A 71,588-nucleotide genomic window follows, 5' to 3' on the forward strand; every position below is an offset into this window, starting at 1 on the left:
CAAACAGCACCCCCAGTCCTTCAGCAACATTCTGACTTGAAAGTAAAAGGGACTTACAACGTTAAGGTGAATTGATTTCGGAGTATTAGTTGTGTGTAGGATGCACTGAGAGACTGGACAAAAGGTGTTATTTAGGTGTTGTTGTTCTCATTGAACAGCACATACAATGTATGCAAATATCACCAGAGCAGTGACTCCATAGGTTTTAACATCTCCATGTTCTCCTTTCATTGTTGCCCATTTTGAGTCTCTAACTAATACTTAACGAAACACCATCAGGTAGTTTGGAGCCAAAATCTAGGGGTTGAGAGACTCGGGAGTTTTGTTTTTTTAAGTCTTCATAAAAATCTAATAATAATAATAAATGTAATGAACTGACTAGCACATCTGTATACTACTAGCTAAGAATCATAGGGTTAGAAGGGACCACAAGAGTTATCTAGTCTAACCCTTTGCCAAGATGCAAGATTTGTCTAAACCAGAGGTTCTCAAACTGTGGTCCATGGTCCACAAGCTCCATTCAGGTGGTCCGCAGATAGTTCCCTTTAAGGTGCGCACCTGGGCTGCACACAAGAGAATGAAGGGCCACCCACCTAATTAGTGGAGCCACGCAGGTGTGGCTCCACTAATTAGGTGCCTGGACCCTGGAGAAGACGCACATGTAAGGTGAGGTGGTGGCCTTAGGGGGAAATAGGCAGTAGGTGGGAGGGGGCAGTGGTGAGAGGAGGGGGTGGGGGGGATTTGGGATGTGCAGGGCTGCAGCGGCCAGAGAAAGAGACATTTTTCCACAGCTCCAGGGCTGCAGATGCAGGGGAGAGATGGCCCTCCTTCACAGCCCCAGCTCTGTGGCTGCTGTGGAGGGGGAGAGACCCCCCCTCCTTCCCAGTCCCAGCTCAGGAGCTGCCGTGGTGGGGGAGAGAGGGAGAGACCCCTTTCTTCCCAGTCCCAGCTCGGGGGGCACATCCATCCCATTAGAAAGGTAAGACTACTGATATTAAAATATGTGAGTTGTGTGCTTTTATTTGTAGAACAAAAAAAATTAATTATTATTATTGTTTTTTATATATAGTGCTTTTATCCAAAGCACTTTACAAAAGTTAGCTAACAGTACAAACAACATTTGGAAAGATCATTAAGTGGTCCACCGAGGTCCTCAGCAATTTTCAAGTGGTCCATGAAAAAAAAAGTTTGAGAACCACTGGACTAAACCATCCTTCTAGAAGATGGAATCAGAATTGATGATCAGTCGCAGAATCAGACGTTCAGATACTATAGTGAGGAAGGCCATATAAAAATCTAGACAAACCCACAGCAGAATAGGGCTGATTACAGTAACTGTCAGTGGAGATTCTCCCTTAGCTCAAGTTGGGGTAGTATGTTCTTCTAGAGCAGTAAAATCTGGACTCTGATCCACTGCTGCTATGAAGTTCCCATGAAATCCTGCGTGGATATAGGTTTGTTACAAGTAGAAATATGTTCATTAACTTTATTTTTTAAACAATCTAAATGAAAATAGTAATGATTTGTTTTTTAAAATTTAAAATTTTTAAATTTGTTTTTTAAAATTCCCCTGTAGTGTATACAACCAACCCATTGCAGCACTGTACTAGTGCATGAGAACTAGTGAGTAAGAATAGATCTGAAACTATTAGAAAAAAACAACAGCCTGAAAACTGACTAGTGTTTTTTCCACTTCCCAAGTGGAAGTGCAAAATGCAAACAAAAAGCACAAATGGAGAAAGGCAAACTCTGAAATATTGCTGTGTGTTTTTTTTAATGTATAATTTTTAATCAGACATCATGCAACCCTTTCAGACATCATGTAACCCTCTGGATCTTAGTGATGCTGGTGTGTTGCACAGGCTGGTCTTTGTGATGAGAACAATTGCTGCGGGACTGGAAATAGCAGGAAAGAGAATCTACTGGAAGTAATGACACATTTTAAAATAATAACTGGGTAAAGAAAAACAACAAAAGAGACCAAGAGGAAAAATCAGAGCTATTCAGAGAGCTTAGAGAGGAAGTACCAGGGGCTGGATGAAAACAAGTAATTTGGGTGCATAAGATGGCAAATGAACATTTTAAAAAAACTATATATTTCCCCCCACATTGTATAAATGGAATATACAGTGAGTGGCCTTATCTGAATTTCTCTAGACTGTTTCCCAGTTCCTTATCAGAATTTAATTCAAGGCTCTGACACCATGTTCATGCTCTCCTCATTAGTCTGTTCAGGGTCATACACACTTATTTGAGCACTTCAGATTATTCCATTAATGATGCAAACATGCGCTAATCCTTTTGCCCATCCATCTCCAAGAGTGAAAGCTTCTGACTGAGGCAAAACTTTCAGAATGACACACCAATTCTGGTAAAACCCACATAGTATTGTTACATATACAAAATTGAGGACAATTTCACTGAAATTGAGATGAGGTTTTCCAGCCAACCTGAGCTGATTAATGGTTTCCAGTAGTTTTGGCATGGGTCAGTCTCCATGCTAGGAAATGTTGAATGAGTTTTGCTTTGAGTCATGTGTTAATTAGGGCACAAAGTCAAAGTGACCATCAAGGGGTCTGAAACCATAAGAACAAAACCAACTAAATGAGAGTGCACAAAGCCTGCAAACGGAAATAGATTAATAGATATTAAGGTCAGAAGGGACCATCATGATCATGTAGTCTGACCTCCTACACAACGCAGGCCACAGAATCTCACCCACCCACTCCTGCCATAAACCTCTCACCTATGGCCGAGTTCCATGCAGTTGTATAAACCCCATCCAGTCTATGCAGATAACCTCAATATAAGGCATATAACATAGCTCTGATCTTGAAATGAATTATGGCTTGCATAAGGGAAGCTGAAGGAGAGGAGTAAAAATTATAAACAAATAAGCCCTACGAGGAAAGGGTAGATGAACTGGGCATGTTCCGAGTAGGGGAAAAAAAGACAACTGAGGGAGATTAATTATTAAGCAGACAAGTACCAGTTTTTGTCACTAGTCAGCAAGAAAGCAATAGAAAGTAATGGGCTTTTGCAAGGAAGATTTAGGACAAACGCACCAAGGTAAAGAGCTTTACAACTCTAAGGACAATCAGGCAATGGAAAGAGCTGCTAAGGAAGGCAGAATTGCCATTGCTGGAATGGGAACTATTAAGGCTAGACTAGACACCACCTCTTTAGGAATGATGATACGTACTGTTGCTATAATTATTGCGTATTGTTGCCATCCATTGGGATGGAACAGTTGACTCACGGCTGCATGGAAAGAGAGGTTGGTTCTGAAGTGCATGCCACAGACCACATGCAGTCTTTGGAATTCTGTGCTATGGATAGGCCCCTTCGGTTTCGGTTTTTATTTGATTTAATTTCCCCCAGAAATTTATAGGTGTTTATTACCACAACAACCAAAACAGGTGAAAAATCAATGCAAAAAACTATTAATTATTTTTCTGGGTAAATATCAGGGTTTATTTTGGTGGACAGAAGGACAGGGGGAAGTATTCAGTAGATTAATGCTTTGATGAACGGAATTCAATGTGGTTTGCTGCAGGGCTAAAACAGAACTCAAAAAACAATGCCACTTCTGAGTTTAAGAAAACAATAGATCTCTAATTCCCAAATAAAACTTTTTATCTGAATGAACAGTTTACTGTTGAAGACGTAGATCTCTTAGCCTATAAACATTTACATTTAATAATTGGGCCACACCATTTGCAGTGCATACACTCAACTTCATCCTTTTCTCCTATTTTGTTTGTTTTTTAAACTTTTGAATACTTCCTTGTGCTCTGAAACGTATTCTGATACAGATTTCTGTTTCCTTCCCATTTTAGTGTGTCAAATCTTTAAACCATTATCCACTAACAGCACGAAGTGTGCATGTGGTGGGTGTGAGATTCATCAGTACGTTCAACTGTGCACACACTTCAGAGCTTGCGTGTGCCTGGTGGTTTATTATCTGTCTTTTCTAGACTAATACATAGCCTTATTTCAAAAGGCAGCTTTGCATATACACACAGATGCAGGATCGTAATACATACATCTCATACAAGGTATTGTATTTTCCTAATCAAACAAGTTTTTTAAATATATTTGAATGATACAAAAGTAGGGTGAAAATCGGAAAAAAATGAATAATGCTTTTTGTAAAACTCGGGATTTTTTGGTAAAAATCGGTTTAAATGGAAAACAAAGGGGCTTAGTTATGGATCAGTTATGTGCCTCACAAAGAGTCTTACATCCAAACATATAACACAGCCAGGACACTCAGATCAAGAAGCAGCACTGCTTAAAGCCCAAATTTCAGTACCAACGATATGGGTGGCTGAATCCTCCATTTTTTTTAATGCATGTTAGGGACCTGATCCTGAGGGCAATCATCTCCCACTGACTTTCATGAGAGTTTAGGGTGCTCAGTAAGTAGCATAGGATCAGACCCAAGCTATAGTCTCCAGGCGAACATCTCAATGTGACTCTCAGCTGGGAGCCTCCTCAACCTTCAGGCCCCACCCAGTTAAAACCATTTGGTTCTATATTCCCTTTTTGAAAGGTATTCAGACTCAGTGCCTCTTCCTGAATGAAACTATACGTGTTAATGTGGCAAGAAGAACTGAAAAGTCAGCTCCTGAATTAAGAGCATCAGTGCCAGAATGAAGAGCTTCTGAAGTGCAGCTTCATTTGGGTTGTAAGTTCAAACCTTCTCACCCAGCCAGAAGTCTCTGCTTCTTGTTATGGACCACAAAAAAAAACAAAAAAAAACAAAAACAGACTGAGGCTCATGAGGCATAACACTAATAACAGGTCCCTTAAAAAAAAAAAAAAAAAGCAGCAGAGGGTCCTCAAAATACATGTGGGAGTAGGAGGGACCCAGTGGGAATCTCTACACTAGATCACTGGTTTATCTATTTGGTGTTTTGCAAGATGCAGCGGTGAAGTTTTCCATCTTGATTTCTCATCAGCAAGTAACAGGAAGTGAGATCTCTCACTTCCCCACCAGTAGCCCAGCAAGTGTACAGCCTGTAGACACTCAGTGTCAAGCATAACTTGTGACTCGAAAGAGACCTGAGAAATATTTAGGTGATAAAACTTCATTTCCAGTTAGTGCCATTTGGGTTCCCGTAAAGCGTGGTTCTATTGTAAATAATGCTTTGTGAAAATGGCTCTGTGGGGTTCTGTATTTATTTATTTATTATTTCTCATGGATTCCTGTATCAAGTTTGCTCAGTTGAAAAATAATTCCCGCCCACACAACTACCAGGTCCACAAATTCAGGCTGTGCTCTGACACAGTCAAGCTGGGCTCCATCCCATGGATCATCACCAGACCTGAAGATTCTGCCAGCCAAATCAGATTCTCAGTCCAATCCCATTACCTTCAGGTCATGCCCTCCATGAAACCTGGACAAACTATCTCATGGCTAATGTTGCCAAAGGCATTGTTAGACCTGCAGGATTTATATCACTGGAGATCACATGCAAGACAGAAAGGATGCAGGGTGAATTTGCAGAAATATGAGGCTCTCTCTTTCCATTGAAAACTGAGCAAGTTTACTATGAAAAAAAAATCAGAGAAGCACAATAAATATGTAACTGCAATGTCAGTTTTCAGAGTAGAACAGCAACAAGCAAAACAAAAAGCATACCACTCAAACTATGGTTAGGCCTCAAAAATTATTTTCATAAAGAAAGCTGTATCTTATGCAGTATCCCTGTATTATTTATAATTCTCTACAGATGCCACACATAGGCTTTAGCTTTCCCAAACAAAGTTAAATTTCAGGACCTAAACAAGCTGACAGTGACTCTTTAACCTATCAGTCTAGATCAGGCTTTGAAATTAACTAGCAAATCTCAAAAGGATGACAAGGATATAAAGGAAGTTAGCCACCAAGAACTGCCAAACTAAACCCACTTCAGGCTAGCAGTTCACACTCAAAACCTAGCCATGCTTACACCAGAGTTTTAACACTGACTAATGTTGAATTTCAGGGGGGAAACCAAACCAAACCTCCCAGAACTTTCTTTTCCAGTTGTCTCTGCAGATCGGTCCCAGCCCCAAGAGAAACTAAACTATTCATTCGGTCTTGGGTGGGGCCTGGGGGGAATCATTAAAATTGCCTCCAGGGTGCTTTTGTTTCTGTACAGCCCATGAAGCAGGTGGCCTATGATGTCACCAGAACCTATTTAGACGGTCATCCAGCGATCAGGCTGAACTGTGCCCCACCAAAGCGCGCAGCCTCGGCCCCCCGCCCCCCAAGGGCTGTGCCAAAGGCCACTCTCCTCTCTCCCAAGCCCCCCAGGCTCCTACAGCCACCCGGCAGGCCCGGGGAGGAGTCCAGCCCCAGCGGCCCGGCGCAGCTGTCAAACAGAGCGGGCCGAGGGGAGGGGAGCGGCAGAGCCGGACACACGAGGGGGCAGCGGCGGCAGGGCCGGCGAGGGGGGCAGCACCGGGCGGGGGAAGAGGCAATAAGGGGGCGCAGGGGGCGGAGCAGAGCGAGGAGGCGCAGGCGGGAGGAAGCGGCGGGGCCTGGGCCGCGGGTTCAACTCCGGCTCTCACCGATGCGGCCGCCCAGGTCGGCCAGGATGTCTTGGCGGCCCACGGCCCGCAGCAGCGCCAGCAGGCGGCCCACGCTGGCGCCGCCGGGGCAGCGGCCCTGCCAGTCCTCCAGCAGGCGGGCGGTGGGGTCGGGCTGCGCCTCCAGGTGCTTGATCTCCAGGTACTCGTAGCCCAGCTCCTCGGCCAGCGCCGTCCAGTCGGCGGCCACCGGGGCGCGCGGGTTGAGGTAGAGCCCGAGCCGCCGCCGCACCGCGAAGTTCAGCGCCACCAGCGGCACCGCCTCCAGCTCGGGGGCCGCCGGGGAGCCGGAGCCGGCCGGGGCCGTGGCCGCGTCCATGGCTCGCGAGCCTAGCCTGCCGCTTTCGCAACTTCCCGCCCCCGCCCCGGATCCCCGCGGGTTTCGCTTCCCACCCCGCCCCCGCCTGCAAGCCCGCCGCCCGCCCGCCCTGGAGCCTCCCCTGCGGGCGAGAAGGGCCGGGCGGGAGCCCCGCGCCCGCAGCGACAGACACGGCCCGGGGCAGACGGGAGCCCCCGACAGCCACACACACACCCCCAGGCCGGGGGACAGACGGACAGACAGGAGCCCCCGACAGCCACCCCTCCCCCCACGCCCGGGGACAGACAGGAGCCCCCGACAGCCACCCCTCCCCCCACGCCCGGGGACAGACAGGAACCCCCGACAGCCACACACACCCAGTCTCGGGGACAGACGGACAGACTGGAGCCCCCGACAGCCACACCCCCCCCCCAGGCCCAGGGACAGACGGACAGACAGGAGCCCCCGACAGCCACACACCCCCCCCAGGCCCAGGGACAGACGGACAGACAGGAGCCCCTGACAGCCACACACACACCCAGGCCGGGGGACAGATGGACAGACAGGAGCCCCCGACAGCCACACACACACCCACGCCCCGGGACAGACAGGAACCCCCGACAGCCACACCCCCCCCCCCCCAGGCCCAGGGACAGACGGACAGACAGGAGCCCCCGACAGCCACACACACCCAGGCCCAGGGACAGACGGACAGACAGGAGCCCCCGACAGCCACACACACCCCCCAGGCCCAGGGACAGACGGACAGACAGGAGCCCCCGACAGCCACCCCCCACGCCCGGGGACAGACAGGAACCCCCGACAGCCACACACACCCAGTCTCAGGGACAGATGGACAGACAGGAGCCCCTGACAGCCACACACACACTCAGTCCAGGGACAGAGAGACAGACAGGAGCCCCCAACAGCCAGCCATGCCCCCCAGTCCCAGAGGACACCCTAGCAGCCAACCTGTCCCCCACGCACCTTCCCTGGGAGCAAAGGGACAGACACCTATTTCTCAGTGTGGGAGGGGGTCAGGGCCCCCTCTTCCCTGGAGAGGGCATTCTTCTAACTTCCTCCCCTTCCTGCACAAAACCTGACAGAGCTTGGCTCTCCGCTGGCCTAAGAGCCAGACACCCCCATTGCCCCAGCCTGGGAGCAGACACACACCCACACCGTCCTTTCCCCTCGCCTGTCAGGGAGCAGCTGGTGACCCCTCTACCCATCCCCTGAACCCACTTCCCTACCCCCACCTCCATGGAGACAGACACCCCCACCCTTGCACGCAGAGCCTGCATTTCCCATGCCCCAGCCCAAGAGGGATGCAATATGAACACCCCCAAGGCTAGGATGGGGGGAGTGATGCGTTGATGGCATTATTTCTGTTGGGATCAAGCTGAGGCTCCCATTGGGCTGGGTACTGCAAGAACACAGAGAGCGTGTGTGTGAGCTCAGGCAGGTGGTGGGAGAGAGGAAGCATTATTAGCCCCATGTCCCAGAGGGGGCACAGAGAGATGGGGTGACCTACCCAAAATCCCATGGGAAGGCTGCAGCAGAGCTGGGCGTTGAACCAGCGTCTCCTGCTCATCCCAAACCAACAGGCTCCTGCTTAGAGTGCTGGTTTTAGTAGGGGACATCTATACATAAGTCAGTTGAAGGCTCAGCCCCCGCTCTGGTCTACTACTCCGACTTAAGGTTAGCTTGTTTCTGCTCCTATTCACACACACAAGGGACACATTTGCCTTCCCCTGCTGCCATCCCCACAGAGATGTCTGGGTGGAAGGTCCCAACAGTGCCCGCGTTGGGTGGCTGTGCCCATCACAGCAGAGCCCTGGTTTAGGTGGCAGGAAGAGCCCTCCTCTCCCCACCAAAACCCCCCACATTCCTGAAGCAGTGGAGAGCAGAGATTTCCTTCCTCACCGGGAAACCAGTCAGCTGAGGGCTGAGAAAGAGGGAGGCCCCACCCAGGCTGCAGCCCAGGAGCTGCCAGCATAGAAAAGGACATTTGTACAGGGCACACCCCACCTAGAAGGCGGCTCAGTCCAGAAAGCTCAGACCACCAGCTGTACCCTGCACCAGCAGAGCCTGCGGATGGACACCCCTGCTCCATGGGGAGAGGGAAGCCCCCCAAGGAATGCCTGGGGCTAGGCCTGCTCCTGACCAGACAGGCACAGCAACACTGGCTGACCCCCATTTCCTTAGCTACCTGCAGCAGGGCAATGGCCAAGCTCACCCAGCCACTCACTCCCAACACCCTGAAGGGTGGCCGAGGCAGTACCCAAGTGCCTAGCAATACCCATCTTTCATTCTTCCACCCTCCCTTACCTGAGCTGCATCTATGGGGGACCCATGCTGCACCTGGTCTGCCCCACGTGGTCGCCTCCAGGCTGCCAGTGATGATGTCACTGACATCACATGACCCCAGAAATCCTCAGCACTCACCTGTTAAATCAGATCTAGGCTGTTCTGCGTTCTTCTTTGTGGATGCTAAATGGCAGTAGTAGAGGGGACTCCAGATTATTTGGCTGCGGGGGGGAGGCGAGGAACTTGACTGGAAGAAAGGAAAAGTTTTTCCCTACAACTACTCTGTCTCATCTTACTTCAGGCAGAGCTTGGGTGTATCACCTTCCCCAAGTCCCCTGCCTAGTATTCTGCTACAGATTTAAAGAAACAGTGCACATACCCTTACAGGAGCAGAAGAGAAGGAAAAAGATGGGGATGTAGGGCAAGAAAGAAGGAAGCCTTAGATACCATGCTGATAAATGCTATCTCATAAAAACCTGAGATCGGAAAAAGCCTGTGTTGTTGTGTGCTAAATCCATCTTCTTGATGCTTTCTATGTCTGAATTACATTGTTGACAGAAAATGCAAGCTCCTTAGGACCAGTACCAGAGTGGAGTCCTCCATAATGAATACACTGTACTTTAATTTAATCAGCATTTAAGATACATTTCAAAGGTTTTTTTGTTTTGTTTTTAGAGCAACTGTGACATTCAGAGCAGCTGGGGGGTTGATTCTGCAACAAGCATCTTCACTAACATCATTTACACTTTGTCTTAACTTTGATTCTTCATCCACTTCTCTTCCTCATCCCCTCCCTACACCTTAGGTTTCTACTAGATTGAAAATGGAGGTTATGTTTGGAACAGACAATCAAATTAACGTTAATGTACATATCCAACAGCTTGTGGTGACAGCATGCCACCGACAAGGCTGCAACTGAAGATACCATACATGCTCCTGCTCATTTGTCAAATAATTTGATTCTCATTTGGGGCCTGTTTCAGCTCCCCTGGATTTTTAAAGGATTGGGTTCCAGCCAATGAGGGGGCACTCTTACATCTATAGCATTAGGCCCCTGTTCAACTCCACTTACTTGAGGCCATGTCTTCACTGGAAAAAGGCTTGCCCGGATAGCTATTCCTACACAGCTTTGCTGTCAAAAGATCCTAGGTAGATGCAGCTTATACCCACGAAAGAAAAAAAAACACAAAGGAGTGCCTGTGCCACTACAACATATTGATTTTGCACAGAAAATAAGTTATACCAGCAAAAGCACTTCTGTGTTGGTATAACTCTGTCTAAGGTAGGGGCCAGATTTTTAAAGGTATCTAAATGCCTGACTCCCAACCTGATAACCGATGGGTGTTATGCTCCTAAATACCTTTAAGAATCTGGCCCTAGGGCTCTGGCAGGATCAAAATGTCACACACAAAGATTTAAAAAAAATAAATCACCCCTCTCCTTGACATTCCCAGACGAGCAAAAGTTTCTAGCGTAGACCTGGCCTCAGACAGAACTTCCCATGAAATCAGCCCCAGACTGGAAAGGTTGGACTCCTCTGCCAGAGGGTAGAGTGCATCAGGTCTTCCTGGGAAAGGAACTAAACTCTCCTCCCCCTCAGATAAAGCCACTTATGCAAGGTTAAACATGACTGGTTACTTCCAGGAGCAATGTTGCAGGAGCCGGTACACAACTCATTTGTTAGGAGGAAGTTTGGGGAAAGAGATGAATTTTGCAATCTGCCCTGAAGGTTACCAGACCAGTATAGTCAAAGCAATTAAGATGTCATTTTTATATCAGCAAATGCCTTAATGCAGATGCAGCTCATACTGGCAAAAGGGTGCTTTTGGTGCTATAGCTTTTTTGATTACAGGAACCAGTATAAGTTATACCGCAAAAGCAATTTTTGCCAGTATGCGCTGCATATCGATTAGAAGGGTTTGCCATTTTGGCTATGTCAAACCTTTTTTGTGTAGACTAGGCCCTAGTTCTTGTCCATACTAGGAAAGTACCCTGGTTTAATTAAGTCAATTTAAAAATTGTTCTAGTTAAACTGGTGCAAGCCTCTAGTGTAGATGCCCATGAACTGGTTTAACCATTGCTAATTATGGAGGTGCAAATCACGGCTCCATAGTTAGGGTTTAATTCCATTTAGCACTTAAAGCAGGGATTCAACCTATGATATGTGTGAAAGATGCATATGGGTTTAAATTAAGTCAGTAATTTATCAATACAAGCTAAACCAGTTTATGCAAGGGCAAGGGCTTCTACATTAGGGGTTTGAACCAGTTTAATAAGATTGATTTTAAACTGACGTGTTTAAACCAGAGCAGTTTCTTTATAGGTAGGGCCTGTGGCTCAACCTGATCCCTGGTGGTAATGAACTCCAGAGTCAATCAAGGGCCCTCCACTGAGAGTACCCTGCTCCCAGACTCAACATGTTTGAATCTGGACTCCTCGGGAAGTGAAGATGCCATGCTAGGGAACAGTGACAGGAAGGATCTTGCTAAAGCCATGGTTCTCAACCAGGGATACAAGTAACCCTGGGTGTACACAGAGGTCCTCCTGGGGATACATCAACTCATCTAGATATTTGCCTACGTTTACAACAGGCTACATAAAAAGCACTGGCCAAGCCAGTGCAAAATAAAACTTCATACAGACAATGACTTGTTTATACTGCTCTATATACTGAAATGTAAGTACAATATTTATATTCTAATTGATTTATTTTATAATTATATGGTAAAAATGAGAAAGCAATTCTTCAGTAATAATGTGCTATAACGATTTTGTATTTTTATGTCTGATTTTATTAGCAAGTAGTTTTTAAGAAAGGTGAAACCGGGGTACGCAAGACAAATCAGACTCCTGAAAGGGGTACAGTAGTCTGGAAAGGTTGAGAGCCACTATTCTAAAGCAACCAAGTCAAACCATTTAAGACGTTTTGGACAAGAACTTGAAGTTCTAAATGGACCCAGAATAGGACTGGTTGCCCTTACTGAGCATAGAGCAATGTTTTGAAACTGATCTGCGTGTGGTATATGGCCTCAAACTTTCAGGCTGATGCCACAGGCAAACAGAACTACCACAGTGACCCCACATCAGATTCCAAGGTGAACCGAAAGCACTATGGAGGATACAGTCAAAGAGAACAGGATCGAGGGACGTGATCGCTCCCCTCTATTCGACATTGGTGTGGCCTCATCTGGAGTACTGTGTCCAGTTTTGGGCCCCACACTACAAGAAGGAGGTGGAGAAATTGGAAAATGTCCAGTGGAGGGCAACAGAAATGATTAAGGGACTGGAACACATGACTTATGAGGAGAGGCTGAGGGAACTGGGATTGTTTAGTCTGCGGAAGAGAAGAATGAGAGGGGATTTGATAGCTGCTTTCAACTACCTGAAAGGGAGTTCCAAAGAGGATGGATCCAGACTGTTCTCAGTGGCAGCAGATGACAGAAGGAGGAATAATGGTCTCAAGTTGCAGTGGGGGAGGTGTAAGTTGGATATTAGGAAAAACTTTTTCACTAAGTGGGAGGTGAAGCACTGGAATGCGTTACTTAGGGAGGTGATGGAATCTCCTTCCTTAGAAGTTTTTAAGGTCAGGCTTGACAAAGCCCTGGCTGGGATGATTTAGTTGGGGTTGGTCCTGCTTTGAGCAGGGGGTTGGACTAGATGACCTCCTGAGGTCCCTTCCAACCCTGATATTCTATGATTCTGGCACCTCAGATCAGCCATTCTGCCTTCTGATCTCTATCAGAAGAGAGGAAATCAAGAAAGTAAAGACATTCCAATGCAAAGGTTTAAGTTGTACTATGGAACAATGTTTTTAAGTTTTACACCCTAAAGCATGTTAGCGTAAGGAAATTCAGTATATATATTTCCAATGTATAAAAAAGTGAACACCTTCTCCAGTCTGTAATACGAGGTAGAAATCTGGCTACAGCTATAAGCCCCAGTACAAAGCAAAGGCACTGGAAAAGCAGTCTGACCACTTGACAATAACAAGATGACCCTACTGTTACAGTTAATAATTACTTAGTTATGAAGCCCCTTTCAACCAAAAGCACTTTACAAAGTCACTCATCACCCATCTCTGGGATAGAATACATTAGCTGTTTAACAGCTCACAGCAACAGTTTAAAAGCAGGAAGTGAAAAATACCAAGTCAGATTATCAACAGGTGTAAATCAGTGTAGCTTAACTGATTCAATAGAATTATGCTGATTTACACCATCTGAGAATCTGGCCTTAGTACATCCAGTTGATTTTTGAGGGGCATTTTGGTGGTGTAATTTCTACCCACTCGAATTTGGCCAGAATACAAGGTTAACACCTCTGTTCTTGTTAAAGGTGTCACGGGATTCTTAAAAGTACAAAGGACAAAGAACTTCAGCTCCCTTCTGAATCCCAATCAGCTGGCTCATTAAGAAAACAATTTCCTAAAGATTAGAGGTCAAAATCTTGATCCAGTTGAAGTCAATGGCAAAACTCCATTGACTTCAATGTGTCTAGGATGTCACCCTTGGTTTTCTTAGATAGTAATGGGAGAGAGAAGTTAGCCATGAATAGTAACCATTGTCAGCTGGAGTTCTCAGCAGGCAGAGTCACTTCTCCAGAAGTGCAGGGACTGCCTTCACGATAAATCTTTGTTGCGAGAGAAGTAAAAGTCCACCCCTCTGTCCTTGTGTTGTCTTGGCGTGTCGGAGGGATCTTTCCTTCCCCTCGGAGGATGGTCTCTCTTGTTCTGTTAATTGAGAGAAGGGCAGCGAAAGGTTTTGATTGAAGCTAAAAGGAAGTCTCCTTTTTATGTTATAAAGCAACCGAGATATCTCACAGCCATCAGAAAAAAGGGTAAGATGTTGCAGTTCTAGCCAGATGAGAAGCAGAGAGGAAGGACGACTCAGTGATTAGGATGCTAGCTTAGGGCTCAGAGACAGGGGTTCAATTCTCTGCTCTGTCAGACTTCTTGTGTGACTTTGGGTAAGTCACTCTGTGCCTCAGTAAAATAGTATTTCCCTACCTCACAGGGGTTTCGTGATTCATAAAATACATTAGTGATTGTGCAGTGCCCAGATACTATGGTGATAGGGGCACAGATGTTCCTGAGATAGCTAGATGCATGCTGAGGAGGGGGAGAGAGCTGAAATGTGACTCCAATCTCACTTTACAAAAAGTTTAAAAAAATTGGATTCAAATGTTCATGCCAAAAAATGATCACTCTTCCCCCCCGTCACAAGCAAGGGCCACTAGCCAAGGAGCTATTTACAGTCAGTCACTTTTCTGATCTCGACTGCACACTGAAATAAAAGAACTGATTATTCTAACTCTCAGAGCCAAAGCCAGGGGGCCTTTCTCAGACAAAGGATCTCACTAATGTCATGAGTTTTGCCTGAGTCAGAAATTTGGAGTTGGGCCCTCAGTACCCAAACCCTATATAAAGGCTAGTTTCATCCTTGTACTTGGTTTATTACACTACAGAATCAAACTGTCTTGCGACAAGAGAGATAAGGAGGGGAACAAAGTAATGAAAACTTGTGAGATGAAATATACAGCTATTGGGTGAGAACAGCAGCAGCATGGTCAGCAGATGGAAGTTGGCAGTGCTCAATCCTAAGACTGAGCTCTTTATTTGTTAGTTTTGCTGCATTTTCTAAAAGACAAATCCACTCTGAAAAGTGTGTTAGTACCAATGGCCTCCTGTGGTCCCCTGTTTAATGGGTCACTAATTCCAGATCAGATGTGTCTGTTTACAAGTCCAAAAGGTATTTTTGCTAGCTGCCGGCCCCACAAACTCCTCCTGAGATCTGAGGATCAAGCTGGGTTCTTTTCTCCTCATACACAACCACCTGTCATAAGGTGTCTGCAGGCCAAATTAAACGCTCAGAGACACCTGTGAAATCTCATGGCTTTCAATAAAATTGCACAGGTATAGACTGATCAGAATTTAGTAAGCTTTGCTGTGATAGATGCACAAATCAGAATAAAATATAATCCAGCTTCACACTCCAGTTACATGGATATCAAGTGTTCATTCAAAAGTAATGTTGTGCCCAGTCATGGACCCTTTAAATGATGTGGATTAAACCAGTTTTCCAGTTATTTCTCAAATGTAAATGGAAGAGAACTGCAGAATTTACACCCATGTTTAGAGCAAGAAACAACAAACTCCCTAGCTCAGTTGAAACTTCATAGTACTTACAGGCCTCTGCTTGATATGTCTGCTCCATTCCCGGGCCAGGACGACTGGCAGTGGATAGGTCTCCCCTAAAGCTATCCCAGCTTCTGAGAGATCTGCGTTGCTCAGCGCCCAGAGTGTGTGTATCTCCCCTCCCTTTACACACTGTATTTCTGGAACCCACAGTCGGACATAATCTCCCTGCAAATGGAAACAGTGGTATTCAGGGGGATTCACTCAAACCAATATGGCAGGATATAATAATCTGACTTCCTACAGTGCCTTCAAAACAAAGAAGGGAAAGCGCTTTATTAACTAAAGAATGAAGCCCCATGAAATGGGGGCGCATTAGCCCCATTTTTCAGGTGGGAAAATGGAGGCACTGTTGTGTCAGGGCCAACATTTTCAAACCCTGGAGCTTTCTGTTAGGCCTTCAAATCCATATGCAGGCATCTGAATAGGTGGCCTGATTTACAGATGCCAAATACGTGCTTCAACTCGGGGTGCTTAAGAGTCCCTGGGAGCTTTTGTTCCTAAACCAGAAATAAGCCCCACTCCCTGCTTTGACACAGGAGGCAGCAGGGATTGCGACTGTGCAGGACACCACGAAGCTGGGGAATGGAGTGGGGGCTAAATTAATCTCCTCCAAAACTCTGGTTCATTAGGAGGGGGTAGGAGTATGAAAGGGATGACACAAGGTGAAGGTCAGGGGAAAACTGACTGTAAGTGTCCTTTTATCTCATGGCTGTGGGTTTCAACGCACTATGAGGTGCATTACTGTGTTAGGTGATCAATTCCGACCCTCCCATTATTCATTTCTGTGTTTCCCATGCAGCTGGCCTGTGTTTGAGTAACACATTGCACCATGTCTTGATGATATGACAGTTACCTGGGGAAATGGTCATTAAACACAATGCTGGTAACGGGGACAGCCATAGAGGCAGACTTCCCGAGCCAGGTAACAGACTCTGAATGCCATATCTCCTCTTGCCCTTATCACCACTCATCAGGAAAGGCCTGCAGTCCAAGGGATTTTTCTAGCAATAGCATCTATTGAGTAGCTGCTTCTGCATTTAATTTTCTTCAGTACCCGCCTGAATATAAACAGCTCAGATTGTAACACTGGCTTAGCTGTTTCAATACATGCATTCGCTTTTTTAGGGTTTTATACCGCTGCCTGTCTCCATAGCATTTGAGCAAACGATTAGCTATTCTTTTGTTATAAGCTCATCATGCTCATTTGTCTCCTAGACAGATTTCACTCATCTGTCTCTGCAGCTCCACTCAGCGCAGAAAGCAGCTCTTCAGAGGAGACAGGCTAAGTGGCACTGGGGCTAAAATATCAACATTACAGACTGCCGGATTCCCTGCTGAGGAGAAAAGAGCCCTGAAAAAACAATTCCAGCCAGTAATCATGCCGGTGGGGGTACCCCGGGGGACGAAGACACATTCACACTCTGCAGCATACCCCTATGACTTCACTGCAGCTGCACCTGCTTTTGCCTCTGGCAAACTCAATCTTTGCTCATTAAAGAATGAAGATCAAACTAAATGACCACTGGTTTCAGGGAGCCTAATCTGGCTGCTTTTAAAATAAATAAATAGGATCCACAGATGAGTAGACCCCGATTTTCACACTTGGGAGCCTAAAGTTAAGCACCTACCTCCATATTTAGGTGCCTAAATGAGTGACCTGATTTTCAAGAGTGCTAAGCCCTCAGGCAGCTCCCATTGAAGTCAAGCCCCAAGAAGGGTAACTGCAGGGCCTCACTTGTGAAAATTTGACCCAGGTGACTGTGAAGTCAAATCAAAACCTTATGTGCCATTTCCATAGTTGCTGGAGTTTTGGTTTGTTACCTGCTGGGGCGAAGTGGGAGGGAAGATGAGGAAGAGAACTACAAAGCACTGGGACATTTCACCAGGAGACTTACGTTGCTGTCATAATCCAGGCCTTGTTTAATCATGTTAAACTTCCTGTTTTCTCTTGGATCGTTTCCAATTCCAGCGCTATATAACCAGTTTCCATAATTGCTGCAGACATCATAGTCCACCTTAAACACACACGGAGAACCAGTAAGAAGGGCTGGGTCTGCTGCTCAGCAAGAAAAGGGCAGAGGGAGGAAAATCATGTAGAGACAGCCATTGCTCTGGCATCTGAGACTTGTCTACATACAACACTATGTGGTACCATTAGAGTGGTACAACCACCCCTAATGTGGACAGTTATAGCAGTATAAAGGTGCTTGAACCAGTATAGCTATTTCTGTATAGGAAGGGGAACAAGTTATACTGGGGTAAGGCTCCTTTATACCAGTAAAACTGCCTCCACACTAGGAAGTGGGAGAGGATGTACCACTTTAAATATTTGTGGGGTTACACCAGTAAAAAATCTGCACACAGCCCAGGCCTGGTATTGATTGGCCCTATCATAGGGTGTGGCTTCCCCCAGCACTCCCTCTTGGCCAAGCATGGTGCACTTAGCACTGACTGCCTCAGTTTCCCTCCCTGAAGTGAGTCTTAGCTGGGGCACTGGAACCAGGGAGGCCAAAGTGGCCATGGGCCCCCACACTTTAACAAAGGAACCTAAGAGCTGTGCGGAAAACGATTGATTTTGCCAGGGCCAGCCTTAGGGGCGGGCAACATGGGCAACCAGACCACCCAGGGCACTGTGGTCAGGGGGGTGCCCTGCGCAGTGCAGAGGTATGCACTGCCAGCAGGCAGGGTAGCATCCAGAGCAGTGAGTGATAGCGGGGAGCGCTGCGCTCACCCTGCTCCACAGGGGGCGCAACAGCCTCCAGGACCCACCGCGTCTCTCACTGCCCTTTAGGCAGCATTTAAATCCACCGCTCATCCAAGTCCCTCCGCCCCCATCCCAGCAGACTCTGGTACACCCAGTGCCCAGCAGTTCGCTCCACAGCACCGCTGGAGAGAGGCTGCTCCTGGGCACCCACTCTCTTGTTCTGCCCTTGGTGGCGCTGGGGCTGTGGCTCCCTCCGGTTCTTCTCCCTCTGGCGGCCGGGACAGGACTTTGCAGCAGCTGTCGTGCTGCGTGCAGGGGCCGGAGTTCAGTGAGCCGATCCCAGGGGCTCTGGCAGCCTCCGCCCCACCTCCCCGCACGCTCTGCCCCAGTCCCGCACGGTGAACCGCTGCAGAGTCCAGTATCCCCTGGGACACCCGCCCCCAGGGTCTGGGATCCCCCACGCCAGGGGATACCTTCTCTATGGCCTGGGATCCCACTGTACCCCCAACCCAGAATCCTCCCGCCCCAGAGGATACATTCTCTGTAGACCGGGATCTCCTGGACACATCCAGTCCCCAATCTGGGATCACCCCTGTCTCCTAGGGACACACCCAGAGCCCCCCATTCACCTGGGCTTCCTCCCTTCCCACCACATCTCCCTGGTGTGGTTTAAACTGCCTGCAAGAAGCCATGTCTGCACCCCTCCCCATGTACATCCCCTCTCCAGAGCCCAGGGCACAACATCCTTCTCCCTCCACCCTCTGGTGAAACAGTTTCCCCCAAGACTGTGGAGGGGAGAATCCCCCTTGGCTGGGGCGGCGTGTAGATCTCACACTGCCAGGAAGGTGGCCCCTGGGACTGTTACCCTGCTCTGCACATCTGCAGACCTGTTAAAAGTCTCTGAGTAAGGATAAAAAGGGGTAAAACCACAAGGGTGATGTCATGGTAGGTGTCCACTATAGACCACCTAACCAGGAAGAAGTAGTGGATGAGGCTTTTTTAAACAACTAACAAAACAATCCAAAGCACAGGACTTGTTAGTGAAAGGAGATTTCAACTCACCCAGGCATCCATTGGAAAAATACAGCAGGGCACAGATTAGCCAACAAGTTCTTGGAATGCACCGGAGACAGCTTTTTATTACAGAAGGAGAAGAACGTGACTAGGGGAGAGGTTATTCCAGATTTGATTCTGACAAACAGGGAGGAACTGGTTAAGAATCTGAAGGTGGAAGGCAGCTTGGGTGAAAGCCATCAAGAAATCACAGAGTTCATGATTCTAAGGAATGGCAGGAGGAACACCAGCAGAATAAAGATGATAAGACTTCAAGAAGGCAGACAATAGCAAACTCAGAGAAGTGGTAGGTAAGATCCCGTGGGAAGCAAGTCTATGGGGGAAAAAGAGTTCAGGAGAGATGGCAGTTTTTTAAAGAGACTTTATTAAGGGCACAAAAGCAAACTATCCCAATGTGTAGGAAAGATACCTAGTATGGTAAGAAAGCACACTGGTTTCACCAGGAGATCTTCAAAGACGTGAAACTTTAAAAAGTCACACAAAAGGTGGAACTAGGTCAAATTACTAAGGATGAATATAAAAAGCATGTAGGGACAAAAATACAGTCCATGGCTCAAAACAAGATTAAGCTAGCTGGAGACATAAAGGGCAACCAGAAAACATTCCACAAATACATTAGAAGCAAGAGGAAGACCAAGGACAGGGTAGGCCCATTACTCAATAAGGAGGGAAAGACAATAACAGAAAACGCAACAATGGCCGAAGAACTACATGCCATTTTTGTTTCAATTTTCAAAAGAAAGGTTAGCAGTGATCAGAAGGCTTTTGATACTGTCTCACATGACCTTCTCATAAACAAACTAGGGAAATACAGATTAGACAAACCTACTATAAAGATGTGTGTACAACTGGTTGGAAAACCATACTCAGGTAGTAATTATCAATGGTTGGCAGTCAAGCCGGAAGAGCATCTTGAGTCAGGTCCTGCAGGGATCTGGCCTGGGTCCAGTTTTATTCAGTATCTTCATAAGTGATTTTGAGAATGGCATTGAGGCTACGTTTATAAAGCTTGTGGATAATACCAAGCTGGGAGGGGTTGCAAAATTTTGTTCCTTGGGGGCACATTATCTATCTATATAAATATTTTATCTAAATAAATAAATAAATAAATATAAAATAAATTTAAACAAGTTTAAATCCAAGTTAACCAGAACATCGGGGGGGGGGTATCTACAACCTATCCTAAAAGGATGACCCAACACTCTCACAAATCTTGGGAGACAGGCCAGTCCTTGCCTACAGACAGCCCCGCAACCTCAAGCAAATACTCACCAACAACCACATACCACACAACAGAACCACTAACCCAGGAACTTATCCTTGCAACAAAGCCCGTTGCCAATTGTGCCCACATATCTATTCAGGGGACACCATCACAGGGCCTAATAACATCAGCCACACTATCAGAGGCTCGTTCACCTGCACATCCACCAATGTGATATATGCCATCATGTGCCAGCAATGCCCCTCTGCCATGTACATTGGTCAAACTGGACAGTCTCTACGTAAAAGAATAAATGGACACAAATCAGATGTCAAGAATTATAACATTCATAAACCAGTCGGAGAACACTTCAATCTCTCTGGTCACGCAATCACAGACATGAAGGTCGCTATCTTAAAACAAAAAAACTTCAAATCCAGACTCCAGCGAGAAACTGCTGAATTGGAATTCATTTGCAAATTGGATACTATTAATTTAGGCTTAAATAGAGACTGGGAGTGGCTAAGTCATTATGCAAGGTAGCCTATTTCCTCTTGTTTTTTCCTACCCCCCCCCCCAGATGTTCTGGTTAACTTGGATTTAAACTTGGAGAGTGGTCAGTTTGGATGAGCTATTACCAGCAGGAGAGTGAGTTTGTGTGTGTATGGGGGTGGGGGGGATGTGAGAAAACCTGGATTTGTGCAGGAAATGGCCCAACTTGATTATCATGCACATTGTGTAAAGAGTTGTCACTTTGGATGGGCTATCACCAGCAGGAGAGTGAATTTGTGGGGGGGGGGGGGGGGGGTGGAGGGTGAGAAAACCTGGATTTGTGCTGGAAATGGCCCAACCTGATGATCACTTTAGATAAGCTATTACCAGCAGGACAGTGGGGTGGGAGGAGGTATTGTTTCATATTCTCTGTGTATATATAAAGTCTGCTGCAGTTTCCACGGTATGCATCCGATGAAGTGAGCTGTAGCTCACGAAAGCTCCATGCTCAAATAAATTGGTTAGTCTCTAAGGTGCCACAAGTACTCCTTTTCTTTTTGCGAATACAGACTAACACGGCTGTTACTCTGAAACCTAAACAAATCAAGTTTCCATTGAAGGGAGCCAGTGCTGTCTAGTGGTTATAGCAGGGCGTAGGAGCCAGGACTCCTGAGATCTATTCACCTTTCTCCTACTCACTCACCGTGAGGCCTTGGGTGAGTAACTCATCCACTCTGCATCTGAGCTTCCTGCTCTGTAAAATGGGGATGCCAGGACTTATCCACCCTCATAAAGTGATTTGAGAGCCTCCAATGAAAGGCACTACCGAGTGCCAGAAATCATCAACTATTATTATGATTATTCATTCCATGATTTACGCACAGTACAGTTCTGACCACTAGCTGTGTGGGTATGGGAAATTAGTTATTCTACACCTTTCATAGTAAAGGATCCCAAAATGCATCACGTAATTCACACATTGCATATAAGAATCACGTCATCCATCACTGAAATGCAGCCACCCTGGGGGATAATGAAAATACAGTCCCCATTTTCCACTGCAGTGACGAAGAATGCCAGAATGCCATATATATCCTGAAACTGAAGCAGGAATTTACGCCGACTGTAGTTATTCAAACTGCAATTTGTCCAGGACACCCAGGCTAACACTGCTGCTTTTTCAAAAAAACCGCCAGTTCTTTTAGTGCCAGTTGCTTGGCATCAGGATATGGGTTTTAAGGGTCATCTGAAAGAGGGTGCATCCGCGACACTGGGTCAGCATGGACTTACAGGACAAAAATGTCACCAAACTGAATCACCAACCCCGCTTTGTACAGAGTTCCCATCCAAGTGCTGGCCCAGCCCAGCCTCACAGCTCAAGGTGCTGTTGAGTGTTACAAGCCTGAAGCGAGCCGTGGAAATTTAGGCTGCAGCCAAGTTTGTGTCTACTGTAGCTTCAAGCTTCCTGTAAGTCGCTGCGAAGCCAACGGCATTGTAGGGGCCAGCCCCAAGCAAGCACACAGTTGCTGCGTTAGTTAGGAAACTCCTTCTTGATCTGCAGACGACAGGCCAGGAAGCCATGGCTTAGCTTTGTAAGATACCCACAGCCACGCTCTGCCTGGCTAGCGGCAACCATGCTGCCGCCAACATGCCAGATACACGATGCTGGTGGGGTAGGGAAGGAAGGATGACATTAGAACTCCCTTCTCTTTTTTCTTTCCCCCCCGTCCATGCCATTAACTTCTGGGGCCAAAACCAGTGCAGATGAGGTTGGAAACTACCCAGCCCCAGATTTCATAACTCAGCTTGGTGAGAACAAACGTAGATAAGAGACACTGCTACCGAAGTGAAACTGTGCTCTTAGCAATGCCCCCGGAGGATGGGTGAGAGTCGAAGAAAAGCATACCAGGAAATGACTGGGGGGGTGGTGGTATCTGGGAGTTGGCGTTTAGTCATCACCCTTATGCAGTGATGCCAAGGATTCACTAGAACAGGCTAATGCCTTCAGGTGAAGGTGGAGTAGCTGGAAGCTGACAATACCGCCTGGCACGGCTGCCTCTTACTGAGAGCCCACTCGTGGCCAGAGGTCCCCCTGAAGCACCCTCCCTCTGATCTCTTTCTTCAGGGCCCCTCACGAGCTCCACAGTCTCTCTTAAGAGGAGAGCCACCCTCCACTTGGGGCTGACTTAATGACCACAAGCCGTTCCACACAGTCCTTAACATCCCAAAAACTAAACTCTGCATTGCAACCAGAGAGTTCACGCTGACCTTCTGCCACCCACACAGAGCTCAGCCCCTGCCAGCATCTGTCCTTCACAGTCACCCCCCCTAGTCATTTCTACCAGGAGCTCAGGGTACTGGCTCTAGCTTCCCTCTCCTACCACCATCTCACCTGTGCTGAGGGAGAAGGGTGTCTATATACTGCCCTCCTACAGAGAGCGCCTCTCGATTGGCTGGAGAGAAGGGAGCCCTTCCCCCACTTTACTCTACAGGGCTCCTGGTCCAGGGCCCTTAAAGGGACAGTGCCCTGGGTCCCCCCCACTTCCAACTACTAATTCTCCAGGACCACTTCCTCTCTTCCACTACAAGGCCATTTCCTGGATCTTTGTTCATTCCAGCTACCTGGAATGGGCTGTTCTGGTCCCCCTGTGCTCTCAAAGGGCCAGTAGGCCCCATTATAGCCATTGCCTTTTCTCTGTCTAGAAGACTTCAGTAGCCAGAGTTCTCAATATGGACCCCTACACTAACATCAAGTTAACTTGCCAAAAATACATGCTTATTCTATTTCTCTGGTGCCTTTGGCCCAGATCCTCAAACATATTTAGGCACCTATCTACCTTTGAGGATCTGGCTCCTGTCCCTAGAATCTGACCTAAACAAATCAGACAATTGTTAACATTTTTTTTTTTTAAAGTTTGCTCAAGTGTGGCAGGGTTCTGGCTAAATTCCCACATGGGTAATTGCATTGATGCCTGCTTACTTAACATCCCTTTAGTGCATTCAGCTTTCCCACCTGGTATGCATCATTGCTGGCACAGAACAGCTGCTGTGTTCCACCCAGAGGTGGCTGCATGTCAGCAATGGGGAAGCAAGACAAATATACGAAGGGCAGGTTCTGCTCTTGATTAGGTGGGTGCAACGCCCATTGGCTTCACTCAAGGAGGCGAATAACTCACAGAAAAAGTCATCAAGTAAATTCCAACAGTGAGTCAATGTGAGGAAATCACAACTGCAAACACTTTCCTTGCACACTGTAATGTCTATGGAGCAGTGATGTGCTAAAATAGCAATGTGCTGCAGTGAGACTGTGTGGCTCATTAGCTCCCCATGGGATGTCCTGACAAAATCAGGGACAATCTCAGAGAAGATACAAACCTTTGATCACTCCACTGGGGGTTTGGTTAGAGGAAGATACTATCGCCCCACTGTTAGTGTTTTTAATCATAGGCATTAATGCAGTGGTGCTCTCTCTAAGGGCCTAACCCAAAGCCCATTGCATTCAGAGGGAGTCTGTTAATTGACTTCAGTGTGTTATTTATCTGTATTATTTTAACACTAGGAGCCCCACGGGGTGAGGTTTACTTCACAGTCTCAGATTTGGTCTCACGGTGATGAGCCCAGCACAGACAGATACGACTCAGTGTGGTGGGACTTAGGCACTTTTTATCCAGAAACAACCAACGTGGAGGTGAAAAATCACCTTCCCTACTGAATGGTTTACAGCAGCTGCCAAGCTCCGGGTCATGGAAGAGCAGAGGAGGACCAGATAAAGTAGAAAAGCCTCAGTTCAATAAAGCTAGCGAAGGGTTTGATTCTGGAAATGCTAACTGAGAGAAGCAGAAGCTCCTGTTAAACAGCAAGTGAACCTTCCTGCCTCTGACTATGAATGTCATTGTTTACGTCAAACACGAAGGTCCCTGATACTACAAACATGACCAGGCATAACGCCTACTACCTCGAGTTTCCCACTGATTCTACCAGACTATGCCTGGCTGGCAGTGAGTGTTTACAGGATCAGCCCCTAAGACTAGCTACCTTGTCTAATCTTTCCCTCTCAGGGGCTTTTATAAGGGAACAACATTTTCTACACTATTATTTATCTTGTGGGGCCCCAAACAAGATCAGAGCCCTGTTGTGCCAGATGCTGTACAAACACAAAGTGAAGGACCATCCATGCTCTGAAGAGACAGCAATCTCATTAGACAAGACAGACAAGAGGGGAGAAAAGAAGTATCATCCCCCTGTTACAGAGGGGGAACTGAGATTCGGAGCGTAATTTTTCAGAAGTGCTGAACATTCACAGCTCCCATTGACTTCATCTGGAGCTGTGGGTACTCAGTCCTCCTGACAATCAGGCCCCTTGTGACTTGCCCGCGGTCATTCAGGGAGTCTGTGGTATCGTCACAAACTGAACCCAGCTCTCCTGAGTCCCAATCCAGTGCCTTATCCACAAGGCTACCCTCCCTCTCTCGTTACATTAGAAGATCTGAATTCTCATTGCAGGCATCAGAGCTATATCTCAGTTGATGGCAGCCTTACCTTTGCTCTGGGCAACATACCCTTTCCTTATCAAAATCTTTGAATCATATACTGAGAGTGCCCTAAAAAGAGTAGACTAAATTATATGATCTTTCTTTGAGCAAAGCTGCTATTGAACTCGAAGGGAGTTCTGTTCCTTTAAGGCCCATGCAAGATGGCCTGTTGTCAGCCACCTGCAAAGAGAATCACAAACCACTCCAATCACACGCTGAGTTCGGTCTTACCAGCAGGTACTCAAACCACTCTGCCCCCATCCTCCAGTCCAACCCCAGGTCCTTGGTGAGAAAGCTGGCAACATTCTGGCGCCCTCTGTTGGACATGAAGCCCGTCGCTGCTAGCTCTCTCATGTTGGCATCTACAAAAGGAACCCCCGTTCTTCCTTCTGCCAGGACAAGAGAAACAGAGCGGGGATGCAGGATCTTTACTCTTTCAATTGTAGTCAATCTGCAGCTGTGTATATATGGATATCTACTTGGATCAAGTGAGTAGGATCCAAATCCATGTGTAACATGAGGGATGGAACTCTCTCATATGGAACAGCCCCATAAAATTTAATAGAGATGATAACAGTAGGGTTCTATAAAAATTAAATAGGGCTCTGTAGAAAGGAGCCTTGGAATGGGAAGTCGTTATGATGGAGAAAGTGATGGATAGTCTTATACCAGGGTCAATCAGATCTTACAGCATATAGTCACCAGGTTTTGAATTTGGGTAAAATAAAGAGAAAACAATGAGACTGACCAAACACAGATGGTTCTTTTAAAGGTAACAGTATGAAGGGACATATAAGGTAGCTGGTTATATCTTTGAAAGCTAAATCAGGTGATATTAGTAGGAGAGATATATGGAAACTCTTTTATAGTAATGGATACGATTTCTTCTGCTTGTGTGGAAATGTGAATTTATTAGGTTAATGTTAAGAAGGACAAACATCGCTATAAGTTCATGAGTTCACAGATTTTAAGTCCTGAACGGATGACTGATCAATTTGAATGATTATATTTTCTATTCATGTACGGTAATGACAAAAAATAAAAAAAGTTTTAACTAAAAGAAATGAAAGGATCCTAAAGGCCTATAGAATTTAATGGCGGATTAGATCTATTTTATAGGTTTGTTCACTTTCATACAGAAATCTATAGCTGGCACAGTAGTATGTAATATTAAACTCTGCAGGAAGGATTAAAAACGTGGCGAGGTTATCGTTGTCTATGGAATTCTATAGGACTTTTCCATAAGGCAGAACTACAGCTCTGATAAGACAGGCCTCTGCCACTTGAGCTGAAGGAGAATCAATGAGTCATATCATCCCCCCACTCAGAGGTGATGGAAGTAAAGGAAATCCCGATACAACGACCCATAGTTAGCATCTTCTCTCTCAAGCCTACCGAACGTCCTCCCCACAGGCACCACGCCGCTGAGCATGGGTGATCAGGGAGGAAAGCAGCTCTGTGCAGCAGCATCCCCTGGCTGACTCTGGTTTTGTCCTGCTCCACACCTCTGAATGCTCTGAGAGGAGGATGCAAGCAGAGTGAGGAACCCAGGGATCAGCATGGGTACCCCAGCACACCATGAGGGGCTTCTGGGAGCTTTTCCCTCCCTTACACTCCCTGAGTCACAGTCAGCAGGTGCAGGCTGCCCTCTGGGCGAGGAAGCAGAGAGGACCATGGGGGCCTAAACATTTCCTCTCTGGTTCGACTATCTAACTAAAACGCATTGCATATATGTGTGCATGTACCTCCAAGGGCAGAACTTGGCCTTTAGCATCTAGTAACTTGGTCCTGCTCCTGGGAGGTGCTCAGCAGCTGCTAGCTATCCTCCACTCACACTGAAGTCAAGATAGGGCTCTTTATTGCTAAACAGAGTCTAAGTTTTGGAGCCTGATTCTGCTCTGCATTACACCAATGTAAATCTGGGCTGACTTTCCTCAAGACTGCGATCACAGTTTCAACTGACCTTTCCAAGCGTCCAATAGCTTGGGATCTTTCTTCCAAGGCACCTCTTTATCCTGCAGTCCTGTTGGGGAAATGAACGAAGTGTCAGGAACACCAGCACTGACATGCATAAGGACTAAACTAAGCCACAATGACAACATGAGATGCTGTAGTCACCACTATAGCTTGGGATCAGGCCAGCTCACCAGCTCTCCTGGTGATCTGCAGGGACCCATGGTGATTACACATTAGAGTCGAAAGCAAAATTCCTGTTATAAATACTTTCTGGGCCTGCTCCTGTTCCCTTGAAGCCAATGGGATCGTCGGCTAGGGGAGCAGGGTCAAGACCTAGATTATTTCAACTGAAAATTTTAAAGAATCAGATTCCCTTTATACTCCGTGCTTGGTTTGCTATTTGCTTTTCTCTCGGCACAGACAAAGAAAACCCACCAGTTAGCGCCGTTCTCTGCTTCTCTTGCCTGACTGGCCTGAGGCTGCAGTGCTGGGAGTGCACAGATGGCAAGGGAACTTTATGCCCAGGCTAATTCCTTTTGCTCATATTGATTTTTTTAAATCTCCCGACGCCATTCTGTAGACTTTGTAAAACCAATTCTTTACATTTAATAAAACCTAAATGTTGGGTTTAAACTAACTGGCAGAGTTGCAAGATGTTCAGGGCAGGAAACTCTCTCTATGTGTTTGTACAGCACCTAACACAATGGGATATCCATTTCAGTTTGGGCCTCTAGATGACAGAACAATAATAATGACCTCACTAAGTGGAAGACAAGGTCGGTTGCCTACGTAAGGCCCACGGTCCAAGCAATCGGATCATAAAACCGCTTTGATATCACCAAGACTATTAAATGGCAACGTGAATGGAAAATGAAATCAACACGCCTTCAAAGCATGCTACTTAAACTCACCTTTCAATAAGAAAATCCTTGTCCCGTACTTCAGGGCGACAAATCGGAAGTAATCCCTCCACAGGAGTTCGAATATGACCCTAAAACACATCAGCCATGTCTCCATTTTTGCCTTTGATCAATATAAATACTGGGTGAAATCCCGACCCCACTGAAATCAATGGGGACTTTGCCACTGACTTCAAACGAGCCAGGATTTCACCTGCTGTTTACCTAATGGAGTCACTAATGACATCCCGTGTTTTATTTAAGTCAGACCACTTTGCAAACATGGTCATGTTAACAGAGGCAAAAAATCTATCGGCCTGACTTTTATCATGAGGATTAAAATAGAAAAAGACCTCACAGAGTGCAGTTTGCAGATCCCTGTCCAAACCCCACTCCAAGGCTTGAACAGCACCACTTCCAATCTGCTCTCCACTGGGGTTCAATTCTTCACTTCTGGGAGGTACTGAAGCCCTGACTTGGCAAAGCACATGCATATTCTTAAGCACAGATTTCAACAAGAGTTGAAGGCACTCAGCACCTTTCAGGAGTGATCACTAACTAGCAGGATCAAGTCTTTGGTGCTCACAGTTGCCTGACATGTAAGGTCAGCTGCTAGCCATGCACAAATGGCTGGTTTTATAGGCCATGGCTCCTGGACGCTGAGACCAGCATCAACCCCTGGCTGGTCACGAATGTTCTGCTCATCTGATGTTTCTGCTCACAAGATCACTCTGGAAGTCTGGCTTAGGTTATAGGCCAGGACACAGTGCCAAATGTTTTAAAAAAAAATCACAAAAATAGAAAAAAGATTTTTTTAAAACATCCACAATATTTTTTTTCCAGTCTTCTCAACCACATCTAGTGTTAGGCCCGGATCCTGCAAACACACGTGAGTATACTTAACTTTACAACTGTTAGTAATGCCACTGAAATCCATGGGACTACTCCTGGTGTAATAGCTAAGCAGAGGCATAAGTGTTTGCAGGATCGAAGCCACAGACTGCATGTTAAGGCTCTCAGAAACTTGGGTGATAGGTCTGATAAAGCAGGCAGAACAGACAGATTTTATTTTATCATATTTCAAATATGGGGTCAAATCCTGCCCAGGTTACTGTCATGAGAAATCTCATTTGCTCCAGAATGATCTTGTTCGTTAATCATTATTTGGTCTTACTTCTCTCATTATTTGTACAGCATCTTTGGGAATGATGAAATAATCACTTTATAATTATTACTTCTTATTAGTAAACATTATTTCTAGTATAGTGTGAGTACCTCATTATTTCCTCGTAATAATAATAATTGCTGATCATTTCTACTTACAAGACACCCAATGCCTCTCGGTACCCAGTGCAATCTAACAAAGCCAACTAACCAATATTAGAAACAGAAGCTCAAATGAGGCCCAGCAGCAGTCAGAAGACAGGCGCAGGAAACACTAATGTTAATCAAAAACAGTAGTCCTGACTCCTGAATCATTTCCTCTTATAGTCCCGTCTACAAACTAGATGCAAGTGTACATTTCAAAGAAAGAAAGCCTTGTTGATCTGGTTGTGTCCTACCAGTATGTGCTCTGATTTGCAGTTCTCTCTTTTTCATACTTCCGGATCTGCTCATAAATATATCGGGGTGAAATACAGCCTAACGCCAGCCTATAAACACAAGGAAAACGTGTAAAAAGCCAGAACATTATAAGGGAATGAGATCTTTAAGTACACACAAAGAGAAAGGAAGGATTGCCTTGTGGTTAAGATGCTGGATTAGAACTCAGAACACCTTTGTTAAATTCCCATTTCTGCCACTGACTCTCTGAATGACCTTGGTCAAGTCATGCAATCTCTCTTTGACTCAGCTTCACAGTGGGTGTGATAATCCCTCCCTCACAGGGAGAAACTCATTCATCTCTATGTTCTACAGTGATGGGAGTCATCAAGTACCTAAATAGATAACTTTAGATAGGTAAATTTGAAAATTTTGCCCTAGGTGACTTGCCCAAATTATTCAGTGGTTTAGTGATTTAACTAGTGAAACAGTGACGGAACCCAGAACGTCAAATTCCCAGTCCTCTGTTCTAGCCATTGGTAAACCCTCCTTTGAATACAAGTCTATCTATGGTACTTATATGGCCACGCTGATTCTGGATACAACAGTGAAAACAGCAGGGATTTGAGAAGTGCTTTTAACCTTGATTTTATATGAATGTTATTCGAATGCATCTTGACTGGGCAGTCATTCCGGGCATTTTCCACCGAGCTAGTGGAAATGTTTAACAAGTTGATGAATTTTGAAAAAATATGGAGAAATTTTCCAAAAAGTTTTCCCAAGTTTTTGACCAGCTCAGTATTTCTATCTGAGAAGTCAATTGGCAGCTGCAGGAAAATGTGACTGGCTGGAATTCTATTTGACCATTATTACTTTATCCTCCAAACACCATTCCACGGCTCTTACATACACAGAGATGTGACTGATGGTTCTCTGGAGCACACAGTTTTGTGTGAACACCTTGGCACATGGACCATCCTTATTCCATTTGGAAAGCGCTTAGCTCATTGTGGACTCTATCAAAAATAAATGAGAATTCATGCGAACAACATCCTGTTACAAAGCAGTGGCCCATTAAAGAGCCACTAGGTGGCACCAGTCTCCACAGACAGAATATAGATCCCAATTTGAAAAGGAGAAATACCAGATTGGAATAACTTCCATTGTTATGCGCAGTGAGGTTATAGCTCGTTTGGTCCCAGGATATTAGAGAGAGTAAGCTTGAAAGCTTGTTTCTTTCACCAACAGAAGTTGGTCCAATGAAAATCATTACCTCTCCCACCTTGCCTCTCTAGATTTTAATAAAACACAAGAACGTTCCTAGTGCGCTGTAGCCCACAAAAGCTTAAATTTGTTAGTCTCTAAGGTGCCACAAGTCCTCCTTTTCTTTTTCCTAGAAAAAAAATGCTCTGATTGCAGTTCAGTCAGGGAAATGGGAGTCTTTAATACAGTGTGATCCTGTACCCGACTGGTTGCTCACTGATCAAATACTTAACATGCCCCCCTCAAAGCCCCGTAAACATTAGGGCAAATTTGGCTCTGTTACGCTAGTGTAAATCTGGAGCTAACTTAGTACCTCCCAGGATTGGGCTTATGGCCCCTACATAAAAAAGTACCATGTCTTTAAAAAAAACCAAAAAACCACAGATCAGATACTCTAATGTCCGCTGGTTGCTTTGCACCACTCCTGCAGTGCAGAGTGGCCATAAACCCAGCAGATCCAGCCAGTTGAAGATGACCTCTGCCGGGCTTCCATGCCACTGCTTGATCCCAGCTTTCAGTGCAGCGGGCCCTGCCCCGGCATTTCCATGCTTCAGCAAGTCCCTGCTGTACCAACAGTCCCTTGGGGGCTGTCAGCAACTGGCATACTCTGATGCAGCCCTGAGGCTATTCAGCTTTGCCCTGGGACACAGAGCCCGCCATAAAGACATGATCAGGGACAGGGGATAAAGGCATTTTACAGCTGCCTTTGCATCCCACCCTCAATAAGCTGTGCCAAGGACATCTCAAACACAGCCACAGATCTAAGCTAACAGAACTTGATGTTTCAACAGCCAAATGAAATCAAGGAAGAATAGTTACCATGGTGCAAACTTGGTTGAATAATCTATTCCTATCAGTCCATTTCGAGTCTCCTTGTAAGATGCCACTAGGTTCTATCCAAGCAATAAAAAAGAAAAAATTAAAACCATTATATGGGCAGCCTGCAACTTATGCTTTCCTGGATGTTTGAGATGGATATTTGTGCAGGGCAGTGCTCCATCCAGTGACTGTCTAGCAGCATTATTCTGCTGTGAAATTATTTCCTCTGATGCACAATATTTAATGGCCCCAGAAGTTTTTATTACAGCTCCTGGATTATGTGTAATAAATTCTACTTCCTGCTTTACTTTGTAGTAGACTTTTACAAGCACAATGGAATATGGTCTAACTGATCCCTACTGGTAGTGATCAATCAATGAATCTGAATCAAGGATTAATTTCCAAAAGCCAGTTCCTGCGATAGCTGATGGGCTGGCCCCTTGATCATTTGGATTTGAGGATCAGACTGGAAGCAATTTATTTTGATTTTTGACTGCCCCGTGGCTGCTGGTAAAGGGTCACATTCTGATCTCCATTACACCCATGCCACCCAGATTTGCACTTCTAGGGCTAGATTCTCTGGTTCCACATCATCAGGTGCAAGGGATCCTGATTTTCTGCCTGGTCCCCAGTTCTCGTGCATGTTACAGCAGCCTATGGGCTGCTCTAACTTGTGCTGGGCTAACACCAGCTACACAAAGGCAGAGTGCATCACGCTCCAGCCACTTCTCCCAACCTGACATGCTCTCTGTGCTGGAGGCTGATGGGGTACAAGGGTCAGCTGTGACAGCTCTACACTATCTGGGAACCCAGCCTGAGTAAGGAGGACACCTAAGGGTTGATCCACAATAAGTAGCACCACCATGATTGTATGAGTGTGAAAAAGACTGAGATTGAGCTAATCTTCTCCGACCTGCACAGGAAACATTAACAGGCTTGCCTATTATTTGTCTCAGAAACACAGCAGCCGCCATCCTGACCAACCCCAGGTTCCTGCTGAGGTGAAAGCACAAACCCCTCCAGCTTGAGCTAAAGACCTAGGTTCCCAAGACAAGAGCTGTAACAGACCTATATCCCTGTGAACTGGGCACAGAGACTGACATCTAACCCACACTCAGCAGTGGGTTAGATAAACATATTCTGTTTTCTTTACCAACTAATCTGTGCTGGGGCCTGGTGCACAGTAGACTGCACAGGAAAATCACCTTGCACCGATGTCATGGAGTACACAGGGCCTTAGTCTAAATCTAGGTAGTGAGGCCTAGTGGATAGGGCACTTTTCTCTTCCTGGCTCTGACCTGCTGGGTGACTTCAGGCAAGTCACTGTTTGTCTCCGTGCCTCAGTTTCCTCATCATCATGGAGATGACGATGCTGACCTTCTTTGTAAAGCCTTTTGAGACCTATGGAGGAAGAGTGCCTCACAGGCGCTAAGGAAATCCTAGTGGGAGTTGAAACTGCTGCCGTCCCCGCCAGAGTGTCAATGTGACAGGAGGAGGTGGGGGAGGACACTGGCAAGAAAATGCACACACTTACCGTATCCCAGAAATAATGCTGCAGCCTCATTAAGGCCTGGGTCTCTCCTCCGCTGCAGGGGAAGGCTGTTCGCGGATCCGTCAGGGGATCTGCAGTGGAAAGCACCAGCTTGTCAGCATGAGAACGAGCTCAAAGGTAGGGAGCTCAAAACCCACGGGAGAGTTGCCTTCGGGGCTGCGGGTTTGATTCTTGCCGCGTCAATATGGAAACATTGGTCTCTGTGACAAGTGCATGGGAGCTCTCCTCTATGTAACCCCTTTAAGCAGCAGAGCCACATATGAGGGCTCCGAGTCTCCTAGCACTGGAAGGTGCTCTGTTCCAGGCGGCAGGGACCTATCCTTTTAGAACATGCAAGTCCCACGATCAATGCTCATTGATGGCCCATCCGTGGGGGAGGATGTCACTACACATCCCGAGACGCTGGCAGATGTGACAGTGCTTTGTCCTTCTATCCTGCCACCCAGGGGTCTCCAAGCACTTACCACTGGGAGTGCGAGTTCCATTTCAGCAGCTCATCATACACAGCTTTCCAGGGATTAATGTGAAAGTTCTCTAGCTTATGGCACAGCCATTCTCAGTAATGATGTTAGGTGGGGCTAGTCTCTGCTCTCAGCCAACACACATTCTGCTCCGCGTTCCGATAGATTGCTTTGTGTGTGTATAGGGGAAAGCTAATCAACATTAAGATCTTTCCTTTCAAAACTGAAGTTAATTTCTAAAGTATTTCGTTTTGGGTTCACTGTTTGAAATTGTTGGGCAAATCTGTACATTAATGCATAAGTAGCCAAACCATTTGAAGCTTTTTCCAATTACTTAGATTGTAAATTCCTTCAAGTAGGGACCATCTATTTGTTCTGTGTTTGTACAGTGCCTAGCACAATGGGGTCCTGGTTCTTGCCTAGGGCCCCTAAGTCCACAATACTACTAATATTACTACTAATAAAGTTAATAAATTTAGCTTCAAAACTCTTTACAATTATTCCCTTTTAAAAATAAGTAGACAGAGGCAGAGCCACATGTAGCCCACATTTTCAAGAGTGGTCACGAGTTTGGGATGCTTCCATTTTTGGGTGTCCCCCATGCAACTCCTTGGGATCCGATTAGCAGAGTCGCCGAGCACCCGCAACTCCACCTGAATTCAATGGGAGCACCCGAACTGGTTTGTGTCAAGGTTTTCCTACCCTTCTGTCCAAACTCCTCAGGCACGGGGATGCATCCGTCTTCTACCCCTGGGGCCAGAGGCTTTAGCTGATCTGCCATCTGCACAGTGGGACGGACTTTGGCCTGAGCCTCCACTGCTTTTCGGAACTGGGTATAGACATCAGGCAACCTGCGTGGATTACAGCAGTTAGGACTGCACAGGGAACAGGCCCTCACAACTTTCCCCACACAACAATACGCTACCACAGCGCAGTAAGTCTTTGAAGGGGTAGGGTTAATATTTTAACTGTGAGCTCGTGACCTTAGGAACCCCTCAATGCCTAGTTGTAAAGGGTCCAAAGTTCTGTAGCAACTCCGATCGGGCCTGACAAACTCACTACACCAAACACATTGCTGTCACCGTATTTATCTATGTAGAATGCTGTGTGAGGTATCAAATGAAAGCTTCTGATACACTGGTCATTAATATCATTGTGAATGGTATGTACAAACACTGTAGGAGGAATTATGGATACTTACTGATATTATGCTATCAAGTCTGCAACCAAACCAAGGGAGAAACTGGTTTCTTCCCGACAGGAGGAAAGGTAGTTATCCCACCATCCCTAATGTACATTAAGGAAGCCCCATTTGGGCTGAGGGCCAATCTCTGTCACCAGAAAAGCAGCTCGGGGGGATACCTTTGGCAGATGTAGTAAAATGGGGGGCGGATGAAATTATCTGGATTTCCTCGGTTCCTCAGCACAGGGGTGTGGGAGGGAAGAAACCCTCAGTGCTGGGCTCAGAGAGCAGGTCTGAAAGAAGCCAGGGCCAGCACTGCCAATGCAGAGTCAGTCTGCTCCTATCTAGCCACTACACTAAATGCAGGGGGCTACTCTGAGCACAGATGGCACTTGCCCCGCTGCCTCATGACCCAGCTGTGAGCAACGGCTCAGCCCTGCCCTGCAGGCACTGCAGTAACCCAGCTGTGTGGGCACCAGGCAGCATGGGACAAACAAAGAAGCAACAGGAGCAAACTGTGCCCTGGGAGGAGGCGAAAACAAATAAATGCCCTCCCATCACTGGTGCACATAGGCCAACAGGCCCCTCCCCTCCTGGTACAGAGGGGCCAACAGGTCCCTCCCCAGAGGTGCTGGTGGGCCAACAGGCCCCGCCCCTGCCCATTGGTGCAGGTGGGCCAACAGGCCCTTCCCCTGCCCCTTCCCTCCTATGTGGTGCAGGTAAGCTAAACAGCCCCCACACACACCCCCTGGTGCATATGAGCCAAGAGGCCCCTGGGGCAAAGCCTCAGCTGGTGTACATTGTTGTCATAAATCCATTAAAGCCAACAGAGCTATGACAATTTATACTGAGGATCCGTCCCCTGAGCTGGCAGTGAACGCAGTGGCAGAGGGAAGAATGGGCAGCATCCCCACGCACAGAGTGAAGGCAGAGATCAGCCTACCTGGAAATGTGGCTGAACGGCAGGTCGTCCCGGTGATAGAGAGTGGATGCCCAGAAGGTCTGGATCTTCACCCCATGCTGAGCGCACACCCGCTGCAGCGCCTTCTCTACGTCCAGCTCCTCTTTCGTCACCTAGCACCAATGGGGACAAAAGCAGAGAGACGCTCTTCTGTCTGCGCACCCAACGTGCAGCTGAGAGCATCTGGGGTGCCTCATGCACACTGACCTCCCACTCCTATGTCCTCCCCTTTGCCAGATTTGGCTTTGGCCTCAATCCCTCGCACCCCTCCCTTTAAGAGATGAGCACAAGCAAAATGCCAACAATTCCTAGACATTATATCCTGGGTTTCATTTATTAGATCAACACACATCAGCTGTACCCAGCTGCCCCTCGACCTGTCTGCTATTACAGCCTGATCCCGCACTCATGGTAGCCAATGAGAGTCCTGCCATTGACTACACACGCCTTGCATCAAGCTCTTAGTTGACCAATTTCTTGTAGGCATCATAAAAGAGTTGGTTGTTGGGAAGGAATTTGAAGGAGAAGAGGAATAGCTCAAGGAGGGTGATTCATGTGCAGAAGGCAATGTGGCAGAAGGCATAAAGGACTGGGTCCATGGCCCACTGATATCCAGGGGCATCTTGCCACTCACTGCAGTGGGCTGTGCATCACGCCCAGACAGAGTTGCAGGATGGATGGTCGAGACAGGTGCCATTGGCGGAGCCAGGAGTCGATGTGACAAGATGGGGTAAGTAGGGAGGGGCACAGCTGTGATGGACCTTAAACGCGGATTAAACTGCTTGTGCTGGGTGGATTAATGGATTTTTAAATCCAGATCAAGGCAAAGGGATGAAGTTCTGGCCTTTCCAAGGGCTGTGGCTAGGGTTGCCAACTCTGACTGAAACTATTCCGGGAGATTTTTTTCCCCAGCATGACATGGTGTCATTTCCTTAAAATATCCTATTAAAATCTCCCGGATTGCTTTCAACAATCCCCGGGAGATCGATGCTGATTCCAGGAGACTACAGGCCACTCCTGGAGGGTTGGCAACCCTAGCTGTGGCTGTGATTCAGATTGGTGGCTAGGGACATTGCAAGTTTCCAATAGCCACTCACAATTAGCTCGCTGAGAATATGCTGACACAGCCCCCATCACTGCCCCAAACCATACACCTGGCTCCCTCCTCAGTCCTGTTCTGGCCTCTGACATGCAGTTGGGCAGTTCCGATTCCATCCAGAAGAAGGTAGTGGTGGCCCCTACGAGCCAGCCAGTTCATCATCATGACACTTCCACTTCTCTGACTGCAGGAAAATAGCCTGCTTCTCCCTCCTTGCCCCTGCAGCTGCTATATCAGAGCAGTCAATTCCCTAATTTCCTGGTGAGCTCCTCCTCCAGATCTGCTGTGCAGAAATCGGTGGATCTCCACTTCTGCCAACAGATCGACGTCCCACCAACAGGACAAGTCTATCCTCTTTTGCTTCCTCACCGTTCTCCATCTAAATGCAGGGGCGCCCTCCCTGCCTCCACTTCCCTATACACAGGTAGGCTGGGCTCTTTGCTGGTGCCCCCTTCCTCCCACTGTACTCTGCCTGCTGCTGGCTCCCAGTCTGAGCAAGGAGCCAGGGCGTGGCAGTGTATGCCCATCATTTCTGCAGTTCGAGAGGCACACAGCAGTTTCCAGTTGGAGGGAGAATATTGCTCCACCCTTGAGTCTCAGCCCTCCAGCATCCAGAAACTGCTTTCCTCCAAAGCACAGCGCCCCCGAGTGGCCACTCACAACCAGCAACCTGTACCCTGTACCCACAATTGATTCCCATCAGCCACTCGGACCTAAGACCTCCCTTGGAATTAGCCAGCTCCAAGGGGTTAAGACATGACAGTAGCAGAGAACATAAAGGACTCTGAATTCACAGGCCAGGCAAGTCCAATACTGCCCTGCACTAAATGTTCTTGCCAACTTTATGCTGAGCCAACATGGTTCAAACCTTTCCTTTACCTCTTCATGGAAAGCCACGGCAGCAACGGTGCCCAGCTGCGTAATAAGATCATGAACCACATCTTCCGGATTCCCTTTCCTTACCACCAAATTACTGCGGACACAAAAAGTTGGAAGGAATTAGGCTTTATGCTATTATTTATTATTATTCTTTGTATGACCGTGGCACCTAGGAGCCCCAGTCGTGGACCAGGACCCACAGTGCTAGCACAGAACAAAAAGATGGTCCTGCCCCAAAGAGCCTGCAGAGTAAGTATGAGACAAGAGACACCAGCTGGATACAGCCAGAGAGAGGCAGGGGCATTAAAAAAAGAGACAATACTTATTATTGCCTCTCTTGTCCTTTCTTCTCCTTTCCCCCATTTTCATCTGCACATGGACCTCACTGTTTATGACCTGTTGAATGCAGACTGTTTGGGACAGGGGCGGTGTCTGCACTTGTGTTCGTGAGGCACCTATCATGCCTTTGCGTGCGTGGGAGAAAAGATTAATTTATTAACATCAAGCAAAGCAGTGCAGTGACTCTGGGTAGCTCTGCAATAGTTAAAGCCACACTGTCAGGACATAAGAACTTAAGAACAGCCACACTAGGTCAGACCAAAGGTCCATTTAGCCCAGTATCCTGTCTTCCGACAGCGGCCAGTGCCAGGTGCTTCAGAGGGAATGAACAGAACAAGCAATCATCGAGTTTAAATCACCAATTTAAACTCAATACTTAGGACAATTTAAACTCAATGCTTAGCTTATGCAAAAACACTGCTTCAAGAAAGGGCTTGGCTGGGTTTAGGTGGGGGACGTAGAGAGACATGCTGTGGAAACGGTTGTTCCCCTCTACATGCTCACAATGGATGTGAAAGGAGAGTTATGCATGGAGGAGCACCACTATGCATGGATCTAAAGTGAGGGAGAGTTACGATCTGGTCCGTTAATACTACGGCATTGAAAGGACATGCCAAATATTAACAGATGGAGTATAGATCTGAATGATCTTAAAAATCAGAGGTCTTTGCCATTTGCGCTAAAGAAGAATCTCTTATCTGCAGAGATGTTAGGTCTTATATGTGGCCTTTGTGAGTCAGTCGCAAGGCATCACATGTGTTTGAGCAGTTCTGATTCTCTCCAGTACAGGCCAGTGGCACATACTGGCCTGTTCATTACCTTTGTTAGGGATTCAGATTGGTCCTCCTAAACGAGCATAACCCCTTTCATGGACCATAGTGTATTGCAGACCTAAAGGTATTCTTCAGGTGTTGTGATCCACAACCTGTCACCACTGCACCCCCTCAGGAGAGGGGCAAGCCAGCTGCTGCATATTCTGCTACCCAAGGATTAACGTTATCTTGCTGTGATAATAATAAAATGAAGAAAAAGGTGCTTGGAAAATTTTAGATTCTAATAACTTTCCCTGACCAGCATGGACAAGATGATTTTCCTGAGGACTGTATTATCAGTGGTATAACACTGAGCTATGGGCTACACAGAAAGCCACGGCCCCTGTTGGTCTGAGAAAACATCTTTCATACATCAAGGGGGCTCAAGCTAACCACTAGATGAAACTCCCTAGGGATAGGAAGGATGGTCCAGTGGTTGGAGCACTGGCTTGACACTAGGGAGACCAGTGTGCAACTCCCTCCTCTACCACAGATTTTCTATTACTTAGCCATTCTGTGCTTCAGTTTCTATCTGTAAAATGGGGATAAAAGTACTTCCCTACCACACAAGGATGTTGTGAGAATAAATACTTTATATAATGTGAGGTGCTCAGATGTTATGGTAATGGAGGCCATACAAGAACCTTAGATAGACAGATATCCCATAATTGCTGACCATGGGGTTTCTTGCATAATCTTCTGAAACATCTGGTGCTGGCTGCTGCCAGAGACAGGCTATTGGGCTAGCATGGGAATTCCTGTGTTTTTATGGTACTAGCAACAGGTGCTCAAACGTGCTTGTCACCAGCATTGTCTGTCCTATGGAGCAAGCAAGTCTTAAGGAAGAGGAGGTGGGAGAACAAAGTGGGTTAAATAATAAAACAGACTCATGTTTAGGACAAACCCCCCTGTACCTTCCTTTTTTCTTGAGTGTTTGCCTTAGATCCTTCACGCTTTCCAGTAAAAATTTGAGTCGATGCGGCCCAGTCTTTGGGAAACCATAGTAATAGGTTCTTAGGTACTGTCTTGGATCAAAGCAGTAGAGAGGAATGATATAGTCTGCGTTATTCTGAGCCCAGTGTAGTACCTGGAAATACAGAGAGGAGCAGTTAAAGATGTCAGTGCTCCAGGTGTTTTCTTTCTGTACAGCAATTCATAGCACCATTTCAATTTTCCTTTATTCAGACTCATCATGAAAAAGGAAGACATGCAACTGGATATTGTACTATAGCTTTATTATATTATAGGGTCTCTCCCTTGCAGGGCCTGATCCTGCACAGACTTTGTAGGCAAAACTCCCATTGACTTAAGAGAGACCAGGATCAGAGCCCCAGCGTGTCTATCACCTTGGTATCCAGATGCCAGTTATAAAAATTAGACTTCCTCAAAGGGGCTTATACAGCACCAAGGTGAAAGGTAGGTACGTCCATGCCGATTGAGTCAGTAATCACATCCCCACAGAAGTGCCTCAAGGCTAACCGGGGAATGCTGCTGCTCTTACAGCTGTCCCCTCCAACCTCCCCCTTCCCATGCACAGAGCCGGAACCCTTCATCGCAGTTACCACAGGGCATGGGGGCACTGAGGCAGTGACGGGGCACTCTCCCATGCCATCCCCACTCTTCCCCTAGGCTGGGATCTGCTGGACTCTCAGACCCTCTGCTGGCAGGAGGAGAGATTAAAATGTGGCCCTAGTTTAACGGACTAAAATGTGTGGGCAGCGTCCACAATAAGGGTCAGCGTACAGGGCATGAAAGACCCCATGGCAGTATCTGTAATGGGGTGGTGCTATCCCCAGAGTTCTGGTCAAATTCCAACCTCGGTAATTGCCGCTGGCCTCCCTAAATCTCCCTCTAGTCATGCAGGACACTGGTAGCGTTGCTATGTGCTGCTCAGAGCTCTGCCTTCCACTGCCAAAGATCCCTATAGGTCCCACCCCTACCTCCCAGGGACGATCAGGGTGACCAGATAGTAAGTGTGAAAAATCGGGACGGGGGGATGGGTAATTGGCACCTATATGAGAAAAAGCCCCAAATACCGGGACTGTCCCTGTAAAACTGGGACATCTGGTCACCCTCGGGATGACAGGTTTCAGAGTGGCAGCCGTGTTAGTCTGTATTGGCGAAAAGAAAAGGAGGACTTCTGGCACCCTAGAGACGAACCAATTTATTTGAGCATGAGCTTTCCTGAGCTACAGCTCACTTCCTCGGCTGCATCCCCTGGGGTTAGCAGGCCAGTGCTCAAACCACTGAGCTATCCCGCCCGCCCGCCATCATTCCGGGACACCAGCGAGCCCCTTTCCCCAACCAAAATGGCCCTGCCACCCGCCTCGCTTCCCCCTCTCCAGACCCAGCCGCCGGCTCTGCCCTTGCGGCCCCAGCTCAGGCTAGGGTCCCCCAGCCCGCTCAGGGCCCGGGCTCGGCCCCGCAAGCCCCGGCTCTCAGCAGCGGCCCCGGGGGCGGAGCTCAGAAGCGCCCGGGTTACATAAAGCCACGTGCGGGGCAGCCGGGACAACAACTCCGCAGCGGCCTGGGGCCGGGCTCCCGGCGGGGGCGCGGGGCTCGGCGCCCGGGGACGGCCCGGCCCAGCCCGTGCCCCTGACAGCGCCCGGCGCTCCGCGGGCGGCAGCCGCGCCCCGCGCCCCCAGCCCGGCCCGCGCCGCCGCCTGCCCCCACCTGGCTGTCGTGGTAGCGCAGGTCGTGGCGCAGCAGGCAGATCACCGTCCTCGGCCCGGCCCCCGACATGCCGCGGGCAGCCCCCCGCCGCGGCCCGGCTGGGAGGAGCAGGAGGAGCCGCTCCGCCTCCCGCAGCCCCGGCCCGGCCCCCTGCCGCCGCCGTGCTACGCCCAGCCCCGGCCCCGCTGCAGCGACCGGGCAGGGCGACAAAGGCGGGGCCCCGCCCGGCTGCTCAGCGTTCCGTGCCGGCGTCCGGGGCCTGGTTGCCAGCCGGCGTGAAGGTGGGGCCACCTAAAGGCAGATTTAGACACTCTGAGCCCCCTTTTTGGCCTGCAACTACCCCTGTCCCCACAACACTGAAGGTCCACGCAGCAGGGCTGCAGTGTGTCTCTGTCTAAGGGTGATTGGGGTATCTTAAATGTTAACAAACACCACCCCACAAACAAATCGGTCAACTCAAACCAATAGCCCTAGCTGAGATTTCCCCCTGAAAAAGAAGAGCCAGAAATGCCATGAAGTCCACTAGGGGATTTGCTCCTGCTGAGAATTTGGGCAGCGGCATGAAACCTTCAGAGATGGAGAGGGAAATTGTTACCAAAGTGTTCTCTGTCCATGCTGACAGCCTGGAAAATAGACCCAAACTATGTCTACACCGGCACTTCTGTCGGTATAACTTATGTCCCTCAGGGGTGTGAAAAAACACCCTTCTGAGTGACATAAATTACACCGACAGAAGTGCCGGTGTGGACAGCGCTATGTCGGCGGGAGACGCTCTCCCGCTGTTAAGGCTGATTCCCTCCTCTGGCACATTGAGTGCAGAAGGTGGGTGCCCACAAGGACTTTAAAAATTAATACTTACCACTCCAGGCTTTTGTGATGCAGTAGGAAGCAGGGCGGATTGACCTGGGACTGTCGCAGGGGAGTTTTATTGGGACTGTTTGCATATGGGGATGGGGTAGCAGGGGGTGACTTTACTTGAGGGACGATACCTGAGCCTGTAACCTGAGCCAGGAGGGGGTTGGGGCCAGGTGACACCTTTGCCCGGGGAAACTGGACAAAGGCTGGAGGAGGAGCCGGGGGGAGGCTGGGTGAGACTGCTGGAGGCGGTTTCAGTTTGGAGCGGTCTGGGGAATCAGAGGGAGCCCCAGGGCTGGGATCTAAGCTTCCTGCGCCCCCCAGAGGTACCCGACTGAGGGGTCCTGTTTGTACCTACAAGCTCTGTTTGGGACTGTGTTCCTGTCGTCTAATAAACCTTCCATTTTACAGGCTGGCTGTAAGTCATGGAGAATCGCAGGAAGAGGGGGGTGCAGGGCCCTGACTCCACCACACTCCATGACAGCTTGTATTAAACTCCCGAGGTTACAGCTTTTCTCTGACCTTGGATTGGTTGATGCTGCCACCACTCAAGTGCAGAACCCCTTTGAGAACCGAGGAAGGCGCACTTGTAGGGTGACCAGATAGCAACTGTGAAAAAACGGGACGGGGTGGAGGGTAATAGGCGCCAAAAAATGGGATGGTCCCTATAAAAACGGGACAACTGATCACCCTACTCACTTGGGAATTCCTTCCTGTGGGGTCCCTCAAGCCCTTTCACACACACACCCTCCGGGGAAGAGCTGAGAAAGAAAAGGAAAAAAAGAAATCAGCTGTTGCCACCAGCTAATTCAACAACATGGGCACAAACCTCTTAAGACACAGAAATCCAATCCTGTTCTTAAAAAAGGTAAATTTTATTTTAAAAAAACCCCAACATCTGGAACTCAGGTTATTGCTAGATTTTAAAAGAGCAAATACAAGGATTAAGCACCAAGAATAGCTTTCTTGAGGTCCAGCTTAAAGGTTACAAGCAATACAAAAACACCTGGGGTTAGCACAGAGGAATCCACAAGCCATAAAGAAATAAAAGAGATAAATCTAATCGTGTCTTCCTAGACATTTCCTGATTTACTTACATATTTGGGGTTTCCAATGAGTAGTTTCTAGGTATGATATTGATGGTTTTTCATACCTGGCCCAAGCTTTTTACAGCATAGCTGTTGCCCTCTCCGCCTCTCCCCGGGAGAACAACCACAGACAGACAAAAGGAGAGTTTCTTCTCCATTTTAAAAAGTTCTAGCCTTCCCATTGGCTCTTTTGGCCAGGTGTCCACTCACTTCCTTTTACCTATGCATAGCTGTGAGGCTTTTTAACCCCTTTACAGGTAGCACAATTAGAGAACAGCTACTAAGAGGGATTTTATAGCTACTGACTGGCTGGGTGTCCATAAAAGGGAGCTAACCCCCCCACCCCCCATTTCATTTATCACACCCACCAACATAGCTACCACCGCTTGTTGGAGGTGTTTTAATTATGTCAATGGGAGAGCTCTCTCCTGTTGGCAAAGAGCGGCTACACGAGCGATCTTACAGCGGCACAGCTGCATCAGCACAGCTGTGCTGCTGTTAAGCTCACTTGTGTATTCATGGCACCAGAAAGAGAAAATATTGTGCTATCTGGTGGAGAAACAAGGGAAGGAGTCGCTTTTTCTCATCATCTGGGCCCTGCAGTCTCCATATAGACCTCGTCTCCACAGCTCGGAACAGAATGGCTGAAATCTCCTCCGTGGTATGCATATTAGGGAATGCTTTCAGCAGGTTCCTGGCAAGTTTCCAATGGGCAAAGTTTGGGTATCTCTGTGATGGAGCATCCCTTATTAAGGCCCTGTGCAGGGTCACTGAGGACTCTGCTGTGTTATCACTGTGGCCTTCACTTCGGGCCAAACCCGGGAAAGCCAGGCATAGTCTGAGCAGGCAAGCTGCATGCTGACCTTCCAGGAACCTGCAGCTGGTTCTCTCTTGAACCGTGCCAAGAGCACATCTGTATATGCTCATGCTCCATACTCTCCATTTCCTCACCCTTGTGTCCTGCCCTGACACTAAGTGGCGGGACCTATTACCACCTATTGTGGGTGAGGAACCCTGGTGGGCCAGCCTAGATTCCACCTAGGTTCCACGGCCAGCCTGGGATATTAGTTGACGGCTCCTTCATGGAGCCATGAGCCCAGGTGTGTACCTGGCACGGTTCACCCCTGTTCCAGATGCCTGTCCCTTTTGCGGCGTGAGGGAGACCCTGGCGCATATTTACCTTGAGTGCACCAGGTTGCAGCCCCTTTTCCAGGTCCTCCTGGACTTATTTTTGCAGTTTTGGCTGTACATTTCCCCCCATCTTCTCGTATATGCACACCCTATCCATGGCCCCACAAAGTCACGGGACCTCCTCGCCAGCCTCCTTCTAGTGATAGCCAAAGTGGCCATCTACAACTCCAGGGAGAGGATGTTGGCTGAGGGGCTTCTCTGCGACCATGAGTCCTATTTCCAAGTCTCTCTCCGTTCACGCATCCTGAGTTCCTCTGGGCAGCATCCGCTGGCTCCCTTGACACCTTCGAGGAGCAGTGGGCGCTGTCTGTGGTTCTCTGCTCGATGTCCCCTTTAGGTTTTCTACTTTTGACCCTTTGACCTTCACATCTGTCCTTGTTATTTTTTCTGTTGTCCCCCGTAATTATTTGAGTGCTGGGCTCACTGGATCCTCTCCATAGGCTGGGGGAGGGTCCTCTAGCCATGGGTGGGCTTGCGCCCACCCACTTCCCAGAACCCAAGAGGAGGATGGGGAGGAAGCAGGCCACAGAGAGGATGTATAGCTGCTTCAGTCTCCTCCTCCCTTATGGAGAGCAGTGGATCCACATAGCAATAATAGATCCTTGCTCTTCCATCTCTCCTCTCACTCCGAGCTCTCTTTGTTCCACCCCACCCAGAGGTGCATAACAATGGCATGGATTCCCCAAGTCTGGCCTTTGCATGCACAGGACCTTATTGGTTCAGGCTGGGGGGCCTTGATAAAGATTTGCCCTGTAAAGCAGAACCCATTGGTGTATAGGGCAACTTCCTAGGGAACTCACCAACTCGTTATTAAAGCTTGTTAAAAGCAACTGGCCGCTACCGAGCAACAGTAGCGTCTTTTATCCCTATCACTAATAACCGTGATTGGAGTCAAAGACTTGCCTCATCCCACTGCTTCTGTAGTTCTACTGTGACACCCATTGGTGACACATCACTTACTCAGAGTCCAGATTATTCACAGAATTGTCCTCAAGGTCCATTTTGCATTCAACATTTATTCTTAGTAACAACAGGATTTGTGCAACACTCCTCACCTACCTCACTGGGTGTTCAGCCAAATTCCTCCCCAGGGGAATTCCACTGGTGCCCAGGGTCAGGATAATAGACTAGGAGGGGGACTGGGATGCAGAATCCAGAAAGTGAATTGCAGCAGTTCACCAGGGCATCTGGCCTTAGTCCTGAAGTTTTGAATGTTCCATTGATTCAGTTTTTCCAGTGGAGCCAGATCCTGATTCCTGGATGCTCCAGAGAAATCCTAGGCTGTTATGACACCCAACACATCATCGAGCAGGGAGTCCTTGTTTTATTTCCATATTGAGCACCAACTCTTCCAGACCCTCAAGATCCTTAAAAAGCTCTTTGCAGTGGCTGGCACAAGGAAATGATACTGATTTTCCATGTGACTCATAATTCCCTGGTTTCCTTCTTTTCCCTTCATTGCCATATTATATCCCTAGATATGAACCACAGTGATTCATCTCCCAAAGCTCACAATGGAGAAAAGAAAGGGAGAGCTGATAGCTAATTTTATAAATTGGCCCATTTAAAGCAACACTGTCAGCTAAGGAATCATGTCTTGTAGACAAGTGCATGTCTCTCCCTATGTTACGAATAGCACCATAGGTATTTAGAAGCGAAGGGGTTTTAAAAATCCAGTGTACAAGTCACTGTTTAGGCTCTGTTTATATTTCCGTCCGTTTGGATAATAACAATAAATGAAATTGGTTTCACATTTGTTTATAGTCCTGTTCTTAGTGCTGCAATGTTTGGGTTGCAAACGTAATAGCCAAGGGAAGGCCAATACTTGTGATCATGACACCACCTAGTGGCTTATGCAAAGTAAGCAGTCACGGGATAAGAGGGAAGTTCCTCTCCTGGATCAGTAACTGGTTAAAAGTCAGGAAATAAAAGGTAGGAATAAACGGTCAATTTTCACAATGGAGAGAGGTAAATAGTGGGGTGCCCCAAGGATTTGTATTGCGATCTGTGCTATTCAACGTATTCATAAATGATCTGGAAAAAGAGGTAAACAGTGAAGTGGCAAAATTTGCTGATGATACAAAATTACGCGATAGTTAAGTCAAAAACTGACTGCAAAGGCTTACAAAGGAATCTCACAGAACTGGGTGACTGGGTGACAAAATGGCAGTTGAAATTCAATGTTGATAAATGCAAAGTAATTCACACTGGAAAATATAACCCAAATTAGACATACAAAATGATAAGGTCTAAATTCGCTCATAACACTCAAGAAAGAGATCTTGGAGTCATTGTGGGTAGTTCTCCAAAAACATCCATTCAATGTGCAACAGCCATCAAAAGAGCTAACAGAATGTTAGGAACCGTTAGGAAAGGGATAGATGAGAAGACAGAAAATATCCTAATGCCACCATATAAATCCATGGTATGCCCACACCTAGAATACTGCATGTAGTTCTGGTTGCCCCATCTCAAAGATAGATTAGAATCAGGAAAGCTACAGAGCAGGGCAACAAGAATGTTTAGGGGTATGGAACACCTCCCATACAAGGAGAAATTAAAAAGACAGAGCCTGTTCACCTTGGAAAAGAGACAAATAAGGCGGGATATGATAGAGATCTAGAAAATCATTAATAGTACAGAGAAAATGAATAGGGAAGTGTTATTTACTCCTTTACATCACCAGACTGTGAATAAGATGGACACCTGAAGGCAAGCGAAAACGAGGCCGCCCGAAAACAACATGGCGAAGAGTTGTGGAAGCCAAGCTGATGGGCACAGCTGGGGAACCATTGAAAGTACTTCTTCACTCAATGCACAATCAACCTGTGGAACTCATTACCACAGGATGTTGTGAAGGCCAAAAGTATAACTGGGTTAAAAAAAGAATTAGATAAGTTCATGGAGGACAGGTCCATCAATGTCTATTAGCCAAGATGATCAGGGATGCAGTCCCATGCTCCTGGTGTCCCCAGACCTCCAACTGCCAAACGCTGGGACTAGACAACTGGGGTTGGATCACTCACAATTGCCCTGTTCTGTTCATTCCCTATGAAGCATCTGTCACTGGCTACTGTCAGAGACAGGAGGATATTGGGCTCGATGGACCATTGGTCTCACTCAGTATGGCTGTTCTTATGTCCCCAGCAGTTATACAGCCTTCCACTTCCTACAGCTCAGGGAGCTCTCCTGTATCTTTGGTGCTACAGGCCTGTATCTTTCTGCTGCGGTTCCAGAGTTCAGTCCCCAGGGATGATGGGTTGCCAGTCTGATAAATATCCCTTTAAGCAAATTGCTCAAAACAAAGGAAATGTCGGTTCACTTGTGCTGAGAGGACAGCTGATTCACAGATAGATGGAAGTCTGTTTCTGTCACCGTGCTAACATGGCACTTAGAGATGCCCGACAAAGAAAAAATGTGCTCTGTAATTAAATATTCTACCCTCTTTTCCTTCAGTTATGGGCTGAGAAAGTTCAGATCTACTCCTTGAAGCTCCTAAAGAGAACTCTCGCAAAAATAAACAAGACAAGACTTGATATGTCCGGGGTTAAAGAAAAGCCAGGAGAAAAAAAATCTAGGCTAATTGTATGCTCCATAAAGAAAAGAATACAAATTTTGTTATATTACTATTTATATTACAGGAGTACCTAGAGGGCCCATTTTAACCACTGTACCTACACGTAGTAAGAAACAATCCCTGCACTGAAACATTTACAATCTAAAGAGACAAGACAGACAAAGGGTGGGAGGGGAAACTGACTTGCCCCACCAAGGAAGCCACACCCCACTCACCCCTGGGCATGCTCCAACTGGAACCAGAGTATAAAAGGGAGTAGCTCAGCTCAGTCTGGGCTGGCCACTTATGGGAGTAAACTTGTGTTGCAGGCTCCTGCTGGAGTGCCAGGACACAGAAGTCAGCTGGGTTAGGGCTGCAGTGGACCCCCAGCCAACTGCTGGTGGAGAGACAGTGGAGGCTGAGACTACTGGCATTGGAAGAAAGGGTAGGAAGCAGCTCAGGGAATGGGACTATAGTAATGGATGACTGGGACTGATCATAGAAGTAGTGGTTCTCTGGGTTGGGACCTGGTGGGAGAAGGGTGGGTTGATGCCTGGAGGGATGATCTTGGCTGCAGAAAGACAGCCTTATTGACTCTGGCCATTGGACCGTACTGCCCTGAGTTGCAGGGCTGATATATAGACCCAGGCCACTTGGACCATTACCCATTTGGCTAACCCCCACAATCTGACACCCCATGATGGGGTGTACCTACCCTGTGACATAGCCAAATACCACTTCACATGCAAATCAGAATTTTCTAAGGCATTAGACACTATTAATAGGCTCCCTTGTTAGTTTCCTGAGTATAACAGTTTGCATTTGGCTAAGTTCTTTTTTTAGGTATGTGGTGGTTTGCTCTCCTTTGGTTCTGTATGTAATTCCCCTCCCCAGACCATGCTCATATGGGTTATTATGAAACCATGCTCTGTAAATGAGTGTATCATAGGTGTGTGCATGAAGTGTGGGAGTGAAAAGCAGCTTGTGCCAAATAGAGAAAGCAAGAGAACTGGCATTGTGATCCTTGGACTGCAGTGTTTTTCATGCCTGGATTTTCTGTTCAGACAGATGCGGACCATAAGAACAAAAGACATTTTGTTCTGCTGACACCTGCCTCTCTGCTCCAAAAGGGATGCCAGTTTTCCATTCTCCCTTTAACAAGCAAAGCCTTCTCACTTTGGTCAGCAATTGCTGCTGCATGGTGGATTCTCTATCACCTGAAGTCTTTAAATCAAAATTGGGTCTCTTTCCAAAAGGTACACTCTGACTCGACTACAAGATACAGTTTTATTGTGGGAATCACAAGGTAAAATTCTATGGCCTGTGTATAGAGGAGAGCAGGCTAGATGTTCATAATGGTCCTTCCGGGCCTTAAAACCTACGAAAGGTGTTCAGGACATTCACACCTGTCTTCCTGCTCTATGATCCAGCAAGGCCATCCACTCTAAGCTTCTGGGTCCCCAGCCATTGTCTCCTGGGAGGAGACATGCTTCTCACCCCAGTCAGAAGGGAGAATTTCCAGGCTCCCGAGCCCCATGATCATACTCTGACTTCACTAGCAAAGCAGACTGTCTAAGCAAGCTTGCTCATTTTATCTTCAGAGAATTGCGCACACCAATTTTTTCTGTGCAAGCACATTTATCCATAGAGTAAAAGCATTACAGAGAAAACGTATTGAAAACAGTAAAAGAACCTTCATATGTGCTAATAAGCTTACCAGAAATCACTCCTACAAGGACTCTGGTTGGTGATTTGCTTTTTAACCACCCCCATCCAGGGGTTTTCCTGTGGTCACCAGTTCCGGTCAAAACAAGCACACCTATGACTCTAAGACTCACTCATTTATCCCTTTAGGCCTTTGAAGAGACATTGAATAGGTAATCACAGACAGTGACTTTATGCTCAAGGTGAAGCTTCAGAAAAGGGAGGTGTCATTTGCATTCCCCTCACCCAAAGTATTTTCTAAGAAACCCACTTCACACGTATTGTTCCTATAGTGGTCTCTCCCACTCGGGAGGCCATTCCGCCTCACTACGGCTGTCACCAATAGTCTGGGTCTGACCCCTCTGGCCAGGCTGAGCGACAAGCAGTTTATGGCCCAGAGCCTCCTGGCTAGGGCAGACAACTAATTTGTCTGTATGGGTAGGCAGCCGGCCCCGGGGAGTGGGGGGGAGGAGGGAGGGAAGGGGTGGCAGCAGAGGGTATGGGGACCTGGGACCACCCTATTCCACTGGGTCCCAGTCCAGGGCCTTGATAATGGCAGGTGGTGCTGCCCCTGGGTCAGTGGGGATTCACAAACACAATGCCTAGCTTCCCAGCAGCACAGCTGGACCGAAGTCTGGTTCCCTTGGGCTACTTCCTACCCAACTCTGTCGGCATTGCTCTGTCAGGCCTGCGTTCTGTCTTGCCACCTCATAGTCAGGTGGTGTTCCCTCCAGTACCTTTTTAGAACCTTCAGCCTCCTCCATTAATGGGGTGCTGAGCTGCTGGTCCTGAATCCTGCACAGGACTCAGCTCCCTGGAAGTGACATCTGCCCCCTTCCCTGGTCCAGGCCCAACTGAGCTACAGGGCCCTTCCTTTATACTTCCTGTTCCACCCTGATACTTCTGGGAAGCGGGGCAGGGCGGGCTTGGCTCTGCCCACCAGGGGTCTCTCTCCCTCGGGTCCAGAGGGAGACCACTCTGCTTTACTACAGTCCCAAAAAGTCCTTTGAAGTGCCCAATACTTCTCAGAGATGGCATTAGTTGCATCTCCTAAAGAGGTTACATACAATTCTACAATAACACATAAACAAATGTATTTTTAATACAATGGACCTCAAAGGTATTAAACTTAATTCAGTAAGGTTTGTCCAGGATATTTCAAGAAATTACCATAATTGTCACAGGGACGTTTGAAATGTGAGTTTGGGAGGGGGAGGATCAGGCCATACAACCCAGAACTACTTGAATTATAGTCTGGGGACACAAAGATCAGACTGGCAAATTCTCAGTATTTGTTTCATGTGATGTGAATTCAGAGGTCCTCTCTCCAGGCAGCAGGGGGAACCAGGACTTAGACAAACAAGAACTTAAAGTTTATTAATAAGGAATAATTCATTTTGCAAATAAAATAAACAAGTGTGCTGATACCACTGCTTATTACATTATTTATGCTCTCCTCACTCTTGCCTTGTGCATCCCTTCTGTTATTGTACTCACTTGTCTTGTTCCTCAAGTCAGATTTTAAGGCCAGAAGAATCCGTTGTGATCAACTAGTCTGTATCATGCATGAGCTCAGGCCGGAGAACTTCCCCTAGTGATTCCTGCATCAAGCCCATAGCTTGTGATTGAGCTAGAGCATTTCTTTTAGAAAGACATCTAATAATGCTTTAATGTCTGCAAGTGATGAAAAATCCATCACCTCCCAAAGAAAGTTGTCCCAATGATTAATTACCCTCACTGTTAAATGTTTGTACCTTAAGTATCTACTTAGATATACTTAGATTATAAATTCGTCAGGAGGGGGCATCTTTTAGTTAACTGTATACAGTAGGGCTGTGATCCCTGATAAGGGTTCTCTAGGCACTACAATGAATAATGAGGAGGAGGATGGTAATGTTAATTCAGCTACAGTCTCTTCTGTTGTCTCCTCCTTGTTGAGAGCTTCTAAGAGAGATTACACTTTCCGATCCTCCAAGGCACTCAGCACTTTGTTCCTGAACCAATAAAGCTTACGCCTGTGCTTAACTTCAGTACAGGAGTTGTCCCATTGACTTCCATCAGCACGGGATCAGACCCCAGATGAGCTCCTTGCAGATGATGTGTGAAACATACATCAGCCACTGAATAGCATAGAAATACAAAGTTTGTTACCCCAGTAATGCTGGCAAAATTCTATCCTGGCATAAGATCATGTAGGTGAAACTGCAGCTGGTGTAGTTTCATTTTGGTTAAGTGAATAGGCGGTAAAAAACAGGGGCCAGATCTTCAAGTGGTGTAGTTCAATATAGCTCCAGTGAAGCGACCCTGACTTACACTCGCTGAAGATTTGCCCCAGCCTTAAAATGGAAAGTTTAAATTCTACAGTTTTGCAAAGTCAGAGAAAGAAGCATGGGCTTGTGGTCAGAAACACAGGATGGAGAACCAGGGCTTTGTCTCTCCAGCTCCATGCTTACTGCGTGGCCTGGGACAAATCCCTTAATCTCTTTATGCCTCCGTTTCCTCTATTCGATTATACAGGTTTTAAACTGCACTCATCACCATAGCATCTGAACGGTTGCCAGGAGTGCATTAAGCAACAAGACTACACATCTGTCACGTGTTTGTTCTCTCATCCTCTCCCCAGAGGGAGAAGAGTATGCAGTGGAGTGTCTTGTTTTTGGTAGGGTGTGGTTGTTGGGTTTTTTAATATATTATCACAGGGTTCACTCACTGCTGGGGTGCCTCCTTATGGCTGGGTCTGGGGATCTGCTCTCATCTGGTCTAGCGCCCTCTTCTATCACTCACTTGCCCTGTGGTTCTTCTCACTCTCCAGGATTCAGGGTGCTCTCTCTACATGACTCTCATCACCTGGCCAGAGGGCTTATAGTTTTCCCCTCCTGGAGCATCTATGTTGTGCCTGACCAACTGACTTGATACCACCTTCACCAGTCCTGTGCCACTTCCCAGTGGCTGGTAGGGGAACCTGGGCCTGCCTGCTACTCCAGGGTCCATGCCAGGCACCCTACAATCAGCACCCAAGGTCTATACAGTCTCAACCCTTGCTGCTCTTTCCCTGAGCTTCTTCCTACTCTGCCTTCCACAGGCTTTCTCCTCCGCAACTCCTCTGGGTAAAACTTTCCTGAAGGGCTAGGATCCCAGGGCTTTTGCTCCCCTCTGAGTTTTCTCCTACCCACCTCTCTGTGCCCAGAGTGCCTGCAGTCTCTTTCCCTGCAGCCCCCTTCTTCTCTCAACTTCCTGGCTTTCTACAAACCCAGCCTGCTGCTGCCTAGCAGCCATTCATCTTCAACTAATACTTATCAATCAGGCCTGATTCTCCCCCATATGCAGCCTATAAGGTTAAATTGGCCTCTTCTTAGCCACCTTACCCCTTCAGGGCTGGGGTGGGGCGAACACCCCATCAAACATACCTATACCTGTTGTTATGTGTTTATGTTGAGAAGGCAGGTCAAAGAAATGTGCTGTGCTCTCGAAGTGGAAGATGGTGTGGTTTGTGAGGGCCCTTAGTTCTCAGGGGAGTTCATTCCACAGCCTCAGATCACCCCTGGAGAAGGTTCTGCCTGTCACACAGACGAGCTCTAGTCCTATGATTGAAAGTTCCACCATGCCAGAGGAGCAAAGTTGTCGACCACGATCTTTGTCCCTGAGCTTTAGACGGTCTTTTAGGTATCCCGGGCCCAAGCCATGAAATGCCTTGAAGATAAGGGCTGAGACCTTTAACTGGGTTTGAAATTCTATGAGAAACACCTGGAGCACCGGTCTGATGTGTTGGCAATAGTCTGCGGTGTTGAGAAGATGTGCTGCAATATTCTGAACTACTTAGTTACCTAGGTGCTGTAGCTTTCCTGGTATATCACACTGTGGTCGTTCAGCCAAGAGGTGACAAAGGCATGAATAACTGAGGCCAAGTCTTCATCGGCCAGGATGGGAAAGTGTTTCCTAGCCAAGAGAAGATGGTAGACAGTGTAACTCAGAGATACGCTGCTATGTGAGAACTTAGCGAGGAATCCCAGAGTATGCCTAGAGTAGGGACTGAAGTGGCCAGCTGTGGGTGTGTATCTTCAACCAACAGAGATCACACTGTGGCTGCAACCTCTTCAAAGTGCTTTCCTCTGCCCAACAGCATCACCTCGCTCTTACTCGGGTTCAGCTTCAGCCAGCTGATCTCATCCGAGGACTGGGCCATTTTGGTGGTAGTGGCGTGGGCGGATGTGGTGAAGGATCGTCAGAGCTGTGTATCATCTGCGTACTGTTGGCACTTGCGTCTGTTGTCTGACTGGTTCACCTAGTGATTCCACATAAGCAACATGTACAGCGGGGATGTGGGGGTCAAGTCTCCCCCCCCAGATTTCTGCTTGGCCTATTGGGGTGGAGGGGGAGAAGGGGGTCTGTCCTTCTGCTGCTGCACCTGCCCCTGGCAGCCAGGCCTGGGTGGGGCAGAAGGGGCAGGACCAGCCTCTTCTCAGACGCAGCTTGGGGTCGCTGCTCTGGGGGCAGCCGCGGCAGCAGACCACCACCACCTGCCATGCCTGGCTGCCGCGGATAGGGGCTGAGCTAGCCAGAGTCCCCCTGGCATGTTTCCAGCTCATTAAGCCCCTGTCCCTGGCAGCCAGGCATGTGGGTGGGGAGGGGTGCAGCCTGCCACCGCCGCCTCCTCAGCCTGGCTCTCGCAGGCAGCTACTGTGGTGCACAGAGCAGCAACCTGGAGTGGCCAGCTTCAGCTGGAAGGACAGAGCCCAAACGTGCCGGGGGGGCAGGCGCAGCCGGAGGACAGAGCCCTCCCCACCTCACTTCAGAAATCTGGTGCGGGGGGAAGGAAGAGCGCAGGGTGGGGGTCACTGGGTAGAAGAGACACATGGAGCCATCGCATGTCTCTCCCCCCACCAGAGTTGAGAAGCACGAGTTGTCTGTGCATGTAGATTTTGAAAAGGACGGGAGAGAACTGACTCTTGGGAACTCCCCAAGTGAGGGGACTTGTGATGAAGGCACAGTGTCCCATTACTACTAATTTGGGTGCATCCCTCCAGGAAGGACTGAAACTATTTTAGCACATTATCTTGCCACCTTTCTCAGGGGAGACAACAGAATCTCATGATCAACGGGGTCAAAGTCTGCAGAGAGGTCCAGGAGGATGAGACTGGATGATTGTCCTCAGTCCATTGACTGGAGGAGATCATCCATGAATGCCACTAAAGCAGTTTCAGTTCCATATCCTGGCCTGAATCCAGCTTGTGCCAGGTCTAGAGTGTTGGCTCCAATTTGAGCTTTACAGGCAGCCTTTTGCTAGCTTGTCTATGGGCACGCTCAGGAACCAAAGGTTTGATGCTGGGTGGTAGTTGGCTAGAACTGAAGTATCCAGTGCTGAGTTGTTGTTGTTGTTGTTTTTCAAATAGCCAATGTGCACTATTTCTCTGTAACATGGAGATACTGATATTTCCCTATCTCACAGGGGCCTTACGAGTATTATTTTGTTAGTGCTAGAGGTCCTTGGTTGGAAGGTGCAATTAGAAGTGCAAAGTACTGTGTATGATAAAGTTTATAGGATATTGCAGTCAAATAAACCCATCCTGCATATTTAAAGACAGGTTCAAAGGTTAATATCCATTGGTTTTAATCAATGTGACCAGATTGTTTTTAATGTGTAGACTATGAAGAAGATAGAAATATAGGAATTGCCAAACTAGATCACAGCAACGGTCCATTCAGTCCAGTGTCCTGCCTCTAACCATGGCCAATACAAGATGTTTCACAGGAAGATGCCAGAGCCCTGCAGACGTCAGTCAGAGAAGAACCTTCCCAAAGGGAATGTTTCCCTTCACTCCCCAAACCTCATGCTGGGTTTTGCTTTAGAGTGCAAGGAGTTTATAGCGCGTCATTTCTGGAAATCATGAAAATGGTTTTGCCAGGTGTCACAGAGTCCCCGGGCGATGCTCTGGAACTGCTCCCCACGAAGCCAGTCAGGACTCTGGGGGAGCCACCTCTCTGGGAGTAGACTGTCTTCAAGACACACAGCTCACACAGCTTCCACCTTCCTGGGTCTGACCTCGGAGCATTCAGCATCTTCTGCCCCTCCGTGTGCTTCCCACAGCAAGTCTGCCCAGGTGGGGTCCTGGGGAAACCAGAGGGCCCTGCCCCCCAACTCCGCAGTCAGACCTGACTCTCAGCTAGCCAGTAAAACAGAAGGTTTATTAGACGACAGGAACATGGTCTAAAACAGAGCTTGTAGGTACAGAGAACAGGACCCCTCAGCTGGGTCCATTTTGGGGGGCAGTGAGCCAGACAACCATGTCTGCACTTCACTCCATGTCCCCAGCCAGCCCCAAACTGAAACTCTCTCCAGCCCCTCCTCCTCTGGGCTTTGTCCCTTTCCGGGGCCAGGAGGGCACCTGATTCCTTTGTTCTCCAACCCTTTACCTCTCACCTCGCAGGGGGGAAGGGCCAGGCCATCAGTTGCCAGGAAACAGGGTGTCGGCCATTCTCTGTGTCCAGACCCCTGCACACACCTGCCCTCTAGGGCTCTGCAATGATCATACACCCTTATCCCACCACCTAGATACTTAAGAACTGCCTAGGGGAAACTGAGGCACCCCCACAATATTCAGAGGAAACATTAAGAACAGTCCCGCTTCGTCACACCAGGTAATAATCACTTGGAGGAAATGTCTTTATTAGCATCACTTACACTTTATATGTAACAGGATTTCCACTTAGCGACCAATCCTGAGGTCCTCCCAGAGTTTCACTCAAACTTCCATTGAGGGCAATGGAAGTTTTGCCTAAAAAAAGATGAAAGGAAACACTGAATGCGGATGTTGGTGCTTTGGCCCTGTGTTGGATACAATGAGCCAAATCCTGGTCCCACTGTCTTCAATGGGACTAAGATCTGGTCTCCTGCCTCTAAGAGAAAGCAAATGAAAGGAAAGAAAAATGAGTCAAACTCTTCACTCCTCCTCCTCCCCAAATCAATGCTTAGGTGTAAATAATATTTATTGTGGCCTCTGCCAAAATGTGCCTAAAATAGCTTGCGGCTGTAGCTATTTTGGCTGGGAGATAGCAGCAACTTTAACTTGCCCCTATTGTGCTAGCACGGCTGGATTTTTGCCATTCTATCCTCATGGGTTTTCCACAGATCCATAATTCAAAGTTACAGCTCATGCAAAATGCTACTGTGTGAGCTTAGACAAGCTTAAAAAACATTAGTCATGTTTCCTATGCTGCTTTACTAAGCTTCCTATTTGCAATCAAATTATTTTTAATTTCAACCACATTCCTATTGTTTGCCAGGGAGATAATCATCTTATCTCAGTGGCTGGATAGTTCTCTACTTTCTCATGGAGCTTCAGATGGATTAAATAAATACCCCAAACACAAAACACACCAAGCTGGGTGAAAGGGCACTTCATGGGGTTTGTCTACACTATGAAATCAGGTCGAATTTATAGAAGTCGGTTTTTTAGAAATCGGTTTTATATATTCGAGTGTGTGTGTCCCCACAGAAAATGCTCTAAGTGCATTAAGTGCATTAACTCGACGGAGCGCTTCCACAGTACCGAGGCAAGCGTCGACTTCCGGAGTGTTGTACTGTGGGTGGCTATCCCACAGTTCCCGCAGTCTCCGCTGCCCATTGGAATTCTGGGTTGAGATCCCAATGCCTGATGGGGCCAAAACATTGTCATGGGTGGTTCTGGGTACATATCATCAGGCCCCCGTTCCCTCCCTCCCTCCGTGAAAGCAGCAGCAGACAATCGTTTTGCAGCAGACAATCTTTTTTCTTGAATTACCTGTGCAGACGCCATACCACGGCATTCTTTTCCTGTCTACCTGGCCAGTGCATCTGAGTTGAGAGTTGAGAGTGCTGTCCAGAGCGGTCACAATGGAGCACTCTGGGATAGCTCCCGGAGGCCAATAGAGTCGAATTGTGTCCACAGTACCCCAAATTCGACCCGGCAAGGCCGATTTAAGCGCTAATCCACTTGTCAGGGGTGGAGTAAGGAAATCGATTTTAAGAGCCCTTTAAGTCGAAAAAAAGGGCTTCATCGTGTGGACGGGTGCAGGTTTACATCGATTTAACACTGCTAAATTCGACCTAAAGTCCTAGTGTAGACCAGGGCATGATCACAGGCTGATTGGAAGTTTAGGAAATGTCTTCTTCTATTTTGGGGGGAGAGAGGTATGGGGGAGAAGAGAGGGAAGGACCAAGGTATAGCTGCCATTATGCAATGAGCTAATTTGCATGTCTGCAACTATTTTGCATGGAACACTACACATCTTAATAAAAAATGTGGGTGCATTTAGCGCAGGTGAAAGGCATTGGCCCATCTGATCACCACTAATGAGGAAGGGCCACAGATGAGTGTCCCAAGCCCACAGAAAAAGAAAGCCCATAGAATTTTAGGACTGGAAGGAACCTCAAGAGGTCATCTAGTCCAGTACCCTGCACTCACGCCAGGACTAAGTATTATCAAGACCATCCCTGACAGGTATTTGTCTAACCTGCTCTTAAAAATCCCCAGTGATGGAGATCCCGCAACCTGCCTGGGCATTTTATTCCAGTGCTTAACCACCCTGACAGTTAGGAAGTTTTTCCTAATGTCCAACCTAAACTGCCCTTGCTGCAATTTAAGCCCATTGCTTCTTGTCCTATCCTCTGAGGTTAAGGAGAACAATTTTTCTCCCTCCTTCTTGTAACAATCTTTTATGTACTTGAGAACTGTTATCATGCCCTCTCTGTCTTCTCTTCTCCAAAACTAAACAAACCCAGTTTTTTCAATCTTCCCTCACAGGTCATGTTTTCTAAACCTTTCATCCTTTTTGTTGCTCCTCTCTGGACTTTCTCAACAGGGCCGGCTCTAGGTACCTGCAAACCAAGCAAGTGCATGGAGCGGCACTTTTCAAGGGGTGGCATTCCGCCACCCCTCCCTTTTCTTTTTTTTGCTTCGGTGGCATTCCGCTTGGGGCGGCAAAAAACCTAGACCCGGCCCTGTCTCTCAAAGTCATAAAAAGGAACTGGGGTCAGATGGTTATGTGAAGGTGTGGAGAAAGTAGATAAGGATTAGGGCAACAAAAATTATTAGGGGACTGGAACACATGACTTATGAGGAGAGGCTGAGGGAACTGGGGATGTTTAGTCTTCAGAAGAGAAGAATGAGGGGGGATTTGATAGCTGCTTTCAGCTACCTGAAAGGGGGTTCCAAAGAGGATGGGTCTAGACTGTTCTCAGTGGTAGCAGATGACAGAACAAGGAGTAATGGTCTCAAGTTGCAGTGGGAGAGGTTTAGGTTGGATATTAGGAATAACTTTTTCACTAGGAGGCTGGTGAAACACTGGAATGAGTTACCTAGGGAGGTGGTGGAATCTCCTTCCTTAGAAGTTTTTAAGGTCAGGCTTGACAAAGCCCTGGCTGGGATGATTTAGTCGGGGATCGGCCCTGCTTGGAGCAGGGGGTTGGACTAGATGACCTCCTGAGGTCCCTTCCAACCCAGATATTCTATGAAGTGTTGTTTACCCCTTCACATAACACAAGAACCCAGAGTCACTCAATTAAATTAATAGGCAGCAAGGTTTTTTTAAAAAGGAAGTACTTCTTCACACAGCGCACGGTCAACCTAGGAAACTCATTGCTAGGGGATATCGCAAAGGTCAAAAGTATAACTGGGTTAAAAAAGGCAATTAAATTCATGGAGGATATGTCCACCAATAGCTATTAGCCAAGATGTCCAGTCCACATGCTCTGAATGTCCCTAGCCTCTGACAGTTAGAAGCTGGGACGGGGGAGGCCAGGGGATGATGGATCCCTTGATGATTGCCTGTTCTGTTCATTCCCTCTGAAGCCCCTAGCCTTGGCCACTGTCAGCAAAGAGGATACTGAGCTAGAATGATCATTGGTCTGACCCAGTATGGCTGCTCTTATGATTGGAGTAAAGTCAAAGGCTGAGCAAAAGAGTGTATCAGAGGGAGCAGTGAGGAGAGAACTCTAGGTAATAGCCACTGCTCTGAGGGAGTCCATGGACAATGGTGTCCTGCTCCTGAACCAGATATGGACTGGCTACAGAGCTAGTTTATACATACCAGATGTGTTCATCATAAGATCCTTCAGTGTTCTATGGCAGAGGCTTGTTTAAATAAGGTATTTTACATGCAGTGCCACCTAATGGCTGACCAGGTTAGCCTTCCATTTCAAGCGGCACTCTGCCCAGATGTGTATGCATGAGTCACAGAGAGCTTTCTTCTCCTAGACTTCTAAATGGCCATCGCCAGAAGATGGGTTATGAGTAGATCTCTGGATTTCAGGGGTGTCACTGTTCTGCAGAGCAGTGCCTATCCCCATCTTTCCCTCTGCCCCAGACAAAACAATCCTGGGTCTGAGTGTATGGCTCAGTACTGAGTCAGGGACCCTGTGGCTAGCAATCTGCGGACTATGATCTCTGATCCATAGGACATGCCCCAGAATGCCCCTCAGCAGCTGCATTCGTGGAAGGCCTTCTCTGCCTCTGCCTGCCTGCAGATTTAAAGGGGAGTTCAAATTGGTTGGACAACTGCCCATAGGATTTGAAATCAGGTAGCCTGGTTTTCAGAGGTGCCGAGTCCCTACAGCTCCCATTTACTTGAAAGAGAGGGACAGCAACTCCACACCTCTAGAAATCAGATTGTAAATTCAGATCCAAATTCAAGTTTTGCAGTTCTGTAACATCTCTAGCAGGACGTTGCTAAGGTATGGGCTTCTGTGACTGGATGTATTGGGCATGACAGCACCCAAATAAGCCTGGCCATCATAGACATCAAAAGGGAAGGGGTCGGATGGGCCTGCCAACAGAGTTGCAGTTCTAGCCACACTGCAAGCTGCAACAGTGGCCTCCCAGCCTAGAGGAACAGCAGCAATGCCTCTTACAGATCCTGCAGGAAAGAAGCAGCAATGGTTACAGGTACTGGGTACACAAGAGAGGTCTAGCTGGATGGAGGCCTGAAGCCTGGCTCAGGAGATGTTATGGATATGGACAGATGGGACACTCAAGAAGGGCTTGCCCACAGGTGAACCAGGGAAGAAGACAGAGTTGCTGGGGTGAACTTCAGGAAGAGCCACAAACTTCTCCAGAGCCTAAGAGGAATGAGGCCCAGTTGAGAACATGCTATGCCTGTGGGTAACTTGGACATATCTGAAGTACCTGCCTCTATATGAACCGTGATGGTAAGGGTGACTCAGGGCATGAGAGGTACTGCACAGGCCCCAAGGGATACTCTGCCCACTGCCAAAGCAAGGGCAGCGGTGGTATGTTTTGCCTGCGGGATGGCAGGGCATTTAAAACCACATTGTCCTCTTAGAGAAATGAGTGGCAACCAGAGAAAAGAAGGGGACCCCAGAAAGATAGAAAAAAGGAGGGGGTGTCTGGAAACTGGAGATTGTCAGGGGAGATGTGGCAGTGATGATCATGGACCTGGCAGGGGGTCATTCCACACTCCCAGTAGTGGCCAGGAAGGAGATAACACATGAAATAACTGGGACAGAGAATGCCCAGGCAGAAATAGGGACAAACACTAAAGTGAATCAGACTGCAGTGGGAACTCAGACCCTGCGGGAAAGGAAAGACTCTCCAGACAAGAGGCCTAGGAGAGAGGACACTGAGAAACCAGGGCAGAGAATACGAATAGCTCTCCAGGTACAGGGGCCTGAGAGGGAGCCCAGACTCAAAGGGGCAATGATTGTTATAAGCTTTCCAGGCACAGAGGCCTCAGAGAGAAGACCCTAAGAAGGGAAAAAGACTGGATAGGAGGGGACGTTACCATCAATAGTACCAAGGGTTGGCAACTCTCCAGGATTGTCCTAGTATCTTTAATTCCTGGAGACTAATCTTTAATTAAAGATTGTCATGTGATGAAACCTCCAAAAAGACATTCAACCAAAATTCGCAACCCCACCCCAATCCTTTCTGAGGTATGTGACGGGTGTTCCAGGTCCTTTGTGACCCCTGGCTGGAGGCCTTGCAGTCCTACCACACCCCTCCCCAGAAAAGGAGCAGTGAAAGGGGCTCCTCCAGGCCTGCCTAGAAAAGCTGCAGGGAAGCAGCCAATCAAAGCATAACAGGCTCAGGTAACAGCTGCTGCAGGGGTTGAGCTAGTCAGTTGCTGGCTGGGATCAGAGGGGTAAGGAAGGAGTGGAAGGCTTTGAAACTCTCCAGGCGAGGAGGCCTGGGAAAGACCCTGCCCAAGCCAGGAACAGACCAAGAACCCAAGGACTGTAACCCTAAGGTAAAGGCTTCGTGGGAAGTGGCCCAGGGAATAGAAGCAGCAACTATTAAAGGAAGCAGCACAAGGCTGCTATTTGTAGGGTCCCTGGATTGGGACCCTGAGTAGTGGGCAGGCCCAGGTCCCCCCCTCCACCCCACCCCACCCCATCCCATCACGGGCAGAGTGGCCAAAGCCCTGAAAAGGGGACAACGTTTCATTTAGAAGCCCAAGCACAGGGCTGGAATTTACAGGGCTCAAAGACTAGGCTGAAGATGGCTAACCATTCATTTGAACTTTGTTGTTCCTGGAAGGGAACTGAACTTAAAGAAGTGACCTGGCAGGAGAAAGCCCTTGGGCACTGCTCTATGCCAAAACAGGCATGGACTTAAAAGCTAGCCCAGAAGAGGCTGAGGACTGAGCCCAGCAACAGGCCTGGTTTGACCTTTTCCCCTGGAAGGGGTTTGTTTGTTCACACGTTGAGTGAGTGAGACTTGGCTGGAGGGGGGAGCCACTGAAGACCCACCTGATGTGCTTAATAACTGACCGGGGGCGCTGGGAGCAGAGAGAGCGCAGGTTCGTACCCAAGCGAAAGGAGGCGCTCACGAGAGGTGAGTGTCCCCAGTCACAGCTGCAATTGACTATGCAGTGGAATATCCTGTGGGTGTGTGACACTACAGAGAACAAAACTGTGCTGTATTGAACTGTTGCTTTAACCAAAATCTTTCCTAATGCCGTGTGCTGAGTGGGTTACATCCAGCTTCCTCATGACCAAACTGCTGCTGCTCGTATGTTACCACAGATGAGGAAACCAAGACATATGGCTTTGGTGATAAGAGATCTATGCTCGTCGTCTGTGGAGCAGGGCTGCAACTTTCTATACAAGTCCATTTATAAAACAAAACCTATGTAAACAGTCAGGTTTTCATTGTTTCTGTGATTTCTCTCCCCCTCATGATAGATGCAGAGGAAAACCTGCAGATTTCCATGTGACTGGGTACAGCATGCAGATGGATTTAAAGCCAATAGGACAGGCCCTCGGCTGGTGTAAATCAGCGCAGTTGCAATGACTTCAGTGCGGCCACCTCAGTTCCACTGTGTGAGCCAATGTGCGTGTTTGGGATGAAATAAAAAATGTAGGTCTAGTGGCTGCACTCAAATAACTCACCTCAGGTCAGAAGAATGTGAATGTACCGGACGACCTACATTACCAGCATCCTCGGCAGGAAAAGGGTATTCAGTGCAAAATATTGACCAAAGAGGCAACTAACTCCCGTAAAATAATTATAACAAGTGACTTCAACTAACCTTATGTGAGCTGACTAACTTTCACATCAGGACAAGGTTTGAAGAGACAGGACCAGATTCTCAGCTGTTGTAAATTGGTGTAGCTCCATTTAAGTCAACGGTCAGCTCAACCAAGACATTTAAATCTAGATCTGGACTTTTTCTGCAGTTCCATTGCGAGCCTGGACGCTGTCCAGTTACTACAAGTGATGGGCCAAATTCAAGAGGTTCAAAGTACGTTCAAGAGGTTCAAAGAGGAGGTACGCTAAGGGCTGCACTAAGGAGGCTGTGCTGGTGAGTATCTGAGTGTCTGTTGTGGGGACAGTTTGACCGTGTGCTTGATTGGTGGTTTGAAAAGTGTGAATTGGGAGTGCTTTGTTCCAGGTGAGCCTTGAGTGGGCCTGACTGTTATAAAAAGCCAGTCAGCTGTGAACAAGCTGAGCAGCGAACAGCAGAGAGGCTAACAGAGGGCGTTTGCCTCGGAGTTCGCCTGGGGAGAGCCCACTGAGGCTTATGTCTTGCCGGCTTCTCTGAGTAGTTACTACAACTCCTGAGGAAGCTCGTAGAAGGAAAGTAATATGGATGGGGAGTGTTCAGCTGTTGTGACCTGCACTGGATGTGCCATGTTTGTCTTTCTTCCACAGGACAGAAGCAACTTTGTCTGTACAAAGTGCAAGCTGGTCTCCATATTGGAAGAGAAGGTTCAAGGTCTGGAGAAACAGGTATTGACCCTGCGTTGCGTAAGAGAAACTGAAGATTTCCTGGACAGACTTCAGGATATGCTTCTACAGACACAAGGTTCTGAAGATTCAGAGCAGGCTGTGCAGTGGGGACAGGAGGACGGTGAAGAAATTTGGCAGCATGTGACCTCCAGAAGAAGAAGAAAGGGGAGCGTCCATGTACCAGCAATGCAGATACAGGTAAGTAACTGTTTTCATGTTCTCTCCACAGGTACTAATGCGGAGAGTGGACTAGATGATACATCTGAGGGAAGGGAACAGAAGGAGACTCCGCCGATTGGAAGGCATGAGATGCACTGTCCTAGGGTTGGGGGTTCCACGACCACCGCTCCCAAGAGAAGGAGGCGGGTGGTGGTAGTCGGGGACTCTCTCCTCAGGGGGACTGAGTCATCTATCTGCCGCCCTGACCAGGAAAACCGAGACGTCTGCTGCTTTTCAGGAGCTAGGATTCATGATGTGACGGAGAGACTGCCGAGACTCATCAAGTCCTCGGATCGCTACCCCTTCCTGCTTCTCCACGTGGGCACCAATGATACTGCCAAGAATGACCTTGAGCGGATCACTGCAGACTACTTGGCTCTGGGAAGAAGGATAAAGGAGTTTGAGGTGCAAGTGGTCTTCTTGTCCATCCTCCCCGTGGAAGGAAAAGGCCTGGGTAGAGACCATCGAATCGTGGAAGTCAATGAATTGCTACGCAGGTGGTGTCGGAGAGAAGGCTTTGGATTCTTTGACCATGGGATGGCGTTCCAAGAAGGAGGAGTGCTAGGCAGAGACGGGCTCCACCTAACGAAGAGAGGGAAGAGCATCTTCGCAAGCAGGCTGGCTAACCTAGTGAGGAGGGTTTTAAACTAGGTTCACCAGGGGAAGGAGACCAAAGCCCTGAGGTAAGTGGGGAAGTGGGATACCAGGAGGGAGCACGAGCAGGAGCGGGAGGGCAGGGCTCCTGCCTCATACTGAGAAAGAGGGACGATCAGCGAGTTATCTCAAGTGCCTATACACAAATGCAAGAAACCTGGGAAACAAGCAGGGAGAACTGGAAGTCCTGGAACAGCGAAGGAATTATGATGTGATTGGAATAACAGAGACTTGGTGGGATAACTCACATGACTGGAGTACTGTCATGGATGGATATAAACTGTTCAGGAAGGACAGGCAGGGCAGAAGGTGGGGGAGTTGCACTGTATGTAAGGGAGCAGTATGACTGCTCAGAGCTCAAGTATGAAACTGCAGAAAAACCTGAGAGTCTCTGGATTAAGTTTAGAAGTGTGAGCAACAAGGGTGATGTCGTGGTGGGAGTCTGCTATAGACCACCGGACCAGGGGGAGGAGGTGGACGAGGCTTTCTTCCGGCAAGTCACAGAAGTTACTAGATTGCAGGCCCTGGTTCTCATGGGAGACTTCAATCACCCTGATATCTGCTGGGAGAGCAATACAGTGGTGCACAGACAATCCAGGAAGTTTTTGGAAACTGTAAGGGACAATTTCCTGGTGCAAGTGCTGGAGGAACCAACTAGGGGCAGAGCTCTTCTTGACCTGCTGCTCACAAACCAGGAAGAATTAGTAGGGGAAGCAAAAGTGGATGGGAACCTGGGAGGCAGTGACCATGAGATGGTCAAGTTCAGGATCCTGACACGGAAGAAAGGAGAGCAGCAGAATACGGACCCTGGACTTCAGAAAAGCAGACTTTGACTCCCTCAGGGAACTGATGGGCAGGATCCCCTGGGAGAATAACATGAGGGGGAAGGAGTCCAGGAGAGCTGGCTGTATTTTAAAGAATCCTTACTGAGGTTACAGGGACAAACCATCCCGATGTGTAGAAAGAATAGTAAATATGGCAGGCGACCAGCTTGGCTTAACAGTGAAATCCTTGCTGATCTTAAACACAAAAAAGAAGCTTACAAGAAGTGGAAGATTGGACAAATGACCAGGGAAGAGTACAAAAATATTGCTCGGGCATGCAGGAGTGAAATCAGGAAGGCCAAATCACACCTGGAGTTGCAGCTAGCAAGAGATGTTAAGAGTAACAAGAAGGGTTTCTTCAGGTATGTTAGCAACAAGAAGTTGGTCAAAGAAAGTGTGGGCCCCTTACTGAATGAGGGAGGCAACCTAGTGACAGAGGATGTGGAAAAAGCTAGTATACTCAATGCTTTTTTTGCCTCTGTCTTCACGAACAAGGTCAGCTCCCAGACTGCTGCACTGGGCAGCACAGCATGGGGAGGAGGTGACCAGCCCTCTGTGGAGAAAGAAGTGGTTCGGGACTATTTAGAAAAGCTGGACGAGCACAAGTCCATGGGACCAGATGCACTGCATCCGAGAGTGCTAAAGGAGTTGGCGGAGGTGATTGCAGAGCCATTGGCCATTATCCTTGAAAACTCATGGCGATCTGGGGAAGTCCCGGACTACTGGAAAAAGGCTGATGTAGTGCCCATCTTTAAAAAAGGGAAGAAGGAGGATCCTGGGAACTACAGGCCAGTCAGCCTCACCTCAGTCCCTGGAAAAATCATGGAGCAGGTCCTCAAGGAATCAATTCTGAAGCACTTAGAGGAGAGGAAAGTGGTCAGGAACAGTCAGCATGGATTCACCAAGGGCAAGTCATACCTGACTAATCTAATTGCCTTCTATGATGAGATAACTGACTTTGTGGATGACGGGAAAGCAGTGGACATGTTGTTCCTTGACTTTAGCGAAGCTTTTGACACGGTCTCCCACAGTATTCTTGCCAGCAAGTTAAAGAAGTATGGGCTGGATGAATGGACTATAAGGTGGATAGAAAGTTGGCTAGATTGTCACGCTCAATGGGTAGTGATCAATGGCTCCATGTCTAGTTGGCAGTCGGTATCAAGTGAAGTGCCCCAAGGGTCGATCCTCAGGCCGGTTTTGTTCAATATCTTCATAAATGATCTGGAGGATGGTGTGGATTGCACCCTCAGCAAGTTTGCAGATGACACCAAACTGGGAGGAGAGGTAGATACGCTGGAGGGTAGGGATAGGATACAGAGGGACCTAGACAAATTAGAGGATTGGACCAAAAGAAATCTGATGAGGTTCAACAAGGACAAGTGCAGAGTCCTGCACTTAGGACAGAAGAATCCCATGCACCGCTACAGACTAGGGACCGAATGGCTCGGCAGCAGTTCTTCAGAAAAGGACCTGGGGTTACAGTGGATAAGAAGCTGGATATGAGTCAACAGTGTGCCCTTGTAGCCAAGAAGGCCAATGCATTTTGGGATGTATAAGTAGGGGCATTGCCAGCAGATCGGGGGACGTGATCGTTCCCCTCTATTCGACATTGGTGAGGCCTCATCCGGAGTACTGTGTCCAGTTTTGGGCCCCACACTACAAGAAGGATGTGGAAAAATTGGAAAGAGTCCAGCGGAGAGCAACAAAAATGATTAGGGGACTGGAACACGTGACTTATGAGGAGAGGCTGAGGGAACTGGGATTGTTTAGTCTGCAGAAGAGAAGAATGAGGGGGGATTTGATAGCTGCTTTCAGCTACCTGAAAGGGGGTTCCAAAGAGGATGGCTCTAGACTGTTCTCAGTGGTAGCAGATGACAGAACAAGGAGTAATGGTCTCAAGTTGCAGTGGGAGAGGTTTAGGTTGGATATTAGGAAAAACTTTTTCACTTGGAGGGTGGTGAAACACTGGAATGCGTTACCTAGGGAGGTGGTGAAATCTCCTTCCTTAGAAGTTTTTAAGGTCAGGCTTGACAAAGCCCTGGCTGGGATGATTTAGTTGAGGATTGGTCCTGCTTTGAGCAGGGGTTGGATTAGATGACTTCCTGAGGTCACTTCCAACCCTGATATTCTATGAAAGTTTGGGGCTTTGTTTAGAAAAGTGTTCAGATGCTTCTCTGAACTTCCTGGGGAGCTGTAAACTCAGGCTAGAAATCCAGGCTATTCCCTGGCTTTTGGGCCTCTTTGCACATAATCCCGGCTGCAATTGCCACAAGGAGAGTCTTCCTTGTGGTATTTCCATACGCTAGTTCTGGCCCTGGCTAAAATCCATAGTGTTCTGAGCTAGACCTGGCCCTGGCTGAAAGGTCCATGCTGTACCTGCTTTGTGCCTAGAGAGGTCGATCATATAATGACCTAGGGCTTTCAGTCCAGCACATTTTTACCAGCAGAACTCTTGACTAATACATAAAATGATGCCCTTGTAAGCGTTCTTCAAAGGATTCTGCTGTGTGTGGGAGGGTCTTTGAAAAATGATTCCTTATGCTGTTAGTTTAGCAGTCCCCAGTGGACAAGCTCTTCCCATTTTCGCTCTGCTCCTTTTGGCATTGAATTCCCTCATGGTTGGTCCATGCAGATAAGTGGTTTGCAAGTCGTGGACCAGAGGCAGCATGGAATGCTAGTCTCAGCCCTTATTGCATGTGCAGTATGCACATGGGAGCAAATCCCTTCGTTGTAGTCATGCAGTCGATTTCAGGGGAGTTACACCCAGCGTGGGTGAATTTGACCCAGGGCATTGGAGATAATGGAAATGGACTAAAGAGCTGAGCTGTTGGAGCTGGTTCATAGCTATTGGCGATTACCTTTTTGTTATCTTCCTGTACGTGTCACATTAATCCCTCCGGGTTTTGTATCTTGACACCTACAGGAGCTCAGCTTTCTACTGTTAATGGGAAGGTGGGTGAATGCATACAGTAAATAGAATGAAGAGTCTATACTGAGGCTGACTGATGCAAACAGGACCCTGTAATGCTAACTGAACACACCCCATGCTGCTGGGTATCTTCCTAACTCCTGGACTGGATTATATGGCCATGGAAGGGATAGCAACTACACCACAGTGAGAGAATTTAGAATTTACTATCTAAAATCTCACTTCAAGCTGTGTTTTCACTCAGAAATACTGTCCTGTGAAATAAATACTTCTGTATTTTAAAAAAAATCAAGGTAACTGAAAGTTTCCTTCAATAGACTTACTTACTAAGTGATAACATATTATAACAGGTATACAGCATCATTTGCAACAGAGAAATTCAAGGCATTTTACAACCTAAGTCTAGGGAGGATTTCACCCACCACTGACACACAGCACCCTCTATGGAAGAAAGCCTGGCAGCTGTCCAACAGCCAGAGCTGCACCATGCCACAGTTTAGGACAGGAGTTGAAAACGGATATTGTATTCAATGGGAAAATTTTAGGTTAGGCTGAGTGTATTTAGGGTCACTGGAATCTGGTCAGTGATCTCTGGGCCATGTATTCATGTCACACAGAAACCCAAATATAGCCTAAAATAGTAGGAGTCAGATAAAGTTGAATAAAACCAAATATCTACCCCCCAATGTAGTTTAATGTTAACGGTCACATCAAAAAGGGGGGAAGTATAAATAAAACAATGTAGCTGTTCTCAACAACACTGCCAGTCCAATGTTTGTAATATTATCCTCTCCATGTAAATGTGGAGAAGGCTATTAATGCTGATTAATGTGAATCAGTGGTAGTGCACGTCAACTGCACCGAAACATTTTAATTAACCTACATATTAAGCCTTTGTATTTGTGTTTATGCTTCTTCCAGGCTTTATAAATCCCACAAAGAGCAATTAATGGGCACAGAATAACACTAGAGCTGAGGCCAGCTCCTCAGTTGGTGAAAATCAGCACAGCTCCATTGATCCGCTGGAGTGATGCTGAAGTTGTTATCACCTAGAACTACTGATGAAAAACACCACACAGGAGCACAAACCATTTTACAAAGGAGGTCAGAATCATTACCCTCATTGTACAGATGGGGGAATTGAGGCACAGAGCAGAGCAGTGACTGGCCCAGGGTCACCCTGCAGAAGCAGGAATAGGGGCCCCAGCCCAGTGCTCTGTCCATTAAGCCACACTGCCTCCATACTGATTTACACCAGCGAAGCACTGGATGCTGGTTGTCTTGTGGTACTTCCACCATCCAGGAACTGAAATGCCCTAATCTTGCGTTGTGTCATGCCCCTAGGTGCATTTTCAAAGCATTAAAGAAGCTCCCAAGAGAATAATCACCTGGGTGGGATTTTCAGCCATACTCAGTGCTGGCCTAACTCCACTTCCAGTGAAGTCAATGGTAAAACTCCCATTGATGTCAACGATAGCAGAGTTAGGATCATGCTGAAAGTAATTCCAGATCAGAGCAGCCAATAAGATTCCCTGAATCCAGTGGCTGGCCATAATGCCCTGTCTTCATGTATGTGAGAGGCTGACAGAATGCTGTTTAACTCTCTAGTGGCTAAATCCCAACAAGACTAAAGGACCTCCTGCTGCTACTAGCTGAGGGAGATCTTTTTGCTTAGTGGCTTATGTCTCTGAAGCTCAAGAACCAGGATTCTATGCCTAGCTCCAAAGGTTTGTGTGTGATCTATGTAATAAATGTGTGTATCTGCAGAACATGAATTCCTCACACACATCCCCGATGGATGGGAGCCAAACCATTTGAAATGTAACATTCTAATAACTCAACAGTAGAAGCTGCAGGCGTGAGAGCAAAGGCGCAGATTGGGGCAATCTCCTTCCCAAAGCCAGGTGGTTTAGGAGATTCTTACATCACTGCTCAAGCTGACAGGGCAAGCTGGAGTCAGGGTTGACTCCAGCAACAGTTCAGTCTCACTGGAAATCTCCCCCATAAGCTCCATAAATACTGTGCAAGTGGGAAAAACTATGTGATTACCCTGAGACCTCACTTGGTCTAGTAAAATCCTTTATGGAGTGAGGAAACACAGTGATTTGGGCTGGAGCCAGGCACTGTTGTTTGGTATACAAAAAAGGGTTTCTATGGATTCTATGAATAGGTCATGGTAATTATACACTAGGTTGTGAGATGTGAATCTCTCCGGAGAGCTCCTTGGTTTGTGCTTCTATTACCTTTACAGACAATGACACTTACCTTCTCTCAGCAACTAATCATTTAAAAACCTAAGGAAAATGGGGCCAGCTTTAGGATTTTGCCAGGGTGGTGGGAAGGAGGGTGGCTGGGAAGTGATCAGCAAGCGTATTTTTAGAAGCTCTATCCCTTACATTTGTCCTTTCTCTCCCTCATCCATCCAGTTAGAGTGAAATTGAGTCCAAAGACTTCACCTCACTGAAGTCCTTCTTTAACTCAGAGGTCTTAGGTGGGATTTAAACCCATAGGCTTTGTGG

General features: G+C 47.6%; 2 protein-coding genes across 3 annotated transcripts in view; both read right to left on the reverse strand.

Annotated features, from left to right (window-relative positions):
* MYD88 (MYD88 innate immune signal transduction adaptor) overlaps positions 1-6,914 on the reverse strand; it is a 17,292-nt gene extending 10,378 nt beyond the window's left edge. Inside the window, exon 1 of the mRNA XM_084619753.1 lies at positions 6,562-6,914. Coding sequence (XP_084475879.1) covers positions 6,562-6,898 — 337 coding nt within the window. The 5' untranslated portion in view covers positions 6,899-6,914. The remainder of the gene's footprint in view (positions 1-6,561) is intronic.
* Positions 6,915-11,912: 4,998 nt separating this feature from the next.
* On the reverse strand, positions 11,913-41,969 carry LOC311516420 (cryptochrome DASH-like). Of its 2 annotated transcripts, XM_084620459.1 has the most exons (14): positions 41,825-41,969; positions 40,066-40,238; positions 38,001-38,094; positions 36,005-36,135; positions 34,581-34,729; positions 33,400-33,488; positions 31,866-31,939; positions 29,804-29,893; positions 28,254-28,333; positions 27,350-27,409; positions 25,618-25,775; positions 17,276-17,395; positions 15,369-15,545; positions 11,914-13,913 (listed from the first exon to the last, which is right to left on the reverse strand). In XM_084620459.1, exons 1-14 carry the CDS (start codon positions 41,891-41,893, stop codon positions 13,803-13,805), a joined length of 1,575 nt encoding a protein of 524 aa, XP_084476585.1. In that variant the 5' UTR covers positions 41,894-41,969; the 3' UTR covers positions 11,914-13,802. The 2 variants fall into 2 exon arrangements, with proteins under 2 accessions (XP_084476586.1, XP_084476585.1); XM_084620460.1 differs by lacking the exon at positions 17,276-17,395 and having other exon boundaries at positions 11,913-13,913.
* Positions 41,970-71,588: the final 29,619 nt, after the last annotated feature.

This window comes from Lepidochelys olivacea, assembly GCF_965140295.1.
Source record: "Lepidochelys olivacea isolate rLepOli2 genome assembly, chromosome: 2".
Taxonomy (NCBI): domain Eukaryota; kingdom Metazoa; phylum Chordata; order Testudines; family Cheloniidae; genus Lepidochelys; species Lepidochelys olivacea.

What these genes read in the sequence shown, in the direction of transcription:
- LOC311516420 (XM_084620459.1), bottom strand. Translation starts at nt 41,893, where the DNA reads ATGTCGGGGGCCGGGCCGAGGACGGTGATCTGCCTGCTGCGCCACGAC. An exon ending in GCTATTGGACGCTTGGAAAG is followed by an intron (nt 25,776 to 27,349) that starts GTCAGTTGAAAC and finishes TTGTCCTGGCAG; the next exon opens with AAGGAAGAACGGGGGTTCCT. An exon ending in GCCTGGATTATGACAGCAAC is followed by an intron (nt 15,546 to 17,275) that starts GTAAGTCTCCTG and finishes TTCCATTTGCAG; the next exon opens with GGAGATTATGTCCGACTGTG.